Consider the following 61,023-nt stretch of genomic DNA (forward strand, 5'->3'; position numbering starts at 1 on the left):
CCAAACCTTCAACTAAAACACTGCAGGCAGAAAGGTTCATTTAATAGCAGCCAGGAAACTCTGTGTGTACTCAAAACTGCTGATCCAACACCCCCAGAAACACTCTAATAACTGCTATTTCTTGGCGTTGACATTTCAGAGACAAATAACTGTGTATCCAGGAGCGCAGGCGTGCCTTTATCTTCTAACACCGGCTGAAAGATGTGTAACTAACAGTGCTTCCTTCTGCTGAGGTGCAGCACATTTCAGTTCCCCCAGCAACACATTAGCACTAACTCCACCACTGTAGAGTCAATAATAATAAAAAACTTTCTGCTCTCGAAGCTCTATCTTAATAAGAAGCACTCTGCTGAGAGCCCTTGTGGGGGAAATGCTGTGCAAAAAGGAAACATTTATCAGTAAGGAGACAGGTAAGGAAGTATTCTGTTTGTGTAACGTGTAAAAGAATATCTTTGTGTTTTTCTGGTTAGGCTCGACAGGTTGAATTATCAGCTGGAATCCAACAGATCAGAGCCGTCGGAAACTTCTCCACGGTTTTTCTCAGTTGTTTTAGATCCACTTCTCCACCGTAACATGTGGCTCCACTGGTGATAATCTGCTTCAGCCTTCGGTAGCAGTGCATCGAATGATGAAGACAAAATTAGTACAAGAAGCAATTCCACATAAACAAAAAGGGAGAGAGAAAACCCAGCCCTTCTCGGAGCTCTACAGCTCAGACAGTTTTTCACAGAAAGCTGGACGTTAGATGACTGAACTGATATTTTGACACCTTTAACTGTTTTTCCACAATGACAGCTTAAGCTTGACAATTATTGAGGATTTTACCACAGAGTATTCAGCTAACATTTGAGCTGTCTAAACATTTCAAAATTTTTAAACAACAAGCTTTTCCTATTCCCACAAACATTACATTACTTATAAAGTTCATACACGTATTTATATGTAATAACTATATGTATAAACTTTTAAATAAATATATTTTTGCAGCCAGTGGGTCTCTCACTGCTGTCAGACTTAAGGTTTTATCTCAAAGAGCAGCGTGCACACACCCATAGACTTGCATTTTATCTGAACTCAGATTTTTCTCTTCAAAACTCGAAGTAAAGGATCATATCTTTTGCATAACAGAAACATAAAAATGTACCTGCATAATGGCCAGATGCTTCAGACACTTACAGCTTAGCTTACTTTCTAGTTGGCATTTCTGCCTGCCTGCCTGCCTGCCTGCCTTATTAAGAGTGCTGGATGATGTATCTTTGCCTCCTTCTATTCAAATGAATTTTCCATTGACTGCTGCCACTTCAGACTGGTAGGACCCCCTCGGATGGCAGGCTGTCACATCAGTATTCCTAGTTGATGCCAATGACCCAATTTCACTCCATAACACGAGTAAACACGCCTGAATTTAAAAGGCCATCGGCTTCTCTTGTCTGTATTGTTGCGTTGCGTGCATTTGAAACGTCTTATTGCAAATTAATTACAGCACCAATGCAGTCAGCCTGAATCTCTGAGTAGCTGCTGCGCTGAAGAAACTGAAAGGATCAGTTCTGACTAGAAAAGAAGTCAGACAAAAAAAAACAAGTAAAGTTGTTGGACAGTTGAGATTATAATGGTTAAATTCAAGCTGATGGTCTTTAAATGTTTCAAGTTTTAAGATTCAGGCATCAAATATTTTAGTTTTTTTGTGGTCTTTGTTTATGGAAAGAATAAATAAAGATTAGTTATTTTAAACTCAGGCCTGCAGGTTTGGGACCTCCTGCAATGAAAGAGATGTATTCAAGGAAACAGTTGAGTGAAGTGTAAAAGGTTCATGCTTTCAGGGATTTTTCCAAAGAACCACTGATTTTAGGGGAAGGTAATGAACTTCAGGAGGACCAAGAAATAAAACGCAACATTAAAATTCCTCTTCATCGTATTTCAGCATGTTTTGAGTTTATAAATCCATCTATTTGTCCAATTTATGGAGGCAACAAATCCAGGAGGAAAATACAGATATTCCTCTCCCCAACGCTTTCAGTTGCTCCATTTCAAGGCGTTCTTATGCCAGAGAGGATCTATAATCCTTCCAGTAAGTTCTGAGTCTGCCCCGGGCTTTCTTCTCAAAGGTGTAAGCCTAAAAAACCTGGAGATGAGGCATCCTAACCACCTCAGGACTCCGATCTTGAGTCGATGATGAAGCTCTCGCCCAGCCACCCAACAGTGGAAGCTCATTTCAGCCACTCGTTTTCTCAGTCCTGATCCGTACTTCGTGACCATTGGTGAGAGTTGGAACGTCGATGGACCTGTAAGTCGTGAGGCTCCTTCTTCACCGCAACAGGCCGGAGAAACGAGACCCTGAGTCTTCAACCCATCTCCGCTCCGTCCTGCCTTCACTTGTGAACAAGACTCCCAGATACCTGAAGATCTCCTATTAAGGCAAAAACTCATCTCAGCTTGGAGGGAGCAGTCGACCTAACCCCAGCCACTTTACACTTGTTTGCAAGTGTTAATCATCAATTTCACCAAGAAAAAAACACTTCATGGAGGTCTGTAACTGGAGTAAATGATCATAAAACACTAACGGTTCCAGGTACGTGCTGCGTTATAATATGAAAAGGCATCATAAGAGGCACTGAAAGGGAGCATTTGAACACTGATCTTAGGTCACTGAGGCAGAGATGGAAAGCAGAGCTGCTCAGAGGGAATAAATTGCAATGAAAGCAAGAATTACAGCCTCCTCTCCAGCCAAGGCCAGACCAAGGCTGCTGTAAATATCTCCATCAGTGTCAGTGTGACAGCAGCACCAACATCAGTACGGTTACATCCCCCCGACTGCGGACGCCCACGTGTGACCTCTAACAAACGACGGCTTGTTTTTCTGCTTGGCTTCAAGGATGGACACAGACGGGCTGATGTCCGAGAAGTTGCTCCACTTTATTTCCCACAAATATTTAACGAGGATTTGCTCATGATTATCACCTCGAGCCACACGTTTGACTTCCAGTATTTCTGTAGCTGAGGCGATCGTTAAAGGAAGAGACAAAATAAGATGCAGTGTTTATTTTTGACCAAGAACTGGGTTTCAGAAATATAAATCGGATTTTTAAAACAAACAATTCCTATTTTTATCAGTTTTCAACATAGCATAAGCAGACATCTTGGGTTACCAAACAGACCAAGCAGAATAAATGTAGAGTCAGTGAGTGTACAGATGAATAATTTGTCTCTACTCAAATTTTCATTCAGCCAACAGAAATTCCAATTAGTGAATATTTTCGCTGCAAACTGGAGCGTCGTATTTTATTCATCCATTTGGCAAACTGTGAAAGTGAAATAAATCCGAGCGTAACCACCCCTGTATCCTCGAACACACCTGCAACTCTCAGAACCATGGATTTTTCATTAAAACACAAATAAAGCAGGACGTTCTGCAGAGTCTGGATGCTGTTTACAGTTGTTCTTTGTCAGGATCTCATCTTTGCTCTCTTACAAAGTTAAACAATAAATCACTGAGGTGAATCTTTATTTGTAATTTTGAACTTTGCCCACAAAAGGGCGAGTTGACCTCCAATAAAACGATCATTGCAAGAGAAGAGACGACGTTAAGTGAGCCCCAGAAACAACAGAAACAGCTCAAATTAATGCCTGTTTCAGTCGGTGTTATGGAAAACTTTAGGGTTTTGTTGCACTCAGAAGTTTTTACCTAAATGTAGAAACTCAAGACACCGTCTCACATCCATGTTCTTAAAATAATAAATAGGCTGGTTGTTTTCTACAAACAGCTTGCCAACTCTGAAATTTGAGGCTGCAGCTTCCCTGATATGCAAGTTGCTTTGGATAAAAGTATTTAATAAATGACAAATGCAGTCATGTTATAGACGTAGAAAAGCCTCCATCTGAAGCCAAACAGCAATAAAAGCTGTTTATTATTATGTGACGTACAAAAACCAACAGTAGAAACTGTTTCTGATGACTCACAGAGGCAAGACTTAAAATATTGACTTAAAATGAAAGAATTATTTGATAAAAGCAGAACTCCGAAGGAACAACGTGTTCCAGACTGACCTATATTTTCCTTGCTTTGCTTTACTTTTGCGCCTTACTGTCTCTGACAGGCCGAGCTGGGCAGCACATCTCAGATTGGTGTGAAATTGCCGCCTAACAGGCGGGAAATTGGCTCTGTTATTTTTGGAGCCGAGTCATGGGGGACCATCGGACCATCATCCTCTCTCTAATGAGCAGGTGATGGAGCTGTAGCTCGCGCCGCGCACACGGCAGATGTTAGGAGACGAGAGGGAACGTGGCGCTGCGAGAGCAGAAGCATAAGAAGAAATACTGCGAGATAACACGAAGATCAGCAGAAGATTAGTCACGTTTTGATGATGCCTGCTGGCAGAGCTGCAGTTTGTGGAGGTCTGGAGGGAGGTGTTGTTTGTCACTAACAATCTGACTTCTGTCTGAAAACCCACCCTCCTCAGCAGCAATATCTGCAACTCTAACACTAGAATTGAATATAAAAACCAGGACATTCTGACAGATATATAGATCTGGTCTTCAAACATCACTGACGATCCACTGTCACATGAAAACACTTAAACATAATCTTGTGCCTTCGTTCATCTTCCTACAATTACTTTAGAGCAACGAGCGACACGCTGTCCTTATCATCACCTTAACTTCCAAATGTCATTTTCAGCTGAAACCAAACTGTGGATTTTTGGCACCTATCACATTTATGGTCAGAATGATGATTACAGGAAGTATGAACTGTTTTGATGTCAGCATCTGAAACACTTTATAGACACTGAACACTGGAAAGCTATACTTTAAGACATGGATCATCAACAATATTTGCTAAAAGGCAATCATTTTTCAAAGAGAACAGGACTGGAGTCATGACTCCATTGATTAGCTACCCCCCCAATTTATTCTTCATCAGTAGATGAGATTTGCCATGCTCTTGTTTTTCTAATGAACTTAATCAAAATTCCACACTTTTTGCTCGTGACAACTGCAGCAGAAAACCTCCATAACCACATGCACTCAGGACTTTGTTTTAAATATACTTCATTTATCATCCAGAAGATGTAAAAATATTTTTAAAAAACAGAACAAATCCCACAGAAATAACTCCTGTTCACAAAACCGGCCTTAAAAAGGCACAATCGCTGCTTTTACTGAAAAGGCATCAACCTGTGCCCCCAGCAGGTGGCTCAACACATCCTTCAGCAGCTCCACGCTGCCCCCTACTGGCACATCATCAATAATCAATCATGTCTTCACTGTTTTTCCATCTTTAAGCTTTTAGAAACAGCAGTTTCACTGCAGCAGTGACAGATTTTAAATAAATAAATTCCCTTCTGGTCAAAGCTGTCCGCCTCTCATTCATGTTGTCTCAACACCGAACTCGTCATTCGTGGTATTCACATCACCGCAGTCCTGAAGCGTTGAACCGCCCGCCGACGGCCTTTCACATTCCTTCGCTCTCATGGCGTGCCAGAACGGGAGGTAAGGTGGTCCCGCAGGGTCCGTGGAAGTGGAACCTGCAGATAAAAAGGAACGTTGCTCACAGGAAGTCGTCACTGAGACGTGAGAACAAGATGACGGCGGTGTGTGCTTGTGTGACAGTAAATAAAACGTGCTTGAAGCGCTCGGTGGCCGGCGTGTTTTCCATGTTGAATTCGGCCACGGGGACGCCTCTGGCTGCCACCTGAGGAGCAAACATGGCTGCTGGGTACACGACCGACGAGGTGCCAACCTGCGGGAAAACAAACGGGACGAGAAGGTCGATCAGTGCGCTCCGTGCCGTCATTCTGACTTTTAGATTTGACCAAATTTAACATGTAAGACGGGAGCGTTCCTTCAAAAAGATAAAAGTGGATGAGTGGGAGACAACAGAAAAAGTGCTAATAAACTCAGATACTGGCCTAAAAGTAAGTGAAAAGCAGGATAAGCCTAAAGAAAAACATTAAAAGCCCCATAAACTCCTGATGAATGTCACTAACAAATAATATATTACAATACAGAGCATTGATTGGTACTAAAAAACAAAACTTTATTAGAAATTACTTAAGGTTCAAACAAGCAGAGAAGCTGCAACGACAACAGCTAATGGGAAAATTAGCAAAACATAGTTAAGAGCTCAAATTAGCCACATTATAGCCAACAGCTAAAATTAGCAAAAATGTAGCAAAAGGCTTAAATTAGAAAAATAGTGGCTAAAAGGTTAAATTTGCTAAACCATAACCAAAAGCTAAAACAAACAAAACAGTAGTTAAATGCTGACTGTAGCAAAACACCTAAAATTAGCAAAACTAGCTAAATCATAGCTAAAAGCTACATTAGCAAAACCGAACAGCAGCTAAAAAATGACTAAAAAAGAGCAAGTATGTCAAAGGAGATATTTAATGTGTTTCTAAGAGAAATACTTTGGTAAATAAAGTTAAATAATTCAAAAAGTATAAAAGTTACAAATATTAAAAAACAAGCGTTTGACACATAAATGGGTAAAATTGCCCAAAGCAGAAATGTACAAAAAAGGAAGACAGTTGAAAATGCTGAGTCAGCGTTCGCATGAAGGACATTTGTCCCCGTCCTCTCCACACAAACGCACCACGAGACACAGGTCGCAGCTGTCCAACACTTGTTCTGCACGGGAGAGGATGTCGGAGTCCAGAGTCTCTCCGAACCAAACCACCGCTGGTCTCAGGAGGCCGTTACAGCCCCTCTGTTCACACCTGAAACAGACACACACACAGTTTGTGTCAAACAAACAGCTGAAAAAAAAAACCTGAGTGACAGAAGAGCCTGAACGTGTCGTACCGAGGAAGCTGCTCGACGGGAATCTGGGCGTCGTGCGTTTCTGGTTCTGGAGCCCTGAGGAGACACTCAGCTGTCACTCAAACATCTGGATTATCTTCACAAGCGTTCAGAGTTTCACAAGAACGGATCAAAGCAGAAGCATAACAAACACACACACAAAAAGGGATATTCTCAAATCCACACTCAGCAGAACAAAGACGGCTCTTAATTCTCAATAAAACATCAAAGCCTCTTATTTGTCTCGTCCGTTTAGAACTTTTTTCTCCTGGAAGGACTGAGGACGCTGAAATGCTTTCAGCTCCTGTAAAAAGAAAACAGTTGGAACGCAAAAGACGCCGACCCAACTGGCAGAACGATCAACCCAGCTACATTTCAGATCTGCTGTTAGCCACAGCTGCGGTGCCATTTTAAGGGACCGGTTGTCAGCTGCGACAAACGTCCAGTTGAAATGTCAGGTAAAGAGACAGAATGACATTTGATTGGAGCGGCGTTTAGCTTCCTGACATTTGACTGACGGGAACGGCCCGCTTTCTCTGGCATTTCCCGCTCAAACGACTGCGATCGATATCTCCTCAGGCGTGGGGTGAGGCGCTCACCCTTTGCCCTTCAGGGCGGCACAGATGGGGCTCCTGTGGTCGGCCGCCTCGTGTCCACAAGTCATGCAGCGCGTCTTAAACAAGCTGCCTGCATTCAAACACAAAAACAAACAAGCCGATGAAGACCTTACAGCCGAAAGTCCGTTAAGTTTCAGTCTTTAAATATTTATTTAAACCTTTTTAAAACAACATTATTGGACAAATGACCACAGAAGCTAATCAAGAAGAAAGAATAAGAAGAACTATTTTTGTCTTCTTTTGCTACTTTTAGCTTTTAACTAGCCTTTGGCTATTTTTAGGTTTTAGCTAGTGCTACTTTTACCTTCTACCCAGCATTCGGCTACTTTCAGCTTTTAGCAAGTCTTTGGCAGATTTAAATTTGCTACTATTAGCTTCTAGCTACTTGCTACCTTTTAGCCAGCCTTTTGATACTTTTACCTTTTTGCTAACTTTTAGCTAGACATTTGCTATTTTAGCCACCATTTTTCTATAATAAGATTTTAGCTCATCTTTATCTTCTTCTAGCTACCGCTTTTAGTAGGTTTTTTTAGCCTTTTGCTATTTTTACTTTTTAGCTAGTCTTTTGCTACTTTTAGCTTTAAACTACTTTTTTCTTTATGCAGCTTTTAGCTAATATTTTGCTCCTTCTAGCTTCCATTTTTAGTCCTTTTAGTTGACCTGATGCTTTATTTAACTACTCTTCTAATGTATTTAATCTTTAGCTACTAGAAAACACAGACTTTTCTGAGTTGTTACAGCTAACAGAAGCAGAACAGCAGCTAAAGGCTGTTTTGTTTTAATAAAACCACCGGGACAGGTAGTTCTCACCGTGGATTTCCAGCAGGTTTTTGGACCCGGCCCGGCGGTGGAGCTCGTCGATGTTCTGAGTGATGACAGTAACTCGGCGGCCCTGTTTGCCCAGGCGCTCCTCGCACTCGGCCAGGGCCAGGTGAGCTGGGTTGGGATCTTTAGTGAGCATCACCTCACGACGGTAGTGATAGAACTCCCAAACACGAGACGGGTTTAAGGAGAAGGCCTCCGGCGTGGCCAGGTCCTGAAACACAATGAAGCTTCAATCAAGATGGCCACCACAGCCGAATGAAACGTCTCCAACACGTCACTGTAACAGGTACTGAGATCGACTTTGCTGTGGTAGTAGCTGAGAGTTGTCCCCAACATATTCTCTGAGCTCTAAGTGATCTTTCTTTAAATGTTTGGCGTGAAAGTCGGCGAGCGATATATTCCTGTTTTAGCCGTTTATTTGTCAAATGGGTGCCAGTTCTTGTAATTTTACTACTTTTCAAAATATTTAACTTTATTTACAAAAATTTCTTCAATTCCTTCAAAGACATCGATCTCATCTATCTTTTATTTTTGTCTTCTTGTGCTACTTTTAGCTTTTAGCTGCCGTCCAACTTTTACCTGGCCTTTTGCTACTTTTATCTTCTAGCTACAATTATGCTACTCTTAGCGAGCATATTGTTAGTTTTACCTTTAAGCCAGCATTTCGCTACTTTCAGCTTTTAGAAAGTGGACTTCTTTTAGCTTTAAGAACTCAATTTCAGTCATTCAGCCTTTCCCAGAAAAATTTAATTTCTCTACTTGTATTTTAACATAATTTCATATTTTCTTTCATTAAAACTGTAAAACATAAAACTACACATGGACTGATTTGGGTTTTTTGGGGGGGGTTTCTTTAATGCAGATGGTGATTTTTAGAAATCAGGGCAGCCCAATTATCAATAAACTTATATTAAACAAAACATAACTGCTTGACTTAAATAAACATGTACATATTAACAGTAAAATACAGATATATACTCTTTAAAACACTAAAGTGAGCTGGTTTTAGCAGATGCATCTCTGTCCTCCTTTAATCCTTTAAGGATGCACGGTCATGGTCGGATATTGGCTGATTAATCTTCCTACTGCAACATGAAACACTTCCAAATGTTTTCTTTCTTTTTTCTTCCTCACAGGGACAAAACTCAGAAACATGAACCCCTTCAGGTCCAGTTAGGGCCCACCTGGGCGTTCCATTTCCTCCAGTAGCCTCCGGCTCCTCTGAAGGTGGGAACGCCGCTCTCGGCGCTCACTCCGGCTCCAGTGATGACGGCGATGCTGTTGGCTTTGGAGAAAATCTCCCTGAATGCTGCCACGTCTGAACACAAACACAACAGCACACTGAGACGCCCCAAAAAGAAGCAAACAAACAAAAAGTGGATTTGGAAGCAGTAACTAGGAAAAATAAAAGATAAAAAATGGCAGGTTTACCCGAACTGGGCCGAGCCATGTCTTGGATCCCCCTCAGCTTTCTCAGGTGAGTGTTTAGAACGACCCTACAGGTGAACTGGCGCACAATCATCAGGTTTTAGAGACTGAGAAAGAAATAAAAACATCCCATTATTCCTGCTTTGTTTTTGTCTGGAGAATGAGTAAGACATAAAACGCGGGGCAGTGGAAGGCTTCTGAACAGTTTATTGGGTTTAAAGTCTCAGTAAACACAAAGTTAGCCTGCTGTTAAAGTAATAACGTGTGCAGGAGGTGAAAACAGGAGTGTTTTGTTTTGTTTAGCAGATAAAACTTCCTCTGTTGAGAGTTTGACATTGCCTGGCAGCATGCTGCCTTCAATGACAAGCGCCAGGTTCGGATTTTTCCCTATCAACTAAGAAAAAATAAATAAACAAAACTAAAAAAGTCGTTTTATTTTCCCAGATGTCCACTAAAACTATTGTTTTGCCACTAAGTCAACTAAAAGAACTATAAAATGCCGGATGAAGATGTGTCTTTCAGCAAAAGAGACATTTAAGTGTCTTGATTTGAAATCCTGAAATCTAAGTTTCGGTGTAGCGCAAACGCAGCATCAAACTACGCTACTAAATGCTAAGCTAACAGCCTGGGAGTCCCACGCGCTGCAACTATATGTTAGCGGACAGCTGCTAACATCTGTTTAGCACGTGAGGCCGGGGTGAATCCCCCCTTTTGCGGATGATCTGAGCGTTTTTTATCGTGTCTGATGTTTATTATCGTTCCCTACCTTTCACGGCCAAGCCAGAACCATCACCCGCTACAGACCGGAAGTCGGGGCGTGTGTTTTCCTTCTCCTGATTGGATCAGCTGGGAGTACATGAGCCAATCAGCGGCAGCAGCGCGGTAAACACTGCACCATTCCACCAGCAGATGGCGGTGTTGCACCACACTTTCACCGCACCATTTATTCAGATTTAAACCCTAAATATATCTCAAATATCACCTAACGGATTCCCTTTGAGATGTCCTAAACACAATAGACTTTAATATATATATAAAATAATAATTTAAAAAAAACACCGTAGCTCTGACGGGATGTTTCAGGTCGTTGTCCAGCAGTCTGAGGTCTTTTACAGCCTCTAACAGGTTTTCTGTCCTGTGTTTAGCTCCATCCATCTTCCCATCAGCTGTGACGTTTCCATGTCCCTGTTGAAGAAAAGCATCCCCACAGCATGATGTTGCCACCACCGTGTTTCACACTGGGGATGGTGTGTTCAAGGTTCAAGGTCCGTCCATTTTCTTTACCTGCTTCCCGTTGCCGGGTCGTGGGAAGCCGGTGCATCTCTCCAGCAGTCACTGTGAGAGAGGCGGGGGACACCTGGACAGGTTTCCAGTCCATCACAGGGACATATAGAGACAAACGAGACAAACAACCAGTCACGTTTTCACTCACACCAAGGGGCAATTTAGAGTTACCAATGAACCTAACATGAATGTTTTTGGTCTGTGGGGGGAAACCCACGTGAGCACAGGGAGAACAGGCAATCCTGCAACCTTCTTGCTGTGAGGCGAAAGCTCTAACCACTGTTCCACCGACCCGAAAAGTCTTCATGATGCTGTTTGATCAGCAGTGTTCTGTAACAAACCTTCACAGAACAGCTGGATTTACACAGTTTTACTTTATTTACTAGCTCTGACTGATTGGTTTTTATTTCAAGATATAAGAGTAAAGGAGGCTGAAAACAAAAGAACGTCACGCTTCTTACATTTTTATTTGTAAAAGAATTTGAAAACCACACTTCATTATTCTATCACATACAATTCCAGTAAAACCCTTTGAAGTTAGTGTTTGTAATGTGACAAAATGTGGGAACAGTTCAGGTTGTATGAATACTTTTCAAGTCTACTCTCATTTTCCCTGCAGTATTAAAACTAAAAAAATACATTTCTGGACCATTTGAGTTTGAAAGAGTCTTTTTAGTCTACTGAATCTAAAATATATATATTGCAATAATTAGCATTTTGTTTGGAGAGTAAGTTATCATAACTGTAAAAATCTCACTATGTTATGATACAAAAAACGAGATTAATGCAAATAAAACAGATTATTTAATTGTTTCTGTTAACTGTCTGTATATTAATTAGTTAAATGTCTAACCACTCATTTAAAATAGGCTGTAATTATCTCTTAATTGCATTCCAGTAATTAAGGCCGATTAATGAAAAAGTAATAACCAACATATTGCTCATTAATGACGTGTTTAGGTGCGTATCAGAGGTCAGTAAATGATGCGTTTGTGGTCCGGAACCTCAGAAGAAACACCCATCGTGCCTCCCATCTTCCTCACCCCCTCCCCCTCCCGCACCTCCTCCCCGTGCGCGTGCACGACCGACTGGCTGCTGCTGCGGCGCCGCGTCTCTCGCCTCGCAGTCCCGCCGGTCGCCTGTGGACGCTGCCCGGCTCCTTGGCCCCCCCCCGAACATGGCGGCGGCGGCGGCGGCCCCGGAGGAGGAGGTGGAGGTGGACCGCAGACCGATCCGGAGGGTCCGGTCCAAAAGCGACACCCCCTACATCACCGAGGCGAGGATCTCTCTGCACCTGGAGACAGGTAGGGCGCGGAGCGGGACGCGCTCCACGATCACGCGTGGTTTCCGCAGCATCCATGGCGCGGCGCGGCGCGGCGGTTCTGGACGGGAGATAAACGGTTCTGTGGGTCAGGGAGAGTTCCCAGTGGCGCAGGATGATGGAGGTGATGGAGGAAGGAGGACCACTGATTGTTTTCAGCCAGACTCCGCCTCGCCTCGGCTGTCGGCTGCACTGACACGCTGCGTGGACTTGCTCGTGTTAAAAACGCGCGTGCGATTAACGGGAACGGATGCAGATCCTCCCCGAGCTTTGTCTCAGCGAGCGTGCAGGAAAACAGAGGCTCTAAGTTATTGTTTCCTTTGTTACCATGGTCACGGCGGCACGCCTGTTTCATCTGCATCCTGCTTCACGGATTCCAGCTCCTTGATGTGGAAGCGAGCGCGTGGCTGCAGGAAGCTGCCGTGATCGTTTCACCCGAACAGGAGCACGAGCGCCAGTGATCATCCCCATCACACTTAACAGCAGCTGAGCAGGTTGTTTTTTTTAACCTGGGGGGGTGTTGCATCAAACACTCCTTCCCCCAGAACTGGCTGAGGTGACCGGTCACATGGCGCGCGCGCACGCACGCGCAAACACGCACAGAGCCTTTACTTAACATTTTCGACAAGGAGCTGCATGATTTAAAATAATAAACACAAATGTCATGCAAAGGTGCTAAAAGAGTGATTTAATTAAAGGCCTGGACTTCATGGAAGGAATGCATGTCACCCGCCACCTTTCATGCCAGAGTTTTAGACTAAGATGACCTCAGAAATGAGAAATGATGGAGTTGTAGCATCAGTCTCAGCTACTACCACCTTCAAGTTGACCTCAGGGCCTGTTAAACTGACTGAATTAGTTCATCAGTTTGTTTCTGACATTCATCTGGTGGTTTATGAGATATCTTGATAACAAACAAACAAAACCATAATATTCTGTCTTTGCCTTCAGTGGCGGGTGATAGTCTTTTTTTGTCCTCCTCAGCCCTTCATGAGTCATGATGTTCAGACCCACCCCTCCCGCTCAGCTGGCCTCGGTGATTCTTCTCCGTTTTTATTAAAAGCAGCAGCTCCTTTCAGGCAGATTAGCTGAGCCTTCTCTCCTGTTTTTACCTCCGAGGGTTCGGTTTAAGCTTGTGTTAGAGGAAGAGGGGAAGCCCGCTGCGCCTCCCTGACAGGCCGAAGCATCAAACCACCGGGATGTTACGGGCTGTGGCTTTTATCCATTCCGGGTCGTGGCGAGCTGGTGCTTATCCCCAGCATGTGGGTTTTATTATCGTGTTATTTGTCATTTGTAGTGTTTCAGTACATTAGCTTACCTGTTCAGCCTGGCAGGTTTAGGTTTAGTTCCCCTCAGCTACTCTGCTTGTCACACTCACCTGTCGGCCATTTGCAGTCAACTCACCTGCTTCCACTCGCTCATCACTCCCTGGTTGCTCTTTCTGTTCGTTGTTCCTCTTCGTTAGCCTGTTTCACAAAACCTAAACAGAGATTGCCTGGTTATCCTGGTTTAACCCATCCTTCAGTTACCATGGACATTTATTCTGTGAAGTTAGTCATGAAGTTTGGTTTCAGTCAAGAGAAAAAAAAATGTCTCTTAATGGCTGTTTGAAACATTCAATCCCTATTTTTTTTTATCCACTTTTGTGTTGATTATCATTTTTAATAATTGTCTAGCCTTAAAATACCTAAATACCTGAGATACAAACCTTCAACAGGAGAACCACCACCTGTCCGACCGGCACCGGTCAGGAACCGGGGTGATGGAGGCAAACCCAGAGCGCAGACTCATTTGAACTAATTAATTTATTTAAAACAATAAACAAAACAAAAAGGCTGACGTGGCAGCAAAAGCAAAAGTGAAACAATAACTGAGAGGACAGAGCGAAAAGATACATCTAAGCATGGGCACCGAACGAAAAACCAGGGACAGAGAAACAATGAATCAGCAGTGAGGACCGGAGGTGATTAGGAAAGTGGGCACAGGTGGAATGATTACTGAAGCTGGGACAGGTGTAGGTGGGCGTGGCAGGGGAGTGAATATTGACAGAAAACAACGGCACGAGTAACCAGAACTAAACTAAGACAAAGATAACCGAACATAAACAGAAAACATGAAGACAGTAAAGAGAATACAAAAACCCAAAGAAAACCCAAAACCGGACACTGATCCTGGATCTGTCCTTTCTGCTTCTGTGAACTCGGCTACCTGCAGTTTGACTTTTCTTATTGCTCAGCATATCACCTTAATAATCTCCTGCATCTCCAGCTGCAGAAGGTTATTGTTCATGCTCCACAGATCATTCCTGCTTCCTCCCCCCTCCTCCCCCCGCCGTCGTTCGGGTCTCGTTTATTTTCGGTCACCTCTTAAGACATCTGCACGCCCACTCCCATGTTTTCCACTTGCTGTTGTTTTGCATAAATCCGGCCCACTCCTCTCTTTGAAGTGTGTCGTCGTTCATGTGTGACAAATTCCCATCGCGCGTGTGTGTGTGTGTGTGGAGGAGTGTTTGGCGTAGTAAACAACAGTTTATCACTCCTCGTTGCTCTCTTTAGCTGAACCTTCTGCAGCCACATTTCATCCAGATTTTTATGAACTGAATTTGTCGATTAAACAAATTTTTTGGAGAACAATTTACTCTTCTGTTCCGTACAGACATGTATCCTGACGTTTACTGACTCTTATATGAAGAAACTTTGGTAAAAGTTGTATTTATGAGCATCCTGGTCCACAATGCTTTGCTTTTTAAAGGTTTTTTTTTATTTATGCTTGGTCTTTTTGTCAACTTTACCTCTGTTTATGTTGACGAATGCTCTAAATGAAAGTAGCACTCCTTGAAGAGATGTATCTCACCCACCACAGTTTATGCTGAAGATCTTAGACTATCTGTTAGCGCTCTGGGCATGTGTTGGGGATCACTTTCAGTTACTACCACGCCAAATTGAGCTTCATTTCTAGAAAATTGTGCTTTTTAAGATAGATTAGCTGTAGCAGTCATTTCAAATCAGATTGACCCCAAAAAATAATCAGTTGTAGATGTACAACCAATTATTACCTTATAAGGTGTCATTTAGGAGATATTTTGCTAACAGATAAACACACACACAGGCAGTTACTGTCTATCATTGCCTGCCTTTCAGGGCAGTAAGTGGCAATAATTAACAAGTGAAACACGTGTTTTGCTCATGTTTCTGATGTGATTTGTTTTGGAGAATTTAAACGTGAAAATGGTTTTATTTCCTGTGAAGGAGGTTTGTTTCAGGTTGTTTCCGTTGTGTTGAGATTTGAGAAGCGGGTCAGCGTAGATACCAAGATGTTCCCCGTCAAACACAGAGAGAGCAAACACTGTCCTGAATGAAACACTGAGGCAGAGGAGGAGGAGGAAGCTGCCGCCCTGCTTTCTGCATTACTTCAGGAACAGAGAGCCAAACCTACCTGTGCAGAATACAAAGCTTTAAATTCACAGGAGATCTTCCTCCTCCCTCTCAGCAAACACAGAAACCCTCCTCTGCACGTTCAACTCACACGAGCCGATCTTTGTGCTGCTGGGCCGAAGAAGGCGAATGACTCAGAGCCGAGTTATTCCTGAGAACGGTGTGAATTATGTGTCTCAGCCTGATGATGTCAGAGGGCAGCAGCAGACAGAGGCAGACTCCCAGGACTCCGTTTGTCCAGGCCAGCTAAGATAAAGCTCTTTATTAACTGAGCTGATTTACTTTAAACCACTAACTCTGTTATTTCTCGACATAAGATGATCTTAATCTAAACCTCAGGGATGAGAGGCGGCGGGTGATAAGCAACCCTTCAAGCGATGCTAGCTCTTCAAGTAACGTTGTTGCTCTGATATTATCCAGATTTAGCCATGCTACAGTTTATCTGGATTCTCATTGATGCGTTGTGTGTTCAGAAATGTCAGTTGTGGCTCCTCATTGGTCGCCTGCTGCGTTGTTCTCTTTCACACACACACACACACAGAGTGGCAGATTTAAGTGTGGCTCCACTGTGCTTCTGTAAGAAAAACACTTGATGTTTGTGTGTTTTTCTGTCTGTGTTTGCGAAGGCCATCGATCAAAGCTGATGAGCTGCATTCAGGAGAGAGGATGACTCATATCTCTGTGATAAGGCTCACATTCACACATTTACAGTGATGTTAACACACACACACGGTTCTTCAGGCTCTGCAGAACTGTCAGATTAATTCAGAACAAAGTAGTCCACTCAGACAGAGGAGGAGGAGGAGGAGGGAGCTGGCAGTGAGGAGGAAAAATCAAACGGTGAACTCTGCGTCGCCTTTAACCCCACAGACTTCCCCCATCAAACTGCTCCCCGATGTTCGCTGCTAATGGAGACAAAACCAGACACGTCGTCTCAAAGAGACAAAAAGGTCACAGATGTTATTGCTCTAACCGGTGCATCAGAATGCAGCAATCTTCATCTAATTAAACAACAACAACATTAGTCTCACCTCTCCACCAAATAAATGAAAAACAGACACTTTAAACGGCTCCTTTCAAGAAAAAAAAAACACTAAAACGCTGCAAGTTTTTAAAGTTTTCAAACAAACAGTAAAATTATTCCATTTAAACAACCGACATTGACCTTCTGACATTTCCAGTTTAATTTAAAGTTAATGACCTGTTTCATTCTGGTTTTATTTGATATGCCCTCACTTTATGTGTTGTGAACGACTGTCAGCTACTACCACACCGGGTTTTAGCTCAGTATCTGTAAAACTGACTGGGTTATGGCCATTTTTGCTGCTGCTAAGATTGCTTTGCTGCGGCGGCCACCTTGAATTAGGGCTTTTTAAAAAAAATAATTTAGCATAAATGCCGTATTTGTATTTGTTCAAAATACACTAATATTTTCTGATCATATTGAACATATTAGTGCTTGTGATCAAACAGCTGACAGTAAATTCAGATAGCTAAAGGATAAAATGCAGCATTTAGTCTTTTAAAACGTCCATTCTTCATCTGTGTTTCTCTGCACAAACCTTGACCTTCAAATATTCATCTATTTTAGTCCAACTTTTTTGTAAACTAGTAAAAAGGCAGCGCAGACCTAGTTTTACTTTTCCTCAAGAATCCTTACCAAAATGTTGCTTTCCTTCAGTCATTAGAAGATGTCTTATTTTTGCATCATATCTTATTTTACCCACGGCTGCTTTAGATATTTTAACATGAACAACAACCAGTTCTGGTTGAACATTTAAAGTTAAAACCCAAATAGAAAACATATCATTTGACAATGCAAAGAAAATGCAGACATAGTAGATAAATAAACTACAATACATTAATTAACAAAAGAGTGTTCCCAATAAGGGTCCAATTTGAGTTCTTCAGGTGGAGATTTTTATGTTTTTTCTTTTAAAAGTGAGGACTTATGGAAAGGACACTTGATGATTTTTATTCAGCTCTCCAGGAATGACAGAAACGTTTAGAAGCAAGTTTAAGGTTAGAAAAAATGGCTGATTTGTTGTTGATGTGACCAGTGAGAGGAAACGATGAAACATTTAAAAGCCTCTGCGTCTGAACTGATTAAAGTTTGGTTTTTGGAACTTTTCTCTCCATCTTGTTGGAGCTGCAGTTGTTCAGCCTTAGAAAAACTAAAACAGCTTTAACTCTGACAGTTTTACTGATGTAGGGCTAAAATGTGGTGTGGTCGTAGCTGAGAGTCATCCCCAACTTGTGCTCCAAGCTCTAACTGATTACACAAATCTTTGACTTGTTAGGCAGCGGGTGATATGCATTTCCTCAAGGAATGCTACTTTTCATTAAAGCCTGGGACTTTGTTTTGCTTTATAGCTTATTTAGATAAAAAACCAAACCTCCTTAGGTAAAAAAAATCAGGTCCTAAGAGAGAAGCAGTGGAATGTCGTGTGTGGTGGAGATGACGGAGACGAACCCAGAGCGCAGACTCATTTAAAAAAGAAACTAATTTAATAAACTAAAGAATAAACTAAACAAAATGCTGACGTGGCAACAAACAAATAAAAACAAACTAAAACGAGAACAGAAATACTAACAGGCACAGGAAACCAGGGCAGGACAGAAACAAACGACAGAGACAACCAACAACCGACAACCGACAACCGACAACAACAGAGCAGAGTAATGGAGAAAGTGACCAGGTTTTAAACTCTGAGGATAATGAGGTGAGAGGGAACAGGTGACATGGACAGGTGGAGGTGGGCGTGGCAGGAAGACTGAGGACGAGAAAGTGAACGTGAAACAAGAGACGAGAACAGAAATCAAAACACAAACCAAAAACTAAATAAAAACAAAACCCCAAATGCCCACATGGAAGGCTTTTAGGTAATTCTTTGAAATCTGCCTCCTGGAGAATCAGCTGAGTTTTTAGATCTTTAAAGCCTTTTATTCAGAAACATTCAGATCTTTTTCCTCAACAGTTAACAGTTCAGTCAGTTAATAAAGTTAAAGTATTTTCTGTACCTAGAGGCTGTATGTTTGTTACCTGCAGGTGAATCCTTCAGGTTTGTTTCTCGTGGAAGTTTTCTGACATTAAGAGCTCAGAATAGTTTGTTTTATTACTTTATTGGACGGAAAAGACAGCACTATTTTCCACTAATTAAGCCATCGGTTCATATGGACGAAGCTGGGTTTGTTTCCTTGTGCAGCTCTATATTTGTGTCTGTAAGTGAAACTTAATGAGCTTAACTTTCTGTCGATAAAGATGAAACCAGTGAATTCTTAACTCAGTTGATTATTCTGACCTGTCTTTGCTCCACTGTGTCTCTTGTGAAGATGTAGGGAGGCAGTGCAGGTCAGCGCTCCTACTGTGCAGCAAATTAACCCACGAAACGCTGCATGTTTAGCTTCTCATGCCAGTTGTATCGAACTTAAGGTCTTGATCAGGGAGGAGGATGATGGAGCAGCTGGGAAAGTGGAGGTAAAAGAATTTCAGACTCTTAACAGAAGGACTGAACCTCTCTGTCCTCAGCAGCAGCAGAGCAGCACATTAATCTTACATTCGCTGTCAAGATCATAGTTTGGAGCCCAATTTAGCAGCAGCATCAAAGGCTGGAGGATGATTAATAGTTTTGCCTGATGAAGACAGAAGTCCTGATGGGAGAAGATGAAAGAGATGCTGCTTTCATTTCTTTATATCTGACAGACTTCATTTTAAATTAGGCTGGAATAGCAGCTATTCAAGCTTTCTGACAATCTTTGAAAGAGTTTCCCTTGTTTTGTTTTGTTTTTTTAAATTTCCTGAGCGTTTAGGAAGAAATGTTTTTATCTTTAAGCCATCTAAGTCGGACCTGTGACTCATTCAAACCAAATAATTCACCTAAACTGAAGAGATGAAGCTGTGTTGTGTCGACACCTAACAGAAAACCTGGCAAATAAACTGGTATTAAAAGCAATCTGAGCGATGATCCTTCAGTTGGTTGAAAGTTTTCAGCAAATAGCTCTTTGCACCTTGTTGGTGTTGGTGCTGAGATGTTTTTATGTTTTACTTCAGTGAAACGCTCAAGAGAACCTGGAGAACTTTTGTCCAAGAACACATTCAGCTTTGGAAAAACAAATACAACTATGTTAAAGCAAAAGCACTTTTTGTTTGTGCTAAATTGGATTAGCTGCCACCATGTTGGCTGGCAGACACCAGAGACCTGCTGCAGGTTGAAACCTGTGTGACACCAAAGATTTATTGATCGGAGCTAAAAGATGCTCTGATGAGCCGCCCACATATTAAATCAGCCAAAGTCACCAGAATAAGGCACTTCTTGATAAGGAGCCATGATGGCTCCTCTTGTCTCCCATCAAGTTCACCCTCCTCCTCCTCTTCAGGCCGGCGCTGAAAGTCTCCTTCACAGAATATTTTAGTCCCAACTGATGTCTGCACATCAATCAATGAGTCTCTCTGTGACTCATTGTGTTCCTTCAGATCAAAAAGAACTGTATAATTTAGATTTTTCTTTAAAATAGGAAAGCAAAGAACAGAAAAAATAACCCTAATGTCTAATTACTCAAAGACATGAAAAATCCTGCAGCTTATATGAAATGACAGGACCTTGTCTGCAACCTGCAGCTCAGACAGATCAATTATTTGTCTTTATTTACTGGAAGTGAGCGCCACCTGCTGGCACATACGTGTAATTTCATTAAATTACTTTTTATTGGACTCCACAAAGCAATTTTCTTTTTAATTTCAAAGAAAAACTGTAAATTTTGCCTATTTCTATTTCTACCAGCATTTTAGTCCTTTTATTAGTAGTTATATTAATACTATTGTTAGACTATTTTAAAATAAGGTATTCTCATTCAAAAACTAAATGACAGAAACATTTATTATTATTATTTATTTGTATTCCTTTTACTTAAAAATGACAAATCTCACAGAAGAAAATTAAGGGAAACAAACTGCAGATAAACAAACTCATTTATAAGGCATTTAAATAGTTTTAAATTATTTTATGGGTTTATTTTTGTTTTAAAAACATAATTTATAGCTGATTGTTTTCAGAGTTAATCAATGAAAATTGCAACATTGTAAAAAATCCCAGTGCTTCAATCTCATTGGTTGAAGCTGCTGGGGTCCACAGATCTCTGCTCTCTGATTGGCTCGTCGCTAAATTCAGAAACATTCGTCAGATTTTCTGTCTTTAGCAGCAAAAAACCCTAACTAGAACAAACTGGTTTGTGTCTTTAATGCTGACTCATGTAACATTCAGATGCACAGAGGTCAGAGGTCGTGTTTTCAGGAGTCTCATCAGATCAGGGATCATTTGTTTTTTCTAGTAAAGGACTTTCAGAATCATGAAGGATGTTTTCATGTCTTATAGCACAAAAACAAAACAACAATATTGGTTTGAATCTGATTTTGGTTTTCTGTTTCCTTTCTTCTGGGTCTTGCTGTGATTTCTTTCCCCCCTCGCCTCCTGAAACGTTCCCGTTTTTATCCGGCTCCAGCGTCACGTCCCCACTCTGCAGAGATTATTCTCTGGAAAAGGAAATTTCAGCTGAAAATCCTGTTTGTTTGTTTGTTTTTTATTCCTGTGGATAGACTTTTCTCTGCAGAACTTCCTGTTTACATTCTGCTTGTCTTTTAGTCTTTTCTCCTTTTTCTGCTGATGGAGCCACTTGACACTTTAACTGTCATGAACAGATGATCCAAATGATCTTTATCTGACTAATGAACGCCCCCTGGTTTTCTGTTTTATTTTACCTGAATCAAAGATCCATCCATCCATCGTCCACTGTTTATCTGTGGTCGGGTCACGGAGGCAACAGGTCCAGGAGAGTCCCGGCGACTCTCCAGCTCCTCCTCGGGGATCCCAAGGTGTTCCCAGACCAGAGAGGATCCATAATCCGTCCAGATGCCTGAAAAACCTCCAAAGGGAGGCGTTAGAGAACTTAGCAACAGAATATAATTTGTTTTACGCTCAGGATGAAGACAGATGTTGTTCAGGTGCAGCAGAGCTCATTTGTTTGTAAGAGTTAAAACAGGTGGTGATTGGTTTAAAAGTTGTTAAATCTCCTGCTTCGAGCGGCGTTGGTAATCTCAGGACAGAGCGCCACTCGAGCAGAACCATCACCGGAGACTAAATCTGTTTCAGTGTTCTGGATAAATGGTGTTAGTTGAGTAAAAGCTTGCTGTGTTTGTGTCTTCTAGCTGAGGAAGTGGAGCGGCTGGCATCGATGCGCTCTGATTCGCTGGTACCAGGAACCCACACGCCCCCCATCCGCCGGCGCAGCAAGTTTGCCACTTTAGGTCGCCTGTTTAAACCCTGGAAATGGAGGAAGAAGAAGAGCGAGAAGTTCAAGCAGACGTCTGCCGGTAAGACGAGCTGCGTTTGGTTTTCTCCAAACATGCTGCCGTGCATTGTGGGTAAACACCTCCACTTCGGTCTGATTCTGCTCCAGGAGTCTTGTGGTTTGTTCAGATGAAACCTGACGAACTTAAATGGTGCTGCCATGTTTTCTCCTGCAGCTCTTCCAAACAAGCCATGACCATTGACCCTTCATCTGGTTAAATTGTAGAGGAGGTCAAGTAATCAAAAACTAAAAGAAAAAAAAGCTGCAGGGAGATGCTGAGCGCTGAACGACTTTGCTGAGATTGAGTTAAAGTTAAAACGAGCAAGAAAGCTGCAATGAGCGGGAAAAGAGGTAAAAGTAACAAAAAGGCAAGCTAAAAGTAGCTGAACGGTAGCTAAAAGTAGCTGAACGGTAGCTAAAAGTAGCTGAACGGTAGCTAAAGTAGCCAAGCAATGGCTAAAAGTCACACAATGGTAGCTAAAAATGAGAAGTTAGAAGTATTTCTATGGGTAAACTGTTTGTAATTAAAGGTAAATATTTTAAAAAGTATAAAAGTTACAAAAATCATAGAAGCCACCCCCTGAATGAGCCGAATGAATGGCTAAAATAGCAACAAGTGTGCAGCAGTTGGACAAAAAACATATGGGAAACACTGGAGCAATGTGTTAAAAATAAAAGCTTATTTACACAACAGACATCTTTTGACTTCCCAGTCTGACGACGAGCTGCTAATTTCAGCGTTAACCAGGGATCCAAACAGCAACTGTGGGAGAGAAGATAATTAATGTTGGTTTAAATGAAGATCGTCAGCCTCTCAATGAACCCCTCACTTTGAGCGGCGTCCAGATACATCCGAGGAAATGTTCCGTGTGTGGCGCTCAGAGCTGAGAACCAGAGGATGAGCTTCATTCAGTAACGGCCGCTGTTGTTGCCTCTCAGCTGGGTGAGAGACAGCCAAGCTGTTCTCCCAGCTGCTGCAGCAGCTACGCTTTAAATCCACTGTCTTTCTGCCTCCAGAGGACATGCATGTTACAGGGGCTCTGACCTGGAGTCTGAGTTTCTTTGCTTCTCTGGCATCAGTTTCCAGTCGCAGGGAGTTCCTGAACACAATAAATTTAGTCAATAAAGGCCAAGTCTGTCCCCCATTCCTCATTACGAGTAACGTTCCTATTAATCAGCACATCTGCTCTAGTTTTCTTCTTGTTCTTTGTGATTTGTTTTAGTGCTGGAGAGGAAAATGTCGACACGTCAAAGCAGGGAGGAGCTGATCAAGAAGGGCTTCCTGAAGGAGGTTTATGACAAAGGTATCCAGATGTGACACTGAGCTAAAGCCAAATAATCAAAACCTTTTGAGTAAATATTACTATAAAATTAAAGCATCATCCTTCCACTGCCGTGCTTGACAGTTTAAAGGTGTGTTAATTGTGTTAACACTCAACAAACTGCTCAGTTGCCTCTGCGGCCCGGCCACGGATAAGGATGGATCATTTGTGACCCTTTTCATCTTCTTCCTCGCTGTCTTCCTCTCTGCAGACGGCGGCTCCTCGCCGGCTCTCCGGGAGGAGGTGAAGATGGAGAACGGTCGCTCTCCGGTGCTCGGCGCCGGGCCGTCAGAGTCCGATGGTTCTGAGCTGATGGAAGGAGCAGCAGCAGCTGTAGGTACGCAGCAACGCCCCAGTGCTTCTTACCGGACCTTATTATTTTACACCTTCTGACCTCTTGTCTGCTTTCTTCTTCAGGAATGGTGGAGTTTGAAATGCAAAGCGATGGTTCATGTCAACAAGATCAGAAAACCAATCAGGCTCCGCCCACAAAACCCTCCACAGTTTACTCGTCTGACAACGCTGAGTCAAGAGGTCCTACGTTACACAAACAGCCTCCAGCTCTGCTGCCCAAACCTTTCAGCAGGTTACCCAATCACGTCACAGGTGGGCTTGTGTCCGTGCACGCGCCTGATTGGCTTTGTCTCTGTATCTCATCCTGTCCCTCCCCCCTCCTCCCACGCAGACGGCGCCCCCGTGAAGTTGCCGTGCATGTCGATGAAGCTATCTCCTCCTCTACCTCCAAAGAAGCTCATGATCTCAGTACCCGCGGGGAGCGTGGAGCCCCCTACCCCCGCCTTCCAGAAGTGCTCCGCCCCCTCCAGCCACGCCCCGGTGCTGCCCGTCCCGCTGCACCCACCCAGCCGGATCATAGAGGAGCTCAACAAGACCCTGGCCCTCACCATGCAGAGGTTCGAGAGGTGAGGACGATGTTCTTCATTTATCTGACAATCGATCAGCCGTTTCTTTAATTATTAAAACTAAATAAGTTTACCGAACAAAGACGAAGAATGGAAGAAATCAAACATTTCAAGGGTTTTTAAACTTAGGCTCGATATCCAACCTGTTGCCTTTTTATGAGTTTTTATAGATTTGCAGATCACTGCGTTCAGCAGCAAGCCAACCTTTTCTGAACTAGGCTCAGGTCAGTACTGCAGGCAGGGTTCTGGGCCGGTCCAGAACCTGTACCACCTTCTGTAATCTGAGCAGAACCTGGTAAAAAAAACACTCCCTGGAAAAGATGTGGTCAGACCAACGTCTGACGTTGATGCCTTCAAGGACCACATCTTTTCCAGGGAGTGTTTTTTTTACCAGGTTCTGCTCAGATTACAGAAGGTGGTACAGGTTCTGGACCGGCCCAGAACCCTGCCTGCAGTAGAATCTCTGCTGGGCTTTTCTGTGTTAATGCTGCCATCAGAACACCGATCCAAGTCCAGAACCTTCACAGAACCAGGCGTTTGGACTTTATGCTGACAGGAGTCTGTTTGTTCTGGATGCATCAAGTTTTTCAAAAGGTTTAAAGGTTAAAGAAAAAGTTAGTTTAATGTAAAAAATAATAATTTATCTGGACAAAACTTCCTGTTGAGAGTTTTAAGACTTCACTCTTCACTGAACAGTTCACATCCACCTCTGACCTTTGACCTTTCCCACCGAACTGCAGCTCCATGATGCACGCCGTTCCCACGGTGATGATCGAGTGCGACGAGGACAAAGGAAACCTCCCCAACGAGGTGGACTACGAGGAACTGCCGGGCCTGTACAGAGACGATGAGGAGGAGGAGGAGGAGGAAGAGGATGAGGAGGATGAGGACGAGGAGGAGGAAGAGGAGGATGAGGAAGAAGACGATGAGGAAGAAGAGGATGACACACTCCTGACAAGTAAGCTGCTTTCTTCCCCCTCACTTGGGGTGTGTATAAACTTCAACTAATTAATAATTAATGTAATATGTATTTGTGTACAAAGTTACAAGTTCATACATATTATTATTATTATTACTAAAGAAAATAGTTTTATGCTCCTAAAACTCAACTAAACACACATAAACATCCGTCCTTCTCTCCTGAAGGCACGCTGGCCATGAAGGTTTTACGAAAGGACTCTCTGGCCATCAAGCTGAGCAACCGTCCATCGAAGCGGGAGCTGGAGGAAAAGAACATCCTGCCGATGCAGTCGTACCAGGAGCGGCTGGAATCCCGACAGCAAACAGCCACCAAACTGACCAGGTGAACCTCTGACCTGCCTGCCTCCTCAAAGTTGACAAAATCCCAAACTGATTTGTCGGAACGTAACACCTAAATATGGAATACATATTTGAGTGTCAGTTTCATCTTGTAGAAGCATCATTTTAATATAGAATTGTCTGTTTGCCCCCGTGAAACAGACACTCTTTCTTTTCTTTTTTCTTCACTGGTGTTTATTGATGCAGCCATCGTGGTCAAACCACGCCACGCTCAGAGTACGTGATGTAAATGACTCTCAGCTACTACCACGTCAGATTTTAGATTAATGTCTGCAAAACTGACGGTGTTAGAGCCGTCTAATGCCGACGTGGCGCCCATCTTGTTATGGACAAACTCTAAATGTACGTCAGATGATTACGTTTGTCCAGTGGTTCATGAGACATTTTGGTGAACACACACAGATAAATAACACAAATACATTATCAGCAGCTGTGATAATTCTTGCCTGTGGCCCTCAAATCCCCGGTAATATTCATATCTGAGCGACTTACTCCTGAAGTTGAGGAGCCCTGGTGCAGAATAAAGGTTTACGGTCACAATTACTGACCTTTAGTGGTCAAATTAGGGGCTACAATGTTTTCAGACACATGAATGTTTGAATAAAAAAACATTTGATTCTTGTATAATAAAAGGAACTTGAGAAGCTCGTGTAAAAATATACCATACCATAATACTTTGTCAGGATGCAGCTTTGTTTCCAAAAGAAAATCATCTTCTCTTGTTTTCAGGCGGTTGAGTCAGAGGCCGACGGCCGAGGAGCTGGAACAAAGAAACATCCTGAAACGTGAGTCACTGTGGAGAACGGCGCAGAAAAGACAAATGTTATTATCCGAGTGCGACTGTGGTCTCTCTGCCGTTTCCCTTCAGCTCGAAACGATCTGGAGGAGCAGGAGGAGAAGAGGGAGATCAAACGACATTTATCCAAGAAGGTGAGACGAGCAGGACGCAGTCTGTAAACACGGTTACCGTGGTGACTGACCTTCAGAATGATGCCGGATGGTTTGATTTTTCCTGTTTGTGCTCGTTTTAACAACATTTGTCTCTGAGTCTGACTGGGCTTCAGAGCGGGAGTTTTAACTGGAAAGATCCACGTTGGACCTTTTCTTCCCTTTCCGGTGATGAAATGAGGAATAGTTAGTCTGCTTGGGTAAACTGGTGAACTCAGAAACCTAGAAGAGTTTCTATCAGTATATCTTTGTATGGAAAATTATTTATTTGGCAAATTTCAAATTTCTTTTCACCCGTAGTTTGGTTTCAGAAGTTTAGTCCAAAACCTTTAGGTTTATTTGTCCAAAGTGTTTAACTCAAGATTCTGTTTTCAGTTTATTTGAGATTAATGTCAACAAAAAGCTAGGTTTTATTTCAACACAGAGCTGGTTTTCTTGACATATCCCCCCCTCAAAACAAAAAGATTCCAGTTGCACTTTGTTTATAGTTTATAGTTTATTGTTTAAAACATGAGGGTTAATATTTTCAAACTGACAGTAAAAATTCATTTAACAGCTTCACCTGCAGGACGTCATGTTTTCGTGCACAAATCACTGACGGCGTTTGGCTTCTCTTGCGCCCTGCAGCTTAGCCAGAGGCCCACGGTCGAGGAGCTGAGGGAGGCGAAGATCCTCATCCGCTTCAGCGACTACGTGGAGGTGGCCGAGGCTCAGGACTACGACCGGAGAGCAGACAAGCCATGGACTCGACTGACAGCCGCCGATAAGGTTCATTTCACACAAGCTGCGGCAGAAATCAAGTGCATTAGATCGACTCTGCAGTGTAATAATGTTCTCCCTCTGATTCTAAGTGTTTTTGCGCCGCAGGCTGCCATTAGAAAAGAGCTGAATGAGTTTAAAAGCACAGAGATGGAGGTGCACGAGTCGAGCCGCCATCTGACCAGGTATGAAACGAACTTCACAGCTTTTCTTTGTGCATGCACGCTCTACTGCTAGGGCTGTCCCAATTCAGTTCACATGTAGGGGGATCGTAGTCTGTGAAAATGATTTCAGTTTTTACATTTCACAACCAGAAAAATATGCCTACATCTTGAAGGGATATTTTCACATGGAATTAGGGGTCAAAGGTTACCTGGAGACTCATTTCATTTAAAGCAGCTCAGTTTGTCTTTTCTTTTTTTCTCCTCTGCAGGTTTCACCGGCCATAAATCAGCACAGTTCCACCTCAGCCACGGTTTCCTACTGCCGCCCGCTGCCCTCGTACTTCAAATCAACGTCTGCCTCGAACTGAAAGGTTGACCTAAACTCTCGGGTTTGAGCCTGAAAACAGGAGCAGAAACTTTCAGTTGGAAGAAACTCTGAACTGTTGTCTTCCTGAAAGTGGGGGATTTTAAAGACTTCTTGATATTCAAAAGCTTTTAACTGTCTTTCTTTTTACCAGGGAGATGAGGTTTTATTGACTCTGAAAAAGGCCAGCGGGGAGCAGCACAATCTGTGCCAAGTTCATGGATGGAGAAGACTTTTTCTTTCAGGCTCTCACTGAACTGGAGGGAGATGATCGTGTCTCTTTGCTAGAATGAAACCTGTTGAAACTTTCCACTTAAACATCAATTTACAGAGCAATAGTTTTGGTTAGTTTTGTTATTTTCCATCTTTGTTGCATTCAGGAGCTCAAATACTTCGGATTCCAAACGTGTTGAGGACTTTGAATGCGTCGCGAGCTGCTGTGTTGTTTACGGGGAATCCAGAGTTGCCAATTTATCTTATTTAAAGTTTGGAGACAGTAAAAGGTCACCGAACTCACATCTGGTTTTAAAAACAGACTTTTTTATAATTATTTCTTAACTTTGAGTAGAACCATGAAAAACCTGCCACCTTACTTTGTTTTGTTATTGTTTACAGTTCGGACTAGGTTCATCACCACGTTACACGTGTGTGTGTGTGTGTGTGAGTCAGTATTACTGCTGTTGCCTGAACGTCTGAGGAGAAAAATATTCTCAGACGATAAATTGAGAGGATTTTCAGATGGGTTTTTTTGTAAACAAAAAGCTGCATGTGGGTTTTAATTTATTGTGAGTCTTCTATGATGTGGAATTTCTTAAAGAAACTTATTTAAAAAAACAAAACAGTAAGTTTGTGTTTCTTATTGCTTTCAGCTTAAATCTGCTTCCCCCTAAGGTTTGTGGTGGCCCTGATGGATTCTGGGTAATCGTCTCACCTGCAGCTTCAGATCTACGCAGCATGGTTTGGGTTGCCACAATACTTCTGCCACAAGTCGATGGCTTTAGTCACGATGGCGTCCGTGTTTTCCTGCGGTATCTGGAAGAGACGGGCGTGCGGTCAGACTTTTACTACAACCCAACGTCGCATCTCACTGAGCTGCGGCTGCTCAAACAGAACGACCTGAGGGTTCTCAGTTTCCTCGCAATATCGTCGCTTGAATTTTAAACACGCGTCCCGACTCAAAACAGAGACATGGCGGGCGTCTCCAGCCCGTCTCAGGAGCTCTCCTCTGACAGGAAACATGTCCAGGTGTAAAAACCAATAACATCTGGTGCAAATCTGCCCCAGTAGATCATAAATGTTCCCGGTAAGGAGAAGAAGCGTGCATTTTGTCAGAAAATGTGTCACAGCGTGGGAACCAGAGATAAAACAGCTTCGTTTCTGTCCGTTCACTCTTTAAAAGAATGACTGGTGCTGTGTTCAGGTTCGTCCAGTAAAAAATAGTCTTCAGAGTTCACAGAAATCAAACCGCGCTCATTCAAACAGGTTTACCTTTCTGAAACTAATTATCTCTGTTTATTATGATGCTTTTGATTCTTATTTGTGGGTTTTACTGTAAAGAGGTCGCAGGAAACACAGATACTGTAACTCAATTTTCCTAAAGTCTACAAAAATGACTAAAGGGTGAATTTCCAACCGTTTACTCACGTTACACAGGAACTTGACCACGCCCTCGGGTCGGTTGATGCCCATCAACATGATCTTGTAGCTGAGCAGGATCTCCAGGGCCACAAACACCAGGACCTTACAGGAGCCGCTGATCACTTTGTCCCACACCCTAAAGAATGGGAAAAGGGTTTTACAGCTGGAGAAGTCCAAAACCTCGAACATCTGAGGCCTGTAGGACAAAACAAGTTCAACAAATCCAGAGTTTCTTTGAAAGATGTGACTTATTGTTCCAGCTAAGCGTGATCTCTGTCACGTGTTGAAACAGAAGAAAAAAAATAACTTAATACGTTTGTGTAGGGCCATTATAATCCAAATTTCAGGGTCTGTGACTTTTTAAAATGCCCGCCAGGACAACTAACAGATTAAAGTTCTGTTTTGGTTGCTTTGAAAGAAGGTTTGGTGGATGTTTGGTGTTTTGTGCTTCAGTCAGACTCCAGTAAACGGACCTCTGCAGGCTGGATTCAGGCAGGCAGCCGGCGAAGCAGCGTCGGAACCAGAGGCCGTACGGCAGCTGGGCCAGCGCTCCGACGCTCTTCAGGTGGCTCAGCAGCCGAGGTTCCTCCTGACTCAGATAATGCTCCAGGCTCTTTGGCTACATCAGAACAGGCCAAAGAAAAGGAAACTATTTAAACTAATTACACTGATGCTGACTTTCAAATAACTAAATGTCAATTTTTTTACACATCTTAAAAGGTTTAGACATCAGCAAACTGGCTGTTTCAGGAAAAAGTACCTTTTCCAAAAAAGTCCTGAAAATCAGCTTTGAAACTTGTTAATTTTTCACTTACGAGGTGTGGCATCGAGTCTCCAAACTTTGTGTGGAACTGATTAATGAAACATCTAATTAGCCAGTAGCAGTCGACGGGATCGTCAACGATCTCTTCCATGGCTCGGCTGATGGAGAGGAAGTCTTCGTGCTCTTCATCCTGAAATAAAACAGAAATAGCAAAGAATAAAAGTCTTGGCAGTAGCAGACTCAAGTTTTAGATTGTCAAAATTTGATATTTTCATAAAATTATCTGTCAAAGTTTTTATTTTTTCGGTTTAAACATGGTTTAAAGGGACTTCTTTTGAAACATAAGAACCAAAACTAACAATTATCTGGACAAAAAACAAAACTTGAATAACAGGTTCCGTGGGCTAAATACAGGAGAAAATGCATCTAATTAGTTAACGATGGTAACTAATCTAAAACTTTGCATGTAATTAATGAAAAACATGTCGAGCTAAGTCCTAGAAACAGAAATCAGTTGTCTCCAGTTGGCTGCGGGTTAAAGGAAGTCACTGGAGACACATGAACACCAGCTCCAGGTGTTTAACAACGCGATAAGAGTCGTATCAGTCAGACATTTCATTCTGGATCACACGACGAGCTTCTTACCGGAGGGAAGGTTTCCGAGCACCGCGGGAGGACCTGGCTCTCCAGCTGGAACATGTGCAGGTAGACGTGGGTGGAAGGTGTGGAGGGGCCGACGTACCTCATCACCTTCAGGGCCTCCCAGACGTCCTGGTACTGCTCCTTCCTGTAGCCTCCGACCAGAACGTGGGAGTCACTGTGGGGAGGGAGGATCCCTGCAGGAGCAAGGAGAACACTTACAGAATAAACAGGAGCAGGATTAATATTCTGATATTAAATCAATACAAGAGCTTTGTCTGAACGAGACTAACAACAACAAACTCCAAACCCTTTAAGTTCTCAGATACACAAGAATCTAAATTGAAGAAAAAACGTTTTCTGTGAAAATGAAGTGAAGACTGAGCGCTGAATCGAAAAAATAACTTTTTGAGCTCAGCTGCTGTGTTCCTACATTTCCTCTGGGTCTTTCTGCACCGTTAATATGTCTGAATTTAGGCTTTTTTTCTTACCTAGCAGCACCTTCCATACATGAATCCTGTACATAGACGGCAGCGGGAACCTCTGACTGAAGGTGCTCAGCTTTTCCAGATCTGCAGGAAAGTTCAACTCATCAGTTGTTTTCATCTGACTGAATATGAAGGTTAAAGTGTCAGGACTTTACCGTTAACAACTGAGAATAATTACATTTATAGTAAGAATCATTTCAGTACGACACAAGTTATAAATAAACTGTTTAAAGTAAAAACTTTCCCTCAAACAACTAATCACTTCATGAATGTTTGCAAAATTAGTGCCATAATTCAGCATCCATGTTAGATTTAAGTTTTCTTTGAATGTTAGAGAAAATCACCTACCCAGTGGATTATCCTTCAGCAAAATTTCCAGTGATTTTTTCTCCTCCACTCCTCTAAAACCCACTTTTTCATAATACGTAGAGCGGAAGTTTCTCTGAGGGTCGTCGGCCATGATGTGACCTAAATATTTAAACAACAAAGTCAAATAGTTTTCTGCATTTACACGTGAAGGACACACGTTTCACGGTGTAAGCACGTGAACTGCAAATGATAAAATGTGCCTGATACATTCTTAAAAAGCCAAGTAAATGATTTTAAAAGCTACAAATGACGACTTGTAGATGTTTTACTGCTAAATGTACAGCACACAAAGTGTAGATTAGATGTGAGAAGGTGATGAACTCAGACTTTAATCAACATTTCGGCCCTTGGACCGCTGTGAAGATTAGTATTAATAAGACAAACGCAGTGAAATGCTAAATATGCTGAAAACATTGAGCTGTTTTTAAGACTCTGTCTCAGTAGTTCCCAAAGCTGACCCGACTTGAGGTCATGAAACACAAAGTGTGAGATCTTGAAGAAATCAAATTAACTTTAAAAGTGATTTCCAACAGCTTGTCCAGCCTCAGCTGTTACAGAGAAAAATAAATAGTGGTCATTAATGCAATAAAATATGTAAAACAAAAGTAAGAGTAAAAAAATGTGCTGCTACTGAATTATTCGTGTTTTTGCTTCAAACTATAGCTCTGCTTCATTTTCAGAAAAACTGACTTAGTATGACACAGTGCACATTACATATGGATTTCTGTTCCTGTACGAAGGTTTTTAAAACTATTAAAGTGGTGATTGTTTTGATACCAACAGATATAACAACAAGAAGTTCTTACCTTGATGTTTTTTCCCAACGTCTCCAGTTAGTTAGCACCGATTAGCTGCATCTGGTTGTTGTTATGTTAGCTAAAATACGTGAAACCAACAAGCTCAAACATCTAACACATTTTATTTATAGTTTAACATTTACGATATCTTATACACTACTACCTGCCATTCAACGGAACGACTCTAAATTTAAAATTAAACTAAAATTAAACAGAGTTGACGTTCAGCTACATGCTACTTAACCCTGACTAAAGAAGTTCCGGGTAACCGTTTCAAAGTAAAAGTCATAGGATCATTTTGAACATTTGAAAAATCGTAGTTATGGTACTTATTTAATTTGCAAGGCATGTATGAACTCAATTAAACATCAAGAGTACATACAGTCGTAATTTACGTTTTGTCTATATTTACCGACCATTGAAAATTGTAAAACACTTTTATTTTGAAGGATTGTGACACTGTCCTTACAACATCCGCCACAGATTTTTTGGTTTTTAGGAACCTCGCTTGGTAAACGGTAAAATTACAGTAATAATGTAATGTGCACTTAAAATATATACTCAGGAACTTTAACTTGTAATGTACGTTTTGTCGGGTCACTCATGGCATTTAGCTGGTAATAATCTCTTCCCCATTCATTTTACATCGACTCTTCAAGTTTGCTCAAGTCCCTTTTTGTATAGAATATATTTTTTTGTTGTTGCTACCAGGAACTTTCAGATCTTTACAAAATATCTGTAACGTAATCTGACTTTTTCAAATGAAAGAATGCCTATAAAGTCAAATATCTTTGATTTGTTTGGTAACAGTGTTTATTGTTATGTATGTTTTTTAGCCATTGGAGTCATTTTATTTTACTTGCCATTCTTACAATAATTAGTAGTATCTAAATCTGATGCCTAACACTCAACATCTGGGTGTTTAAATACAGTTTAAATTTTATATGTGCATATATAAATATAAAAGAAAGTTCAAAATACTTAAGAGGAAAACTACTTTTTATTGAAGGATGATGAAAACCCCTTACAAACCATATAGCATTTATCAGAAAATAACTTTCTCAATAAAAAAGAAATATAAACCCCATCAAATCACCATAATTCGTATCCTTTATCCCATAAAAACAAACACAGATATCATATAAAGTGAATGAAAACAAGAGCTTTATGTTAGCAGTTCAAATTGTAATGAATTAACTTTCTATGAAGCTTTGGATAAAATATTTGTAACACAATATGCAAATGGTAATTATGGCTATTCAAGGTCTATCTAAAGAACATCAACAAATGTGTATTTTAAAATCCAAATACCTTATTGTGGCTTTAACACTTTTTTAAATTGTTAAAAAAAGATCTTGAAAGTGTTCTTCATCATGACTAAAGTTTTAAAGCATAGAGGCACCAAAGCACAAATCTAAGAAGATTAAAAGGAAAATAAAATCTCTATAAGTTTGATGTGTGTCTCTATAAGCACACATCAAACATTTCATACATTTCTGCACATTATTCTCATATTTCAAACTGATTTGGAAAAAAATACATGCATATGCAGGACTTTGTCTTCTCCTGATTTATTTAGTGGAAGAGAAGGTGGTGGTGAAGCTGCTAAAACTGTAGTGTTGTGTCAAAGGGGAGCCTAGGTCCAAACTGCCCCTACGGGAGCCCCGTTGTGATCCACTCCTGGAGCCAGTGGAGGATCCAGGGGCTGACGACGCATTATAAGGACTGCTGATCCCTCTGGAAGACACAGACGAGGCTTGGAGCATTTTCACTCCAGTGCCATCTTCTACTAGGCAGTTATCAAGGGCTTCTTTGTAAGAGATTCTTAGCTTGCTTTTGGGACATGTCAGGATTTTGGGGTGGTGTTTGATGTCTTGGAGCTTTTGTGCTGCTCTGGCATCCAGCCAGCCCATTTTCAAAGAATCCTCTAAGCTTCTTCTACAACCCTTTTCTGGGTCATAAAGTCCACCTGTTACAACCTGAAACTCCATGAATCTCTGCCCTGCGTCATATGGGAGCCACATTTCTCTCACGGCCTCAGCCACAGACATCTTTCTCTTGGTTTTTACATCCTCAAAACCATTGTAGGCTTTTTGGGCAGGCTTGAGTTTGTTGATCATGTCTTCAGTTATTATGCCCATGCGGTAGGCCTCTTGAGTACTAATTCTCTGGCCATTGGTGGGATTGACAATTCCTCCAGTGCATGCTTGGGCCTCGAGCAATCTCAGAGTAGTGATAGAATCCACTAGACCACGATTTAAAGCCTCTGTGATGGAAATCTTTTCCACGCTATCAGTATCAAAAATGGCTCCCACTGGTTCAGCTTCACCCACTGTTTCAAGAGGAGAGGACAGAGTGATAGATACACTGGATGTTTGCTTTTGGGAGTCAGAAGATTCTTGAACATTTTTGATAGTCCCGGCTTTGGAGCTTCGCTCTGTGATAGTAGTAATTTTTGTCGTAGTGGTTTTGGTAAAAGTAGGCGATAAGGGTGCTGACACAGCTGTTGATGAGGATGAGGACAAGGAAGATGTCAACGATGCAGGAACAGAAGCTTCTAATGTTCTTGAGGCTGATTTTGTCACTGAAGATGTACTTGAAGATGTTTTTGAAATCGATGATGATGATGTTACAGATGATGTCCCTGAGGTTTCTGATGGTATTAACTTTGATGATGATGATGATGATGTTACAGCTGATGTGCCTGAGGTGTCTGGTGTTATTGACTTTGATGTTAGTGACAGATTTTTAGTCTTATCAGAGAGGATATCTGCAAACTGTGTGAGGGTGATGGTTCGTGAGCGGTACTGCTGTACAACTTTTTCATCAATGATTCGCATTTCAAGCAGCTCCGTGATGTCATACTGTCTTCCAGATCGTCTGTCAATGATAACAAATCGTGTGGAACCATCTGGAGCTGTAATAGTGATCTCTTCCCACTCACACTCCTGCTCTGACAGCTCCAGGTAAGTTTCATAGTCAATATACTCTTTGTCATATGCTTCACGTATTGTCATCTCTTTACCAGTGTCTGGATCCACAATTATCACTCTCCTCTTTCTCAAAGTATTCTTTTGGGTTGACTCTTGTTTTTTCTTGTCAATGATGGGCAACAGGATGAGGCCTGTCTTCTTATCTGTGATACATCGTTTCTTAAGGTCCAGATAGGTTAGGTTTTCCTCTGTGTTCGGGTCAAAGAAACCTTTAGTATCATCACTCTCATCAGTCAGGATCTTGTTCATTTCCTCGTCAAAGTAACCTCGCTTGTAGGCAATATTCACTTCAATACGATGGCTGTGTTCAGGATCAATGATGCCACCGCTGGCAATTTGGGCCTCTAATAGACGAATGCCATGGCCTTTCTCAACTAGACCTTCCTCTATAGCCTGAAAGAGGGAGATAACCTGATTTGTTCCAGGCATTTTGTACCCAGTTACAGCCTTTTCTGCTGATAGCAGTTTGTCCTTAAATTCTGGCCCAAAAAGTCTTTTATTAGAAGCTTCAGCAACAGTCAAATATAGATTATTGACAGGATCAATAATATAACCTGAGGCAGCTTGGGCTTCAAGCAGTTCAAGAGTGGTGCCACATCGCAGCAGTCCATTTGCCATGGCCTGATAGATTGTCAGGACATTATCACTGGCCTCATCGTAAACCCCTGCTATGCAGGTGGAACCTCTTAGATATGAACGCAGGCGCTCTTCAATGTCCCGGCATGTCAATTTACCTGCATTCAGTTGGTCCATGTCAGATTTGCTCAGCAGGTTTGCATCAACCAGATCTATGACAGATACCTGATTTCTAAGACCCTGTATAGTTAACGGCTGTTTGGGTTTAGGGAGAAGCAAAAGCCCTGTGCTTAGATCAGATTTGCATCTTTTCTTAAGTGATATATATGTAGTTGGTTGTTCGGTATCTGGGTCCAGATAACTCTCAGGAGACTGTCTCAAGGCTTGTTGTAGGTTTTCATCAATAAGACCCCGATTCTTTGCAATGTTTTGGGGTAAAAACACACCAAGGGTAGGGTCCAAAATTCCACCAACAGACTCTTGAGCCTGAAGCACTCGCAGAGCTGTGTCCTTGTCAATTAGGCCCTTTTTCATTGCCTGGCCAGCTGACAAAAGTTTGGCACTATTTGGATCTTTGTAACCGATTGCAGCAGACTCCGCTGCAAGCAAGACTGATTCATCCTCCTTATCCACTATTCCCCTGGCACATGCATCTTTTACTGTAAGTTTCTGATTAGTTCTGGGGTCAATGATGTGGCCTGTGGCTGCCTGGGCCAGAAGAAGCATGTTAGCACTGTCAGATGACATAATTTTCTGTTTCTTAGCCTCAGTGAAAGACATTTTTCCTAAAGGTCCAGCTGCAACACCAGCAATCGATCCTGTCCCCTTCAGAAATACCTTTTTGTCAACAGCAACCTCTGAGACGGTTTTCTCCCCTTTCATTAGTTGGTTTAATGCTCGATTATCCAGAATTCCACAATTTAGAAGCTGCTGTGCTGTGACTGTCTTGCGTACACCATCAAATAACAATTTTGAGGAGTCGACTTTCTCTGACACTGGCAAAATGTGTAAACTTGTTTGAGTGCTTGTGTTGCATCTGGACTTCAAAGCTCCATAGCTGACATTATTGTCAGTTTCAGGGTCAATGTAACAAGCAGGACTCTGTTTTAGAAAATCTTTAAGTTTTTCATCTAGCAGGTTGTGCTTAATAGCTGTGTCTTTTGGCATGAATACACCAAGATTAGGATCCAAAATTCCTCCAACTGAGTCCTGGGCCTGCAAATGACGTAAGGCAGTCTTCTCATCAACAAGTCCTTTTTTCATAGCCTCAAACACAGAAATTGGGTTGCCAGAAGAAGGGTCCTTATAGCCAACAGCAGCACCTTCAGCTGCCAACAATCTGGTTTGGTCTTTAGGATCCAACACTCCTTTTACACATGCCTCTTCTACAGTCAGTTTCTGGTTAGTTTTGGGGTCAATGATATAACCTGTGGCTGCCTGAGCTTCCAAAAGTAAATCTGCACTTTCTTCAGATATGATCTTCTGTTTCTTGGCTTCTGATAAAGATATTTTACCTTGTTGGCGAGTTACAACCCCAGCAATGGGTCCAGTCCCTTTCAAATAAACCTTTCTGTCCACAGAAACCTCTGGGACAGTTTTCTGCCCTTTAACTAATTTATTAAATGTTGTCTTATCAAGAACACCACATTCCAGCAACTGCTGTGCGGACACTGGCTTGCGAACACCGTCAAACATCAGTTTGGAAGGATCTTTCCCTTCAGTAATTGGCAAAAGATGTAAACCCGTGTGAGACTCTGTTTTGCACTTCTTCCTCAAAGTTGCATAGCTGACATCATCTTCAGTGTCTGGATCAAGGTAGCATTTAGGATTTTTGTCAAGTTCACGACAGATGTCTTGATCGATAAGGTTACGTTTTATAGCAGTTTCTCTGGGAAGGAAAACACTGAGGTTTGGATCTAGAATACCCCCTGCAGACTCCTGGGCTTGTAGCAAACATATTGCAGTCTTTTTGTCAATTACTCCCTTCTTCATTGCTTCAAACACAGAAAGAGGTTGGCGGGACCGAGGATCTGGATAGCCTACAGCAGCAGCTTCAGCTGCCAAAAGTTTATCTCTGTCATTTTTATCCACCAGTCCTTTAGCACATGCTTCTTCTACAGTCAATTTGTCATTGGATTTGAGGTCAATGATGTGACCTGTGGCAGCCTGAGCTTCCAGCAGTTTATCTGCACTTTCTGGAGACATGAGCATTTGTTTCTTGGCATCTGATAAAGACATTTTACCCAAAGGTCCAGCTGCCACTCCAGCAATTGATCCAGTCCCCTTTAGGGAGGTCTTTTTATCCACAGACACCTCTGGGACAGTTTTCATTCCTTTAATTAGTTGGGTATATGTTGGTTTATCAAGAACACCACATTCCAGCAACTGCTGTGCGGACACTGGCTTGCGAACACCGTCAAACATCAGTTTGGAAGGATCTTTCCCTTCAGCCAGTGGCAAAAGCATTAAACCTGTGTGAGGCTCTGTTTTGCACTTCTTCTTCAAAGCTTCATAGTTGGCGTCATCGTGAGTGTCTGGATCAAGGTAGCATTTAGGATTTTTGTCAAGTTCACGACAGATGTCTTGATCGATAAGGTTACGTTTTATAGCAGTTTCTCTGGGAAGGAAAACACTGAGGTTTGGATCTAGAATACCCCCTGCAGACTCCTGGGCTTGTAGCAAACATATTGCAGTCTTTTTGTCAATTACTCCCTTCTTCATTGCTTCAAACACAGAAAGAGGTTGGCGGGACCGAGGATCTGGATAGCCTACAGCAGCAGCTTCAGCTGCCAAAAGTTTATCTCTGTCATTTTTATCCACCAGTCCTTTAGCACATGCTTCTTCTACAGTCAATTTGTCATTGGATTTGAGGTCAATGATGTGACCTGTGGCAGCCTGAGCTTCCAGCAGTTTATCTGCACTTTCTGGAGACATGAGCATTTGTTTCTTGGCATCTGATAAAGACATTTTACCCAAAGGTCCAGCTGCCACTCCAGCAATTGATCCAGTCCCCTTTAGGGAGGTCTTTTTATCCACAGACACCTCTGGGACAGTTTTCATTCCTTTAATTAGTTGGGTATATGTTGGTTTATCAAGAACACCACATTCCAGCAACTGCTGTGCGGACACTGGCTTGCGAACACCGTCAAACATCAGTTTGGAAGGATCTTTCCCTTCAGCCAGTGGCAAAAGCATTAAACCTGTGTGAGGCTCTGTTTTGCACTTCTTCTTCAAAGCTTCATAGTTGGCGTCATCGTGAGTGTCTGGATCAAGGTAGCATTTAGGATTTTTGTCAAGTTCACGACAGATGTCTTGATCGATAAGGTTACGTTTTATAGCAGTTTCTCTGGGAAGGAAAACACTGAGGTTTGGATCTAGAATACCCCCTGCAGACTCCTGGGCTTGTAGCAAACATATTGCAGTCTTTTTGTCAATTACTCCCTTCTTCATTGCTTCAAACACAGAAAGAGGTTGGCGGGACCGAGGATCTGGATAGCCTACAGCAGCAGCTTCAGCTGCCAAAAGTTTATCTCTGTCATTTTTATCCACCAGTCCTTTAGCACATGCTTCTTCTACAGTCAATTTGTCATTGGATTTGAGGTCAATGATGTGACCTGTGGCAGCCTGAGCTTCCAGCAGTTTATCTGCACTTTCTGGAGACATGAGCATTTGTTTCTTGGCATCTGATAAAGACATTTTACCCAAAGGTCCAGCTGCCACTCCAGCAATTGATCCAGTCCCCTTTAGGGAGGTCTTTTTATCCACAGACACCTCTGGGACAGTTTTCTCTCCCTTAATCAACTGATTAAATGTTGGTTTATCTAAGATCTCACAATCAAGTAGTTGCTTTGCTGTTACAGGCTTCCGGACGCCATCAAAAATCAGGTTGGAAGGATCTTTCCTTTCAGCAAGTGGCAAAAGCAGTAAACCTGTGTGAGGCTCTGTTTTGCACTTCTTCTTCAACGTTCCATAGTCAGCATTACATTCAGTGTCTGGATCAGGATAACTCCCAGGGTTTTTGTCAAGTTCACGACAGATGTCTTGATCGATAAGGTTACGTTTTATAGCAGTTTCTCTGGGAAGGAAAACACTGAGGTTTGGATCTAGAATACCCCCTGCAGACTCCTGGGCTTGAAGCAAACATATTGCAGTCTTTTTGTCAATTACTCCCTTCTTCATTGCTTCAAACACAGAAAGAGGTTGACGGGACCGAGGATCTGGATAGCCCACAGCAGCAGCTTCAGCAGCTAAAAGTTGATCTTGATCATTTTTATCCACCACTCCACTTGCACATGCTTCTTCTACAGTCAGTTTTTTATTGGTTTTAGGGTCAATGATGTGACCTGTGGCAGCCTGAGCTTCCAGCAGTTTATCTGCACTTTCTGGAGATATGAGCATTTGTTTCTTGGCATCTGATAAAGACTTTTTGCCTGAATGTCCGACCATTAGTCCAGCAATTGATCCAGTTCCTTTTAGAAAAATCTTTTTATCCACAGAAACCTCTGGGACAGTTTTCTCACCTTTCATTAGTTGGTTAAATGTTGGTTTGTCAATGACCGCACAATCAAGTAGTTGCTTTGCTGTCACTGGCTTCCGTACACCATCAAAAATCAGTTTGGAGGGATCTAACTTTTCCGTGATGGGTAAAAGTAGCAAACCTGTATGAGGTTCAATCTTGCATCTTTCCTTCAACGTGCCATAGCTAGCATTTTTCTCTGTTTCCGGGTCAATATAACATTCAGGGGATTGGTTTAGAGCTTGACAAATATTTTTATTTAAAAGGTTGCGTTTAATAGCGGTGTCTTCAGGAAGGAATACACTAATATTTGGATCTAGAATTCCTCCTACTGATTTTTGTGCTTGAAGCAGACGTAACCCAGTGTCCTCGTCAATCATTCTCTTCTTCATGGCCTGAAACACTGAGATAGGCTTTGCTATGTTAGGATCCTTGTAGCCTATTGCTGCAGCCTCTGCTGCTAATAACCTGTCTCGATCATTAATGTCCAGCACACCTTTTGCACAGGCTTCATCTACGGTCAGTTTCTGGTTGGCTTTGGGATCAATTATGTGACCTGTGGCAGCTTGAGCTTCAAGGAGCAAATCTGCACTTTCTTCAGGCAGTACCATTTGTTTCTTGGCTTCAGGCAAAGACATTTTACCTTGTTTTCCTACTATAACACCAGCAATGGGCCCAGTGCCTTTCAGATTGATATTTTTGTCTACTGACACTTCAGGGACAGTTTTCTTCCCAGTTTCCAGATCTTTAAAAGTTGGCTTGTCAATGACACCACAATCAAACAGCTGTTTTGCAGTTACAGGTTTCCGAACACCATCAAAAACAAGTTTGGAGGGATCCACCTTCTCAGGAATAGGAAGAAGTAGAAGGCCTGTATGCAGCTCTACCTTACATCTCCTTTTCATTGACATGTACGTCACACCATCCTCTGTTTCTGGGTCTAGATAGAGCCCATGCCTCTGATTTAAAGCGTAGCAAATGTCATCATCAATCAGGTTACGCTCAATGGCTGAGTCTCTAGGAAGGAACACACTGAGTACAGGATCTAAAACCCCACCCACAGACTCCTGTGCCTGTAACAGACGCAGAGTTGTGCTCTTGTCAATAAGACCCTTTTTCATGGCTTGAAATACTGAGAGTGGTTTGTTTGTGCCAGGTCCACCGTATCCTACAGCTGCCGCCTCTGCTGCTAGTAATCTCTCTTTATCTTCATCATCAATAACTCCTTGATTACATGCTTCTTCCACTGTAAACTTCTGATTAGTTCTAGGATCAATAATGTGGCCTGTAGCAGCTTGGGCATCTAGTAGCAAATCAATGCTATCGGTTGGAAGGAGGTTATCTTTCTTGGCTTCTGTGAATGTCATTTTGCAAACAGGTCTATTGCTGGACCCCAGAGTTTTTGGACCTTCAATTATCACCCCAGCTATTGGGCCTGTTCCTTTTAGAGGTACCTTTTTCTCAGTAGACACCTCAGGAACGGTCTTATGTCCCTTCAAAAGCTGGTTGAATGTTGGTTTGTCCAAAACGCCACAGTCAAGTAATTGCTTTGCTGTGACTGTCTTGCGGACCCCATCAAATATCACGGAGGAAGCATCAGAGGCTGGGGGCTCCCTACTTCCTTTCAGCTCAGTCTCTGTGGTTTGTCTAACAACTGTTGTCTCTTGCAGATCTTTCTGGAGGACTGAGAGTCTTTTTTTATACGTCTCCTCAAGCTCCCTGAGTTCCCTCATCAGTCTCTCTATCTCACTTTTCAAGGATGTCTTTTCCCTCTCATGAATATCCTTATCTAAGTCATATTGTCTGATTTGACTTAGTTTTCCATCGCATTGGTCCTTCCAGTAACTCAAATCTCTCTTCACCCTCTCACTCTCCTCTATGAGACGTTGCTTGTTACGAAGCTCAGAATCAAGAGACAGTTTTATGCGACTGAGCTCCTCCTCTAGTCTTTGGATCTGTTCTTTGTCCATTTCCAACCGCTGCAATTTCAGCAAGAGAGCATCTCTCTCAGTTACAATTTCACTGTACTGGGACTGAAGAGATTGCACCATTGTTTGTGTCTGCAGAAAAAAAGAAATAAAGACAAGAAAGAGGAAACAGATAAAACATTAGTAAACTTAGAATGCATTGATAATTTACAACACAGATATAAGACAACATATTTTTGGGATTTTAAATAGTTAGAAATCATGTTGATGTGAACACACATACTTGCTGTTTTCATTTTTTCTAAAACCAGAAGGTCTAATATTATGCTTCCATCTTAATTAGATGCAGAAAATTTAGCTTTTTTCACTTTTGTATTAAAGGTAAGTGTTTTTATTTAAGCTGCAGTAAGTAAAAAAAATTTAAAACTTGAACTAATTTAAGTAAAAGCATGATAAGCAAATTTGTGTTCTTCGGTCATTTGATTTTGCTAAAATCTAAAAATAAAACCAGCGCTGCAATTATCTATAGAACAACAAGAAATTAAAAAACAAGACTGGGAACTAAATGCTTGTGTTACTATTTCTTTTATAGCTGTAAAGTTTTGAATAATACTAACAAGTAGGACAAAGTTCAATATGTCAAATGTCATTGGGCTTTTTATACTGAAATAAGAGTATCCAATCCAGCCGAGAAAATCCATGTCAACCTTACAGTTTTTAGCAACTACAATCATAAAACAGCCAAACTATACTCTACTAGCCTTTTTTAAGATACCATCTGGATTCAGAAAATCTGCAAAACAGCACAAATATATAAGCAACAATAAAGATTTTTTTCAATCAATGTGCCAGAAGTGGTTTACAAAATAAGTGCATCTAAATGTTGTTTTACAGATTTGCAAAGTGCATCTTGTAGATAATTGAGATGCTACAACAAAACAGTAAAACAGTAATCAAACAAACAGAGCAGAAGCCTGACGGCAGTGGCAAACGGAGGGTACTAATTACTAAAACTCAAAGAATAAAAGTCCTTAAACATGCATTCTGCACCATGTGGAGAGGGAGAAAAAGGGATGAGGCAAACAGAGAGGCACAGATTGTTTCCATGCAAGTAGTTCAAATGCCAGTTATTCAAACACACATACAGATGTAGGTGTTTGAAATCGTAGTTTTGTTTGGCATTCAGTGAGGGATCTATGGATGTTTGAGCATGCAAGAAATGCTAAACTACAGTGGTAGCTAAGTGCATATTCCAGATGAGAGTTTGGAAAATGAAACTAGTCCAGAACTAAGTGGCAAGTGTCCATGTACCTCTGTGACCTGCTTTTGTATTTTCTCGGCCTCCAGCTTCAGTTTCTCCCGTTCGGAGGAGAGTTCTGAGACCAGGTTGCGGTAGTCTACATTGCTGCGCTCGCTGGCTTGCAGCTGCAGCTCCAGGGCTGTAATCTGAGAGGAGAGCTCGTCGTCCAGGCCCTTTTTGGATTTCAAGAGTTCTTCTTTATCTTGTTGTGCTGTCCTCAGCTCGACCTCCAGCCCCAGCCTTTCTTTGGTCTGTTTTTCTATCATCTCCTTCAGCCTCTGAAGCTCAGCAGAGTTCTCATTAAGTGCTTTACTCTTCTCTTCAATAGTCTTGTAAAGACCCTCATTTCTGAGATTTGCCTCTTTGGCTTGGACTTGCTCCTGCAGAAGTTGCTGCTTCAGGGCGTTCAGTTCATCACTTAGCTGAGTGTTGAGCTCTGAATTATTCTGGTTTTGTTTCAAGCTTTTTTCAAGCTCCTCTTTCAGCCTGAGACACTCTTCCTCATTTCTCTTTTCTGACATGCTGACTTGTTCCTGGCTCTGGCGCAGTTGAGTGATGGTACTGGTGTATTCTGTCATGGTAATGGTGGCCTTTTCCAGCTCCGCTTCCACCTGCATTCTTCTGCCCACCTCCTCTTGGTGAGTCTGCCTCAAATTCTCCACCTGGCTCTCAAGTCCATCTCTCACAGCCTGCAGGTCTTTAATTCGTCCCTGTAACCTGCACATGTTTTGTTCTACTCTGTATCGCTCTTTGCCTTCTCTTTCCAGCTGCAAACGCGTCTGCTTGAGTTCCTCCTCGCACTCTCTCAGCTGGGTTGCAGCCACTGATGAGTTGGTTAGTTTCACCTGCACTTCTGCTAAAGATTGCTCAAACACAGCCTGCCCTTCTTCTGTGGTTTTCCTTCTGCGTGATTCCTCCTCTAAACTGTGAGTAACATAAACTAGTTGGTCACTCTTCTCTTGCAGGGTCTTCATGACTTCAGTAAGCTCCTCTCTATATTGGTTGATTTCCTCATCTCTCTGCCTTATTAGTACCTCCATTTGACTTTCCATTTCTCTCCTCCTACGCCCTTCTTCTATAAGCATGGCCCGCTGACTTTGAGCCTCCTCCTCTGCTTTCTTCTTTAGCTCCTCAGATTGGTTGATAGAAATCCTGAGCCTCCTGAGTTCCTCCTCCAGATTCCTCCTCTCTGCCTCCATCCTGTCATACTGCAGCTGGAGCTCAGCTGTATCCTCATCTCTCTGGGTCGCCAGCCTCTGAATGTCTGTGCGACTGATCTGGATGTGGGATTCGTAGCTGAGCTTCAGGTTATTGATCTCCTTACTGAAATGGCTCCTTACCTTTGATATCTCTTTCTGTAGCTCCTTGGCCCTTGCAGCTTCCTCATTCAGCTGCCGCCGCAGCTGCTCAATCTCATGCTCCTTACTTGTCACACTCTTCTCCACCTCCACCTTGGACCAGCTGACTGTCTCCAGCTCTTTCTGCCTCTTCCTCAGCACTGATTCATACTCTTCTTGCTGCTGAGTGTAGCGCTCTTCTGCCAACTTCGTCTTCCTTTTTTCCTCACCGAGCAAGTACTTGAGCCGTTCCACCTCATCGTTGAGGTCTGCCAGCTGACCCTGAGAGGAGTCTAGGCTGTCCTTGGTGGCATTGCACTTTAGCACTGTGCTTTGCTTCACCTCTTCTAGTGACAGCAACTGGTCCTGCTTTTGTGACAGCTTCAGCTCGTATTGAGCAAGACTGTCTTCTAGCGATTTGTTCTTGGCGTTGCGGTCTCGCATATCGTCTTTCAGCAGGCGAAGATCTTCTTCGAGCAGTTCGATCTGGGTGTTGCGGATCTAGAAGGAAGAGTGAGAATGAGTGAAGTGGTAGGTCTTAGAACAGTGATCAAGAACACTGTGACTTATTTCAATCATGAGAATCTTGGCTTAACCATCCATCCATTTTCTTTACCCCATTTTCTTTATTGTGTGAGAGAGTACACCCTGGACAGATCGCAAGTCCATCACAGGGTCGCAGAGACAAACAACCATTCACACTTTCACACCGAGGGAGAATTTAGAGTTACCAATTAACTTAACATTCATGTTTTTGGTCTGTGAAAGGAAAACCAGATTACCCAGAGAAAACCCATGCGAGCACAGGGAGTGCATGTAAACTCCAGACAGAAAAGCCCCAGGCGGAGGGTGATCCTGTAACAGCTCTAACCACTGCCTTGCTGTGATTTAATTAATATTATATATATATATATATATATATATATAAAAAGGCAAACATTTCTATGGTAACCAGTAACTCAGCAAGTCTACACGTTTCTTTTTATCTAACATTACCAGATGCACCTGTAGCTAGGGGCCAAGGCAAAGGCAGACAAAAATATATTTCATGCTTTGCATCACATTTTACAAATATTGCTTTTACCAGATAAGTCAAAAGTGACAGCTAGCTTACATTGGGACTGATTTTGTCAATCATTCAGACAGTAGCAATTTCAGCTCACAAGGAAACAGGTTTTGATGCACTTGGATTTAAAAGAAGCTATACTTGTCATATTTTTTTTTACATTTAATCAGAGCACAGATTTCATAAAATTCAGTTTTTATCCAGCAATGGCAGAAATTGGACTTTATTGTTGGTAACTCAAAATTTAAGTGAATAAAAACTAATGTGACAGATTTACATAAATCTTTTTCTTTCATATTCACCTGTCAGATGTCTAAAAGACAAACATCAAAATGCAATGTGAACAAATTCTAAAAACCACCACAAACTATACCTTGAGCTCCTCCATGTTTTTCAGCAACTGTCCCAGGAACTTGTAGTAGTCACCAGACAGTGTAAGCAGCTCCATGTAACGAGTCTGTAGTTGTGTAGCCTTGGACAAAAACAAATTCAGATGCAATGTCACTTTATTTGTGGAAAAGAGATTCCTTTGAACCTGTGAGAGTAAAATATTACCTCTAGGTTAAGATCTCTTGATGGGGACTTCAGCATCGTTCTCTTGATGGGGACGTTAAGCAAAGTTTCTAAGCCAGAGGTATAAGAGGCAAGGTCTGTTTCATAGTCCTGCAAGAAACCCAGCCATGAGACCAGAAAATAGGCTATTTTTATGAATTTGAGGAATGTTTAACGTACTTACCTTGATAGCATTTACACATGTCTCATTGTCCCTCAGCACACTTTCTACTGTCTCCCTCTTTGCTTTGATTTCTGTGTTCAGGGCCTTGGAAATACCAACAAAGCATAGATGTCAATGACAAAGCAAACATGAACATTGACCCAGAAGCACATTTATTATTCACAACAGAGAACCTTTTGATTGTCAATGTGGTCTTTCAGAGCTTGGACGTTGTCTATCTTGGTGGCCTGCAGGGTGTCCTGTTTTTTCCGAGTTTTATCAATCCATTCAGTGAGGGAGGTGCTGGTTTGCTTGTAGTGCTGCAGCTGAGGCAGATACAACTGCAGGTCCTGCAGTCTAAAAAAAAAAAAAATCAGTAGTTTTTACTTTGCACATAAATCCAGTTCCAGCATTCTGGTGTTGAAGAACTGGCATCCTCTGTCAAGGGTTTTACCGAAGAGAAAGAGACATACCTGGTGTCAATCTGGTTGTGGATTCGTCTCCAGCGGTCGAACAGCATGCCCACCTGTTCAGTGTATTTTGACAGCATCAAGTCACACCTGTGGAAGGAGCCGCCCACCTGGCTGTTCCAGTGGCTCGCCTTTGACAATTCTGCCTCCATAGAGGTCAGAACATCTTTCTTCTGCTCCAGCTCTGTTTTGATGTTCTACACATGAACAAAACACAAGCAAGCAACGCTAGTCAGAAAAGACATCTCTATAGAATAAAGCGACATATTAAGGGACAGTATTAAAGATCCAAGAGTTGTGTCTCAGGGCCATTTTTAATTCATGCTGAGGAGTGACCACTGAGCTATATGCTAATATGCACCAGGATTCTGAGATTCTGAAGTTCATCAAACGGTGCAGCAAAAATGGCCATAAACAGGGACCTTTTTACAAGTTATTCATTGCACAGAAGCTTTACAAATACATGAAAATTTAAACAAAAATAAAAGATCAATATCTTGCTGTGGATGTACAGCATTTCCTTTTTATTCATTGCACTGAATACCTGCAGGGTCACCATGTATTCGTTGACCTCAGCTGGAGACAGAGAAGTGGTCTCTTTTTCTGTCAGTCTGGCCTCGTGAACTTTCACAATGTCCTCGGCTCGTGCTATGCTCCCCAGCATGTCCCTTAGAGCCTGCAGCCTGAAAAAAAAACATAATGAAAGGTGAAGAGAGTCATCTTCAGTTTTAGAGGGTTTTGGCGTGTTTCTGCGAGTAGTTTCCAGCAGGTGTCCCACAAGGATCAGCCTACGGTCCCTTGGTTTTTACTTTGGACGTACAAAATATTTTTATGTTAACTCAGAATAAAATGTATTTTTAAGCTGAAGACACCATCTTTTACATCTTTTGCTCAAGTCATCTTCTATTCAAGTCTATTTTTTAAGCTTAAAGAAACACCAACAATGATCACAGTGGTGAATAGGAATAATAAATGTGTGTGTTGACGGCTTTTATTTGGCTTCATTTCCATTGATCTTTTAAGTTTAAATTCTTAACAAAAGTCTACAATTATCAGTCTTACATAATATTAAGTTCTGTAGAAATGGTTCAAATCATTCGCTTCAGAGCTGCTTTCCTGTAGGTGCAACTGATAACGTAAAATGATGTTTATGGTGTCCCACAAGGATCAGTAATGGGTCCCCTTACACAGCATTTACTTTGAACACACAAAGTATTTCATTCCAACCTATTAAAATATAGATTTTGAAGATGCTAAATTTATTACCCAATGAAACACTGTATTACCCGACATAACTCCACAATGTAAGTTTTCGGTGTGTTTGTGTTGCATACCGTTGTATATAAGCTGTTGAGCTGCTTTCCAGACTGCCCAGTCTCTGGTTGATTATTCCAATCTCATTTTGGAGGAACTGGGCTTTATCTGAATCATTCATGTTATCCAGCACCTTCAAAATGCGCTCCCTCAAATGTAGATACTCTTCACGCATCAAGTCAACATCATGCTGCACAGACTAAAACAAAAATATTCAGAAATATAGTTGTTGGAATTACTGTAAAAATACAATTAAAGATGTTGTCTCATTTTTTGTATTTCCGAGTTTGTGTTTACCTCCAGCTGGGTGATCTTAAAGCCACAGTCTCGAGCTCCATCCTCTCCGAAGCAGATATGAACGTACTGACTCAGCGTACCCTCAGCTGCCTCCATCCTCAGTCTAAGAGTATGCAGCTCTGTCAAGAGATGAGATGACGAGGAGGAAAGAGAAGAAGTGGAGGACGTCTTCCTGCTTGGCTCTGTCTTGGTGCTTTTCACCACTTCCCTCTTGATCTGCTGCTGTTTTACTGCCACTTCTTTCTTGATTTCGGTTTTCTTCGATGACTGTCTTTTAAGCTCCGCTCGCCGCCTTTCTTCCTCTAGCCTCTTGTTTTCTTCCAGCCTCCTGGCCTCTTCTTCTGCAACAGCTTGTTGTTGTTGCTGTTGCTGTTGCTGTAATATAATCAGGCGCTGTTGCTCAGGTGGTTGCTGTAATATAATCATGCGCTGTTGCTCAGCAGCTTGCTGTTGCTGCAAAAAAATCAAGTGCTGCTGCTGTTGTTCCACATCGGTAGTTTCCTCGACTTGGATTTCCTCCTGAGTTGCAGCTGTGGGGAAGCAGGAAATGCAGAGGTAAAACCAAAGTGTCTGGAAGTCGTGTGTAGCAGTTTGAACAAACACTGACCGTACGTAGGCAGCTCCACCACCAGTTTGTCATAATGGGATTGTGCTCCAATAAACTGGTTTTCAATGCTCCTCTTGTCATCGTCACCAAACATCTGAGAACCCTGGCTGATTAGTTTGAACTCCTCGTAGTGAGTCTCCAGGTTCTTGAGGATTTGTCGGTACTCCTCGGGATGCATCTTGGACAACTGAAAACACAATCATTGTAAGTGATTTCTAAACTAAAAATAAAGCAGAACATTTAACACAAGACTTTCAAAACCCCTGTTTTTAAACGCTGGCATCCCATAAATTCAGGGATTTTTTTGTATAGGCTTTTAAACACTTATCAAAGATAACACTGATCAGCTGCAGAGATGTTTTTATCCATTACCATGGAGATGGTGAGGGAGTTGATGTATTTCATATCCATGAGACAGAAGCGCCAGGCGATGAGGCTCTTAACGTTGATGTACAGCTGATTCCAGATGCCCAGGATGGACTCGAAATACTGCTCGTTCCTTTACGTAACACAAAATTTGAATCACAAGCTTTATTTTAGTTTGTTTTGTAAAATTCTGTGCTAAAGGAGGTTATTTGTGTTTCTTACTTGTTGGCAAAATTGACGCTGAGTGGATTAGGAGGAGGCACAATCAGGCACACCGAGGGCACCAACATGTCCAGCCCTCCAGGACCCGTAACGAACCACTTACTGCGCTGATTGTTGTCCTTCAGAATGGCCTCGTTGCCTTTACAGATCACCTTCTGAAGGGCCCAACAGAAAAGTATTTCCTTAAGAAAAACAATCTGGACTTGTCACTTCAAGTATTTCCCTCTTAAATGAAGAAACGACAGACCTGGTCTTGTTTGAAGTCACACAAAGCTTTGACGATGACGCCGCTGCTGTTCTCCTCTGGGTTTCTGGGTTTCAGCCTGACGATGCTCTTCGACTTGTTGACCAAATGTTGCACCTGCAGCTTGTGATCCAGGATCTTCTCCTTTTCCCTCTGAAGGTAAAATGTGAGATGTGACCCCTTGCAGTCATTCACTCGGCATCATCTTTCACACAAATACAATAAAAGTAAACATTTTCTCCTCAACAGTTCTCCTACCTCCATTTCTTGAAGGATCTCCTTCAGTTCTTCAAGTGAGGTGTTTTTGTTGCATTTGAACTTCTTACAAACTATTTCGTGTGCTTTTTTCAAAGACTTGTTTGTGTCATTGATCTCTTGGAAGAACTTAAAAACAACAACAATAATAAAATAAACGTTAGAAAATTGGAATTCTGCAATTAAAGCAACAAAAACAGGAATTTTATATAAAGAGCTGTTAAAATACTTGAAATAATGTAAATGATTTTTTATCTGATTCACTGGAAGCCAAATAAAAACTCAAAAAACACAACCGCACTTCAGAATAACCAAACTATACTTTTACTCTCAACCGATTTCTTAAAATAAATCTTTTTAAGCACATTTCTGATTTTAAAATGTTTACTAAACATAACACAAGAAGTAAGGAAATTTGTGTTTAGTTGTTCTATTGTCAAATTACTTCTTGGCAATAATTTTTACACTGTTGGAAAGCTGTTCATTTCCTCCTAAATGGTGCCACAGTGTTAGAAAATTGAGTATGTTGGCTGTTGTGGTTGTGTATGGTTCTTCCACATGCTACAAAAGGTCCTTTTTTATTAAGTTAATAAATTGTTAAATTGCCAATATGTGTTGTTTCTTCAGAACACCACCAACACCAGCTTTAAGTCACCTGGCTGTAAGCAGCGTTCTCTTTCAGATGGGTGTCGATGCACTTTGTAATTTGAAGAAGCCAGCTCCACTGAGTCTGCAGAGTGTCCCTGTAAGCCTGCAGAAATCCCATGAGAACACGGAAGTATAAAAATCAACACTGGCAGATCAAGTGACTTCTGAACGCGAGTGAATCTGTCCGCACCTCAATCTTGTCGGAGGCTGGGTGGTTGTTTTTCAGAAGGGTGTCCACTTTGGTTCTTAGTTTGTTCAGATCCTTCTCTTTTTCCTCCAGATTACTCATCAGTTTCTGTCACATAAGAAGATAGTTACTGATCACAGGGGAGACAGGACGAGGAAAAGCTCTGTGGCTTCTCCCTGACTAGATCATTGCACTTTAAGCACACTTAAGCCAATTAAGGCTCACAGAATCTCCCAGGAATGTTAATTTATGGGAACGAGGCTCCACGTTTACTAACCGAGTAGCTCTCCTGCTTCCTGGGGATGTACTGCTCGACGTTTTTGTCTCCCCAGTCGAACATCAGCTCCTCCTCCTCCCTGTCGTTCACCCACATGATCTCGTTGGAGATTTCCTGAAGTATCTGCTGGAGGTCTCGCAGCTGCCTGGTCCGATCGTGCGACATTTGCTAACAAAGCAGAAAAGGGGATCAATGATAAAAAATAAAAAATAAAAATAAAAATTACCAGGAAAAACATAAAGCATCACAAGCATTTATTCACCTGAAGGTTGTCCCACTCTTGCGTCAGAGCATTCAAGTTCGCTTTGTCTCCTTTCTTAAACTAAAAGAAGAAAATTATTCACAAAATAATAAAGCAATTGTAGAAAAGTAAAATGATGTTTATCATATGAAATTAGATTTCTGAGGTGACGAGCGATGAAAGGTTTGGTGGATTCGACTCTTTAGTCGCAGATAATCTTTGCGGTGAACAGAAGTTTGTAATGTTTTGTAGCGTCTGAACCCACCAGATCGTCTCTGGCCCGGTCCATCTCCTGGGATCTCTGGATGGAGCTGTGAAACTGTTGGTGGCTGATGAGCTGCTGGTCGATGGCTGCAGGGTCGTCGCCCCAGGGGGCCGTTTCTATCAGACGCTGGAACACAAAAAAACATAATCAGAGTTCAATTTGACCTAAAACTGAAGACCCCTCGGATCAGCCGAGCCACAGATTCCCAGACAGGAAGACACTCCAGCAGCAGGAGGAGGAAGAGGAACGACTGCTTTTTGGTTTTATTTGTTTGTTTTTGTCGCACAATATTTACTCAGCGTTACAACGCAGCTAATAAGAGAGAAAATAAGATTTCATTTCCAAACTCTGGGTAAATTCTGCATTTTTTCTGCATCAGTGTTTGTTTCTATGCTTCATTAAAAAAGGCTTTTAATGATTTAACCTTCCTTTAAATTTGGTACATTTGGGTCAGACGTGTGTGTGTGTGTGTGTGTGTGTGTGTGTGTGTGTGTGTGTGTGTGTGCGCTCTTGATACCTTCTGCTGTGCAATCCAAGCCATAGCATCATGGAAGCTCTTCCCAGGTTCCTCCCAGGCTCCAGAACTGCCTCCTCTGGTGCTCTTCCTCCTCTGTAAGGAGCTCACCATCACCTTCTTCACCCCCATCAGCTGGTCGTTGTAAACATCCACGCTGTCAAGAACAGAAAACAAAACAAAAAAACTAATTTTGTGTGAAAACAGAGTGAACGCTGAGCGCTGAATGAAGAACCTGAACTTTAGCTAAAAGAAGCTAAAGGCAGCATAACGCTAGGTAAAAGCAAAACACTAGCTAAAAGTAGCAAAAAGCTAGTTAAAAAGGTTAAAGTAGCTGTTGTGGTCAAACAGTGAATGTGTTTATGTTTTGTTCTGTTGCTGAAAGTAGCAAAATGCTAACGGAAAGCTAAAAGGAGCAAAACACTATCTAAACCCATCAAAAGCTCATCTATAAGTAAAATGTAGCAAAAAGCTAGCTAAGAACTAAAAGGATGGTAGCTGAAGCTAAAAGTAGCCTAAGAAGCCAAAAACGGAGCCAGTTTGCTGAAGCAGATTCCAGAGAGAATAAAGTTTTGGACGGATCTTAAAAAGGTCACAATGCATTTCTATGGCGGGTAAATAAAGTGAAATAAAAGTTCATCTCCTGAATGAGCCGAATGTTTTCATGTTTGAACAGCTAAAAACAAATCAGAATCTGCAGAAGGTAAAGTGTTTTTACCTCTTGATGACACCGTCACAGGGCTGACCCATCTGGTTCATTTCTATCGCACACATCTTCAGAGTGTCGATGGCTTCTTTCGCCTTCCCCATGTAGTACTCTACATCACTCGGGGCGTTGCCCTGCAAAACACACTAATTATTAAAACACTAATAATAAAAAAACTAACTGGGACACCATGAAAACAGACAAAACAAGTTTAATAAAGAAAGAAACAAAATCCACACATTTTTTCCCTCATATCAGTGGTTAATGTGTGCTTAAACAAAAAAAAATTGTGAGCAAAATGGCCGCCAACCGCCAGGAGTGACTGTTTAGCTACAAAAACAGCCGAAGTGACTGAAAATAGATTAACAACGGTGACTTTCATGGAAGAGAAGTCAGACAGTTTTGATCTGTTGGTTTGTTTTGTTGAGTATGGAGATAAAAGGGCTCTGTTTACATTGAGTGCATACCCGCATTTCAGAATTGTATATCAACATAGCTGGAGTTTGGAGTTAACTCTTTCAAACTGCATCACCAGATAACTTTGTTTTTATGCTCATAGTGAGCACCTTTAACTTCAACTCTTTAGGTTTTTAAGTTTTTAAACTTTTGTAAAAGCTTAAAGAGCAAAAACCTCGTCTTTTGTTGAATATCATATAATCGTCGTTTCTGGTTCTTTTTATAACAAATAATAAGTTCATGCCGTCGGATGGAGATTAGTCAACCTAATAACTGTAAAAAAATTGAATTTTGTAGACCATTCCGAGGCTTTCCGAAAACATAATAGAGCCAATTGTCTCGGACACGCAAACAAGGCTCCTTTGTGTATGACGTCAGCAAAGGGAGTCCCAAGCGCACCGCCATGACTGTCTCACTGGCAAAATGGATACCGGTAGTATATGTAGTAGCTCGAGCTCGTCGGATTTCAGCGAATTTGATTTCGAATCTGAGGATGAGGCGTATTTGTTAGTGTCCGAATCAGGATTAGAAGATGAAGAATTCGGGGAGGGCAGATTTGAATGCGATATTGATGGAATAATCCAGCCATATATGGACGAACCAGAGGTCCAACCACCACCGGACGACGACGAGGAGGAGATGGAAGTCCACCCGACACCAGAAATAGACTTTAATATTGTAGAAAATTGGTAAAGATCTTTTCTATCTGTAGAAATGAATACTAACAGTCTATTTTAATCATTTTTTACATTTAGACAAGCAAAAATATTTGTGAAACTTGTTTTTTATTGGGTTCTTATCTGTCCGGAATTAGCAACATCATAGGCTTCAATAACACACACGGTAGTCGGATTTTTAATGACTGAACATCCAATTCCTATCCATTTTATATACAAAAATGAAAAATTTAATCCAGGCCTAAACGTTACGATATATCATGTATCAGAAGTTCGGAGCTAGCTACATATATGGTGGTGTATTACAATAGAACTGTAGCTAGCTGTGGTGGTGCATTATTACACTTTTACAGTAGAACTTTCACTCAGTGTTGTTAATTATAGCTATGCCAACTAAACTTCCTTCAACAACAATGATCCACGCCGTCTGGTCACTGTATCCTGTTATCCTATTATCCATTAGAGATAATATTTTCGCAAGATTTATTTTCGCAATTTCAGCCCCACTCGCGAAAATAAATTGTGCGCGAAAATTTCCAGTTTTACAGTAAACTCTCTGCTTTATTTCCTCTCTGAGTCTGACTAAGAGATTTACCAACTCGTTATGTCGTATGGATGTTTGTGAAGAAGGTCCCAGCCATCATGCATGTCATGGCCACTGCAGTTCCGGTGCACTGGCTGTTCTATAGTTCCATCTTATAAGATTTTTTTACAAGGAATTGCTCACTGAAATTCTTAACAAGAGAATGAACAAAACAGCAAAAGAGAGGAGTGTTCTTATTATATCACTTCATTTTCAGTTTGTTAAAAAAAGATTGTGCTAGAAAAAGAAAAAAATCCTATTTTACAATATTTACAGGACACAAAATCTTATACTATCCTTGTATTTACATGACAAAAACATTATTTTACAATATGTACATGATACCAAAAATCGTATTCTACAATATTTACATGAATACAAAAAATATATTTCTACAATATTTACACAATATTCCTCCTTCTATTTACAGGTGTTCTTGCGGGCACTGTCAAGTCCAACCAACTCAGAGAGAGTGTGTGTGCTGCCACAGTGTAAACGTAGTCAGCATCAAGCTAGAATACAATGAAGACGACAAACCAACTGGCTGTATTACTGACCTCAGTGGATTTAACACACTATGCCTTGATGAACTGGTTTTAGAGATAGCTTTTAAGCTCTACCGAATTCAATACGGGAAAAAAGCATACAATGGACCATACCACAAAAAGATGAGGCATACTGGCTACAGACAATTTGTCAGCTGGTGCTGGAGTTTTCTTGGGGAGCACATTCGTGTTGTTCTTCCATCATGTGTTGTCAGCAAAATCCGTGCATTTTTTCCTCCCCCTGGACTGGAAGAAAATTTTGTCTTCACTGGATTCTTAGATTAGAGGCGTATTAAGTATCAACCTGAAGAAATCAGGATTCGTAATCAATTCTTATTTCAAAGTGTTGTTTTGGTTTCATCATGAAGATATTATAGCGACAATGTTCATTTCACAGAACAGCCACCGAACTCTGGGTTTATGGACATATTAGGATGATGATTTCGATGAAAGTCACTTATTTCGATAACGCATGTGAGCACTGTGTTCTGTTATAGCTGTATCTTTTGTTGGTTTTGTGTATTTAGAACACAAGGGGGGCGGAACTTCACCAATTTCATGGGTCTTTCTGCTGTTCACAAGTCTTTTTACCTCAGTGGCAATCTTTTCCGCATATCCTGAAAACAAGTATAATTCATCAATATTTCAAATACAAATACTACTGTACTATGTACATGACATTAGTTATGTTGAGAAACATGTATTACTAGTATGTATTGTAGGTGCTTGTAAATAAATATTTTAAAATTTTATATTCTATTTTGCATACTTAATTGAGTGTCACCCTTAACATGCATAAAATACAATGTTTGCATGTACTAAGTATATTTTTCAAACTGAAATGTTGATAGTCTACAGATTTAGAAGAAATCAATAAAATATTGATTTAACAGGCATTCATAAAAATAAACATTCCAGAANTCCGAGAGTTACCGAGCGCGATTGGAACTTTCGGTTCATAGCAGACGCTTAAAAATTTTTGGTCAAAATTCGTTTTTTCATAAAATCCACCGAGTTAAATTTCACTTTGTCGACAGATATATGATATTGATGTTATTGAGATTCAATTGTGTAAAGATTATTTTGTAATCACTTTGCTCTTTAATGAGGAAAGCTCAATTAACCTGCTAACATTTTGAGCTTCACGTGAATTTGGAGTCAACCAAAACCTTTTTTACAGTGCAGAGAGTTAAATTATGATTCTGTAAATTATAAACAAACACTTTAATTAACTCTGAGGTTTCTGCTGCAGCATCCAAACCACAAAACATTTCTGTCATTCTTTTCCCGCCAACAGAGGACAGGCTGCTTCAAAATAAAAGCCCTCGGTGTGACCCGAAATGACTCGTCTTCCGCAGGAAAACGAGTTAAAGAACTCACAGCCTTCAGGGAGAACTCGGCCTTCTTCAGGTACTCGTTGCATTGGCTCTGCAGAACCGCGACTTTCTGGTGGACGTTGGGCATCGAGCTGCTGGGGGGAGAAAAATCATCTCTGTGACGGATGATATTATCCCCCGAGCTTCTAAATATTTACACTGACATGATCAAATACATGCAATTATTCACTTTGTTTGTTTTTAATGAATATTTGTTGACATTTTGTTCAATATTTTGATGTAAAGCTTTATATTTTCTGACCAGAATCAATGTTACATTTTTAAAAATATAACAAAATTACAAATAATATAAACAAATATGTTAAAACTTTATATAAAAATAAATAAAATGTTGAATTTTATATGAAACATAAAAAGAAGAATTTATTAAAACCTATTTCAAATTTATAAAATATCACTGAAAAAGTAAACAAATTTGAAGAATAATGTAAACTATATAAATAATAAAATATGTACGTGACTAAGTTTTTTTCTATTTTAATATTAAATTTTCAGTATTTTTTCAAAAATATTTGACTTTCTTTTGCCCTTTCTTCCCTAAAATAAATATTTAATTTCATTTGAACATTTTTATTAAAAGGTAATTGTTTCATTTTGTATGTTTAGGCTGTTGAAATATCAGATTTTCTGAGTCTGTGACCTTTGACCTTTTCATGAAAGGTCTTACATTTTAACGGCGGCCCTCCGACCTGCAGGGAGGAAGACTGAAGGAGCAACAACAGGAAGCTCTTCCTCACCTCGCTGCGCCGCCTTTTGACATTGTCCTTGAAACCGAGACGGTCCTGAAACAGCCGTCGAAGGGGTCGAACTCGTTACCGCGTCCCTGAATCACCTCAGTCCTGTCACACACACATTATTCTTTGAGCCAAATTCAGAAAAATGACAGTTTGTGGGTTTGTGTGCAGAATCTAAAGGAAATGAACAATAAAAGTCAATAAAACAACCGTCTGTGTCTGAGTCCAGCTTCATCAGTTGCTTTCATATCTTAAATTTTGCACCTTTTCTTGGCTTGAATGAGTCAGAGGAGAAACTTCAACAAGCAAAAAAGATTTACTCTGAAAGCAGCCAAACAAAAACCTGGGAATATATAGTTCTGAAATCCTGAACTTTTATTGCTTTAAAAGCCTGACATCAAAAATGTATAGAAATGAAGAAGAACTGAAGACTTTTGCACGTTTACTTTCATGTTTTCTGCAATAAAACACGAATAAACCCGAGTTAAAGACCAACAACAGATTCAGCAAAATATCCTTCAACAGTCAACAGTTTGGACACAACTCTGTTTCCATAAACAAAACAACTGTCAATCATTGTTAAATAGTTTATTCAACTTTATCCTTTCACACAAACTAACAAACACTTTTTATTGAACTGCAAGGACATTTTCAAACCTTTTAAACCATTTTTTCCTGAAACATCTTTCAGCAGCAGCTTCATGCAAACAGCCACAACAACAAGGGATCTAAACAAAAATCAACTATCAGCCAAAATAATAATCTCACTAAATACAAGTTTGTAAACAAACATGACAAAGAGTCGAAGTCAGAAGCAGAGCTGTTATTGTCAAGCAGAAGGCTGACAGATTCCTGCTCTCTGGAGAGGAATGAAGAGTGACTGAATGTTGCAACACGGAGAGCTCAAAAGTTCAGTTCTGCTTATAAATCAAGTGGCTCTCCAGGGGCAGAGAGGATTTATATCTGATTCAAGTCATCTTTAGGAGGAATAAAACCTCTCATTTCTCTGCAGCTTTCTTTCATTATCACTCTGTAAGAAGAATTTAATGATGAGCTGTTAAATGAAGCAGCAGTTTGTGTTTATTTTTTAACTGGCTGCAGCTTTAGATGGATTTATTTTATTTATACATATTCAACTTGTGAAGCCCATTCAGAGAACAGAAGCTACTGCTCCATCCAGTCTTCCAAACCTTTTGTTTTTTAGGCAGAGGCTGTCAGGATCAATATTTAATCTCTTGCAGCTTTTCAGACTTAAGGAGTGAAACCAAACGTGCAGCGGGCACCACAACACACAGAGTAGCTCCTCACCTCATCACGGACCCTCTTGGCATGGTCCTAGAAACCGAATAGGTTCTGTTTCCTTCCACGAACGCGTCGTAGCCGCCCCCGCCTCCGTGCGCCACGTCGCTCCGTGCGTAATGGTAGGTGCCCCCGCCGGCCAGGTCGCTCCTGGAGCTGACCCTGCGGCCGCCGTAGAGCTGCTGCTGGGACCCGTACGCGCTCATGGTGACGGGGGAAGGGCGGCCGGAGAGCCGCAGCAGGAAGCTTCTCCCTCCACCTGAGCCTCTGCTGCAGACTGCAGCCCTGCAGCGCGCGCGCACGGGAGGAGGTGCAGCTGACCACACCTCCCCGTCTGCGCCACCCCCTCCGAGCTGCTGTCAGAGGAGCAACATGCAGGACAAATGTCGGTGAAGGCAGAACTTTTATCAGGGACAGGAACATCTGGCAGTGGAGTTCATATATTTAAATAAAAACGGAACAATGCAAACATTTGGGAAAGTATTGAGAGCACTTTTGGAGAATAATTTCATGTTTTTCAGTTTATTAAGTCTGAATAATTTTGGAAAACGGGGTCATTATTTGTGAACATTTACATGACTTCTGAGGTTGTGTTTAAGCTTTTTAAAACAATATAAAGTATTATTTTTAAATATCTGAGCTAATTTGGAAGAGTCAGTGAGGATTCTCAGATATTGTGAAAACTGAGCATTATTTAGTAAGTTCATTCATTAATTAATTTATTTTTTACTCCCAGGATTGTACAATAATGAACATTCTTACAGAAACTTTAAAAATTGTTCCTCTTTCTCACTAAATTATTAATCTTTTCCACAAAACATCTAAAAATCTTCAAAATTAAGTAAATTTCCTAACATTTGATCATCAATATTAAGGATTAGGGTTATTTTAACACATTTTCACATTTTGTGTAGCAGTATAGGGCCTACCTATTTTTATTTTGCTTTATAGAAAACTAAGAAGCTCAGTGAAAGGTAATAAAATGATTATTTGGTCAATTGTGGCCATGGCTTAAAAAAAAAATCAATAATTTACTCCAAAGGTTTAAATACTTGGTTTTTAATTTCTGTGCTTTCTTCTTTTAACAAGAGTCCGTTATGTTTTTGTTCATTCATTTAAGAGTCAGTCTGATTGATATACATATTATAATTATTCATACATTAAGCACAAATTAAATACAAATACTTCAAAGATTGAAAAATCAAACAAAACAGTTGAGAAAATAAAACCTTCTTGGCCGACATGAAGGAGAATTTTTATTTGTGTGTTCTGAAATCAGGCCAGTTTCTGTGATCGAAAGCAGAGAAAGGTGGAAGAGCTTCGAGGCAAACTGCTGAAAGGACCGAAGACACACACACACACACAGTTTAAACTCTCGCCTGAAGCAAGTTGGTGGGACCCGCAGCAAAAACAAGTTTGACAGCTGCGCATAAATGAGTGTATCTCATTAACTTTCTCTGAAATGCTCCAAATTACACAGTCTGAACACCGAGAGTTTCTTGACTATCATCTGATCAGACATGACTCTTTTTTATTCACAAACGAACTTTTTTACGCTGCTCTGATCTGATGTCTTTGGTTTAAACACACATCAGAAAGACAAGGTGCAGTGTTTTCTTTAAAGCCGGTTTGATTGGTTGGTGAGCGCCAGCATCTCTGCCGGCCTGCGGCCGTCCCGCAGCCGTCCTGCGGCCGTCCCGCAGCCGTCCCGCGGCCGTCTTGCAGCCTGTCTGCAGCCGGCCCGC

At 41.5% G+C, this 61,023-nt stretch overlaps 4 protein-coding genes across 7 annotated transcripts; 1 reads left to right on the forward strand and 3 right to left on the reverse strand.

Moving 5' to 3' along the window:
* Nucleotides 1–3,024: 3,024 nt before the first annotated feature.
* LOC108248348 (NAD-dependent protein deacylase sirtuin-5, mitochondrial) lies at nucleotides 3,025–10,529 on the reverse strand. Of its 2 annotated transcripts, XM_017437077.2 has the most exons (9): nucleotides 10,435–10,529; nucleotides 9,672–9,775; nucleotides 9,425–9,558; nucleotides 8,226–8,451; nucleotides 7,398–7,485; nucleotides 6,802–6,855; nucleotides 6,593–6,716; nucleotides 5,622–5,737; nucleotides 3,025–5,522 (listed from the first exon to the last, which is right to left on the reverse strand). In XM_017437077.2, the coding sequence occupies exons 2-9, from the start codon at nucleotides 9,760–9,762 to the stop codon at nucleotides 5,450–5,452; spliced, it is 906 nt and encodes a 301-aa protein (XP_017292566.1). In that variant the 5' UTR covers nucleotides 9,763–9,775; nucleotides 10,435–10,529; the 3' UTR covers nucleotides 3,025–5,449. The 2 variants fall into 2 exon arrangements, with proteins under 2 accessions (XP_017292566.1, XP_017292565.1); XM_017437076.2 differs by having other exon boundaries at nucleotides 3,025–5,737.
* Nucleotides 10,530–12,137: 1,608 nt separating this feature from the next.
* On the forward strand, nucleotides 12,138–28,539 carry LOC108248367 (phosphatase and actin regulator 1-like). The gene is made up of 13 exons (XM_017437106.2): nucleotides 12,138–12,256; nucleotides 21,910–22,074; nucleotides 23,276–23,356; nucleotides 23,586–23,711; nucleotides 23,792–23,980; nucleotides 24,060–24,294; nucleotides 25,035–25,252; nucleotides 25,441–25,597; nucleotides 26,344–26,399; nucleotides 26,483–26,544; nucleotides 27,190–27,330; nucleotides 27,430–27,506; nucleotides 27,755–28,539. The coding sequence occupies exons 2-13, from the start codon at nucleotides 21,936–21,938 to the stop codon at nucleotides 27,768–27,770; spliced, it is 1,497 nt and encodes a 498-aa protein (XP_017292595.2). The 5' UTR covers nucleotides 12,138–12,256; nucleotides 21,910–21,935; the 3' UTR covers nucleotides 27,771–28,539.
* tbc1d7 (TBC1 domain family, member 7) lies at nucleotides 27,034–33,377 on the reverse strand. The gene is made up of 9 exons (XM_017437107.3): nucleotides 32,553–33,377; nucleotides 31,726–31,845; nucleotides 31,381–31,461; nucleotides 30,896–31,086; nucleotides 30,303–30,440; nucleotides 29,961–30,106; nucleotides 29,494–29,623; nucleotides 28,781–28,881; nucleotides 27,034–27,346 (listed from the first exon to the last, which is right to left on the reverse strand). Exons 2-8 carry the CDS (start codon nucleotides 31,835–31,837, stop codon nucleotides 28,795–28,797), a joined length of 885 nt encoding a protein of 294 aa, XP_017292596.1. The 5' UTR covers nucleotides 31,838–31,845; nucleotides 32,553–33,377; the 3' UTR covers nucleotides 27,034–27,346; nucleotides 28,781–28,794.
* A 147-nt stretch (nucleotides 33,378–33,524) lies between these two features.
* LOC108248354 (desmoplakin) lies at nucleotides 33,525–59,553 on the reverse strand. Of its 3 annotated transcripts, none has more exons than XM_037974035.1 (25): nucleotides 59,288–59,553; nucleotides 57,983–58,084; nucleotides 57,229–57,316; nucleotides 53,600–53,721; nucleotides 52,885–53,038; nucleotides 52,368–52,493; nucleotides 52,124–52,183; nucleotides 51,862–52,029; nucleotides 51,588–51,692; nucleotides 51,405–51,500; nucleotides 50,753–50,878; nucleotides 50,498–50,647; nucleotides 50,251–50,405; nucleotides 50,035–50,161; nucleotides 49,663–49,849; nucleotides 49,056–49,585; nucleotides 48,779–48,957; nucleotides 47,989–48,127; nucleotides 47,448–47,641; nucleotides 47,169–47,331; nucleotides 46,996–47,079; nucleotides 46,815–46,922; nucleotides 46,633–46,731; nucleotides 43,868–45,694; nucleotides 33,525–42,688 (listed from the first exon to the last, which is right to left on the reverse strand). In XM_037974035.1, exons 1-25 carry the CDS (start codon nucleotides 59,482–59,484, stop codon nucleotides 34,115–34,117), a joined length of 13,860 nt encoding a protein of 4,619 aa, XP_037829963.1. In that variant the 5' UTR covers nucleotides 59,485–59,553; the 3' UTR covers nucleotides 33,525–34,114. The 3 variants fall into 3 exon arrangements, with proteins under 3 accessions (XP_037829963.1, XP_037829962.1, XP_037829964.1); XM_037974034.1 differs by having other exon boundaries at nucleotides 57,229–57,319; XM_037974036.1 differs by having other exon boundaries at nucleotides 45,197–45,694; nucleotides 57,229–57,319; nucleotides 59,288–59,552.
* Between the last annotated feature and the right edge of the window lie 1,470 nt (nucleotides 59,554–61,023).

Source organism: Kryptolebias marmoratus, linkage group LG24 (genome assembly GCF_001649575.2).
Source record: "Kryptolebias marmoratus isolate JLee-2015 linkage group LG24, ASM164957v2, whole genome shotgun sequence".
Lineage (NCBI taxonomy): Eukaryota > Metazoa > Chordata > Actinopteri > Cyprinodontiformes > Rivulidae > Kryptolebias > Kryptolebias marmoratus.

Bases quoted from the DNA above. Each gene is read 5' to 3' on its own strand.
- tbc1d7 (XM_017437107.3), bottom strand. From the start codon at position 31,837: ATGGCCGACGACCCTCAGAGAAACTTCCGCTCTACGTATTATGAAAAA. The intron at 30,107-30,302 runs GTAAGTGAAAAA...GTTCTGATGTAG, and splicing joins GAGACTCGATGCCACACCTC to CCAAAGAGCCTGGAGCATTA. The intron at 29,624-29,960 runs GTCCGTTTACTG...CCCATTCTTTAG, and splicing joins CCTGAATCCAGCCTGCAGAG to GGTGTGGGACAAAGTGATCA.
- LOC108248348 (XM_017437076.2), bottom strand. From the start codon at position 9,762: ATGATTGTGCGCCAGTTCACCTGTAGGGTCGTTCTAAACACTCACCTG. The intron at 7,486-8,225 runs GTGAGAACTACC...GTTTGAATGCAG, and splicing joins AAACCTGCTGGAAATCCACG to GCAGCTTGTTTAAGACGCGC. The intron at 6,856-7,397 runs GTGAGCGCCTCA...GTGTCTCCTCAG, and splicing joins GCCGCCCTGAAGGGCAAAGG to GGCTCCAGAACCAGAAACGC.
- LOC108248367 (XM_017437106.2), top strand. From the start codon at position 21,936: ATGCGCTCTGATTCGCTGGTACCAGGAACCCACACGCCCCCCATCCGC. The intron at 23,712-23,791 runs GTACGCAGCAAC...TTTCTTCTTCAG, and splicing joins AGGAGCAGCAGCAGCTGTAG to GAATGGTGGAGTTTGAAATG. The intron at 23,981-24,059 runs GTGGGCTTGTGT...CCTCCCACGCAG, and splicing joins GTTACCCAATCACGTCACAG to ACGGCGCCCCCGTGAAGTTG.
- LOC108248354 (XM_037974034.1), bottom strand. From the start codon at position 59,484: ATGAGCGCGTACGGGTCCCAGCAGCAGCTCTACGGCGGCCGCAGGGTC. The intron at 52,494-52,884 runs GTATCAAGAGCG...TTTGTGTTCCAG, and splicing joins CTTGGATTGCACAGCAGAAG to CGTCTGATAGAAACGGCCCC. The intron at 47,642-47,988 runs GTATTCAGTGCA...GTTCATGTGTAG, and splicing joins AATACATGGTGACCCTGCAG to AACATCAAAACAGAGCTGGA.